We start from the raw sequence: 72,089 nt of genomic DNA, 5'->3' as shown, positions 1-72,089 counted from the left end.
AAATAAACACACACACGCCCGAAAAAATCCTTTATTATAAATAAAAAACACAAACATATACCCTGGTTAACCACTTTAATCAGCCCCAAAAAGCCCTCCATGTCCGGCGTACTCCAGGATGGTCCAGCGTCGCATCTAGCGCTGCTGCATGGAGGTGACCGGAGCTGCAGCAGACACAGCCGCTCCGGTCACCTCCACACAGCACATGAAGACAGCCGCGCGATCAGCTGAGCTGTCACTGAGGTTACCTGCTGTCACTGGATCCAGAGGTGGATGCAGCGGTGGCCGCGGGTAACCTCAGTGACAGCTCAGCTGATCGCGCTACTCACCTCAGTTGCTGCGTGGAGGTGAGAGGAGCGGCAGTGAGTAGCGCGATCAGCTGAGCTGTCACTGAGGTTACCCGCGGCCACCGCTGCATCCACCGCTGGATCCAGTGACAGCGGGTAACCTCAGTGACAGCTCAGCTGATCGCGCGGCTGTCTTCATTAGCTGTGTGGAGGTGACAGGAGCGGCTGTGTCTGCTGCAGCTCCGGTCACCTCCATGCAGCAGCGCTGGAAGCGACGCTGCATCATCCTGGAGTACGCCGGACAAGGAGGGCTTTTTGGGGCTGATTAAAGTGGTTAACCAGGGTATATGTTTGTGTTTTTTATTTATAATAAAGGATTTTTTCGGGTGTGTGTGTTTATTTACTGTAATTTACAGAATAATCATGGAAGGTGTCTCGGGGAGACGCCTGACATGATTAATCTAGGACTTATTGGCAGCTATGGGCTGCCAATAACTCCTTATTACCCTGATTTGCCAATGCACCAGGGCAAATCGGGAAGAGCCGGGTACAGTCCCAGAACTGTCGCATCTAATGTATGCGGCAATTCTGGGCGGCTGCTGGCTGATATTGTTAGGCTGGGGGGCTCCCCATAACGTGGAGCTCCCCATCCTGAGAATACCAGCCTTCAGCCGTATGGCTTTATCTGGCTGGTATTAAAATTGGGGGGGAACCGCACGCCATTTGTTTTAATTATTTAATTATTTATTTCACTACACAGTATAGACACGCCCACCGGCTGCTGTGATTGGGTGCAGTGAGACACCTGTCACTCAGCGTGGGGGCGTGTCTCACTGTAACCAATCATAGGCGCCGGTGGGCGGGGAAAGCAGGGAATACGAGATTGTTTAATGGGCGGCCGGCTTTTTCAAAACAGTAAAAGCCGCCGGAGCAGTGTCAATGCCGTGCAGAGCTGGGGATCGGTGAGTATGAGAGAGGGCTGCTCAATTCACTTACTCAGGAGTTTAGCGGTCACCGGTGAGCCCTTCACTGGTGACCGCTAATCAGGACGCGGCACAGACAGAGCCGCAGCATGACAATGAAGTCGGGTGAGGTTCACCCGAGTTCATTCTGACAGTGCGGCTCTGTCTGTGTCTGCTGTCAGCGGCCATGTAGCAGAGCTGAATGGCAGATGACATAGTAAAAACGCATCCCTACACATTACACACGCTTGTCAAGTCAATAAATAAAAAAAAAAAAAGGTGCCCAATGCATACGTCACAGAACACATGATCTAAAGGATCGCACACAAAATTGATCAATTTAACATAGACTACTAACGCTCGTGTGACAGCAAATGAACGACCTACGTGCAATCTCATTCAATCGCATATGCGACCTGGGCGTGTCACATCGCATACGAGATCGCACACCTAATTGTAAGGTGTAAAGCAGGCTTTAGGCACAACAAGCAACATCCCATACAACAACTAAACCACCATATTTTATGGTTGGACAAAGCTCCAAAATTCCTCACATAAAGGAACTGCCTTCTGGAGGAATAATTGGGTTTAACATAGTGGGACAATATTTATAGAACCATAAACCTTTTTTAACAGCCCAAGATCCCACGCTTCGCAATGAATGCATCCCATCAAAGAAAAAGGAATTGGGCACAAAATTAACACCAGCTGAGGCATCCTCTTGGTTATCAAAATCTAAGATATAAAGCTGTGTGTGTGTGTGTCCGCTAAAGCAATCCGCACTGTCGCATGTACAATCACGAAATATTGCACAGACACCCCATGTGACTCAGGGAACGTCATAGACTATGTTTTGACGGGTAAATTTAACCACGCGCTTTACAGTTACTTTCCAAAAATCCTGCCTCCATTAAAGTGAATGGAGCTGTGAGCTAAAGGTTATTAATAGCAGCTGTGATTGGTTGCTATAGGAACAAAGGATATTCATAGTATAAGAAGCTTATGTGTGAGGTAATAACATGTCAGTGGAGAGACGGATAGAGAGACAGAAAGAAAGAGACAGACATAGGCACAGACCGAGTAAGAGGCAGACGGAAAGAGACAAAAACAGGGAAGGGACAGACTGACAAGGACAGAGACAGGGTAAGAGACAGACGGGGGTTACAGACAGCCGGGGGAACAGACAGACACAGAGAGAGAGAGACAGAAAGCCAGACACAGATAGAAAGACAGACACAGAGAAAGACAGAGATAGAGAAAATATATAGGAATTACAGGCTCTACCACATACACTAGAGGTGCTTTGGGGATAAAGAATCATATAGTAAAGTAAACCCCAGCACTCAAAATGAAGACAAAAGGGGAAATATGCATGAGCGGATTTATTGACTGATACACTGCAAAAGGAACCTAACCAGAGCAACAGCACCAACGTTTCGGCATAGAGCCTTTCTCAAGGTTGTTGCCTGAAAAGGTGTGAAAACAATAACAATAGTGAGTGCATTATGTACAGGTGATACACAGAATATTTACACAGATAATACAAATATACATGAAGGTATATTGCGGATGGAAGGTACATCACTGGTCAGAGTAAGGAAACACGGGTCTCGTAGGACAACCGGAGGTTTGCAAATAGAGGTAAGGTTCCACACGTTTTGCAGGGTATGCTCTTAATCACATGGAAAGAGAATAATTAGTACAGGTATAACAACATATTGCGTACCATAGGAGATAATACTGGTCAGGTGACACAGGTAAAAACAAAACCAAACAGCCGCAGCTGGTATCCAGACCAGACAGCCGGAGCTGGTATCCGTACCAAGGTGAGTGGAGAAGCGGTGAAGAACGGGGAGAGAGAGGAAAAAAGAGAAAGAGAAAGAAAGAGAGAATTAGTGGAACGGCATTCCACAGCGCTTTACATACACTGGCAATGCTGTCCCCATTGGGGCTCATAATCTAAGGTCCCTATCTGTATGTCTTTGGAGTGTGGGAGGAAACTGGCAGAACCTGAAGGAAACCCACGCAAACACAGGGAGAACATACAAACTCCTTGCAGATGGTGTCCTTGGTGGAATTTGAACCCAGGACCCCAGCGCTGCAAGACTGCAGTGCTAACCACTGAGCCACCGTGCCGCCCAATCAAGCGGGAAGCTGCCAAGATGCCATTTGCCACCAGTTTGGCCATATTTCAGAGCTGCAAAGTTAATGGAGTATCAAAAAGCACAAGGTGTGTCATACTCAGGGACATGGCCAAGGTAAGGAAAGCTGATAAATGACCACCTTTGAACAAGAAACATAAGATAAAACGTCAAGACTGGGCCAAGAAATATCTTAAGACTGATTTTCCAAAGGTTTTATGGACTGATGAAATGAGAGTGACTCTTGATGGGCCAGATGGATGGGCCAGAGGCTGGATCAGCAAAGGGCAGAGAGCTCCACTCCGACTCAGACGCCAGCAAGGTGGAGGTGGGGTACTGGTATGGGCTGGTATCATCAAAGATGAACTTGTGGGACCTTTTCGGGTTGAGGATGGAGTGATGCTCAACTGTGACGCCCTGGACCCCCAGGGGTCACAGGTCACTACACACACCACACACACAGTCAAAACACACAATTAGAGGTGCAGGAGAAAGGCAACATCACCACCCTTACTGGGGACTCACGCATCCGGCTGCAGGCACCGATCTTCACCGAACGTGGTTTACCAGTGACTCTGTGTGGTATAATCGTGAGTACAACAGTGCCATCAGGCACCGCACTGCATCGCACCGCGACACTGTGCCCTGCAACCTCCCTCGGGCCCCAGGACCAACACCCCCTACCCACGAAGGGGTCAACACCTAGCTGCGCCCACTACACCACTCCCGGGAGCCCCATACCTTCATGGCAGCGGTGGTGTCCACCATACAATCACCACAACCCGTGGGTGGTGTCACAAACTTTACCTATTCCACCAAACCCCTGCGTGCACCGCCACTACCCCCTTTCAGAGCGACGTGACCCGCGGGTCCGTGAGAGGCTCGAGCCACCACCCACAGTACACGAGCACGGACCCGAGCAGCTCGGCGGCCGCAGCCGAGGTCGCGGGGCGGTACACAACTTCCAGACCTACTGCCAGTTTCTGGAAGACAACTTCTTCAAGCAGTGGTACAGGAAGAAGTCGGTATCGTTCAAAAAAAACATGATTTTCATGCAGGACAATGCTCCATCACATGCATCCAACTACTCCACAGTGTGGCTGACTAGTAAAGGCCTAAAAGATGAAAAAATAATGACATGGCCCCCTTGTTCACCTGATCTGAACCCCATAGAGAACCTGTGGTCCTTCAAAATATGAGATATACAGGGAGGGAAAACCGTACACCTCTCAGAACAGTGTCTGGGAGGCTGTGGACGCTGCTGCACACAATGTTGATTGTAAACAGATCAAGCAACTGACAGAGTCTATGGATGGTGGCTGCTGAGTGTCATCATAAAGAAAGGTGGTTATGTTGGTCACTAAATTTTGTGAGTTTTGTTTTTGCATGTCAGAAATGTTTATTTCTAAATTTTGTGCAGTTATATAGGTTTACCTGGTTAAAATAAACAAGTGAGATGGGAATATATTTGGTTTTTATTAAGTTGCCTAATAATTCTGCACAGTAATAGTTACCTGCACAAACAGATATCCTCCTAAGATAGCCAAATCTAAAAAAACCCACTCCAATTTCCAAAAATATTAAGCTTTGATATTTATGAGTCTTTTGGGTTGACTGAAAACATAGTTGTTGATCAATAATGAAAAAAAATCCTCTAAAATACAACTTGCCTAATAATGCTGCACACGGTGTATAGGAGTAGATCCCTCTGTGTTTAATGACACTATATAACATATAATAAACACATGAAATAGATCCCTCTGTGTTTAATGACTATATAATATATAGGAATAGATCCCTCTGTGTGTAATGACTCTATATAATATATAGGAATAGATCCCTCTGTGTGTAATGACTATATAATATATAGGAATAGATCCCTCTGTGTGTAATGACTATATAATATATAGGAATAGATCACTCTGTGTGTAATGACTATATATAATATATAGGAATAGATCTCTCTGTGTGTAATGACTCTATATAATATTTGCGTTTCACTTTTTGTATTGCATTACAATTGTGACGCCCTGGACTAGTCAGGTCGTCCCATGCACACACACACCCTCCCTAAAAAGGTGACAGCAGCCAAACTTAAAAACCTTGTCACCACCCTCCAGGTTTGATGTCCACACCAGGGGGTGGAGCCAGGCGGTTGGCTCCACCCACCGAGGAGTTCACAGGCCTGGAGGCAGGAAAAAGGACACTAGTTCTAGAGAGTCTAGTCTTGACAGTGAAGGAGAGAGGTCGAGTTCAAGGGCAGACCTGTGACCAGGCCTGCCAATAGTCTACTCAGGTGGCTGGGTCGGAGCCCAGTCACCTCTGGCAAGGAGGCAGACGGTGGTGGCTGCCTGCAGGAGCTGGGATTACAGCCGGTGGAACCGTAGGGACCGGGGACAGGCGGTGGCCCGCCGGTACCGAACCGGGGAACCGATTGGAAACCGGAGCACCAGGAGGGGTACTCAGACCCACTACGAAGCCCCGAACCGACAGGGCTGAGTCAAATCAACTGATTGAGGACTGGACTTAAGGACCTGTCCCACACAAGACCCGTTAGAAGACAACAGCCCAACCATATAGGGTAAAGCCACCGCCAAGGCATAGAGACCCAAAAGGCCAGCGTCTGCGGGCAAACAGGGCTCTTCCGACACCCAGCAAGCCGGGGAGCGGACTACCGTTGCTTAGGCATAGGAGTCAAACATTCACACAGAGAGGTGCAGGAGAAAGGTGGAAACCACCAACCTGATAGGGGAGAAGCTGCAGCCGGCTACGAGCCCCGTTCATCATCCCATTTGGTTTACCAGAGACACCAGTGTATTGTGTCATAGTGAGTACACCAGTGCCTTCGGGCCGCGCATCGCGCCGCACAGCATCAGCACCCAGCATGCACCCGTCCCCACGCCTCAGCACTTCCCTCGGGCCCCCAGGACCATCACTCCCCTACCCACGGAGGGATCAACACCCAGCTGCGCAACACCGTCCCCGGGAGGCCTAGTCAACGGCAGCAGTGGTGTCCATCTATTCACCACAACCCGTGGGTGGCGTCACGAACTTACATCCCTTACAAACCACCGCGGCCCCGGCCGTGGAACTCCCCGCCAAAGTCCCTGCGTGTAGCGCCAACCCCCTTGCAGAGCGAAGTGACCCCCGGGTCCGTGAGGACCTCGAGCCACCCACCGTACAAGCACAAATCCGAGCGGCTCGGCGGTCGCAGCCGAGCCCGCGGGGTGGTACACATCGACTCTTCTGGCGTTACGAACAGGATAGAACTGTCCACTTACCTGTGGAGGTGCGCCTTGAAATTGTTGTTAGCGGCGTCCCGCTGAAAAATTGCAGAATCCGCCATCTTGGGCGCGAAAAGTTCCCGCCCGAGCCGTCTTCTCCGAGCAGAAAGGGCGTGAAGCAAGCAAAGTGCCCCGAAAAGACCAAGGGGAGGCGGGTGAAGATCCAGCCTCATGTGACTGAGGAGATAAAAGGCAGGGACTCCAGGACTCTGCCACCCGTCTGGTTTCTGGACAAACAAGTTACATGTCCGCCCCGTCTGAGAAGCCCGAATTCCCGGAGCCCGCGCCCGGAACAGCGGCGTGGGTGGAAGCTCGGACGGCAATGATGTGCTGCCGTCTCCAGGCCCAGGTATGCTATTTTATGGAGCAATGGGCGGCCGAAATGGAGGGGATAGCCGCCGCCGTGCGGGCATGTGAAGTGGCGGCAGTGTTGGAGGGAAGGGTATGCGACCCATGCCCCTATGTCCGAGAGGGACCGGCCGCTGCGGCTGAGGGACTTTGTCTGCTCCTGCCCTCCATACTGTCTCCCCCACTGCCCGTAGTGGTCGCAGCTGCCTCTCCGCCCGGATCCCCACCCCTGTCACCGGCGGCGGAGCCCATCCCAGACGCCCAGGAGGAGCCGCCTGGGGCCGCAGCACGCGGACAGCCACCCGATCGGCTGGAAGGTTAAGTCCCGGAAGGTGCCCGAGCCTGATGTGGTCCCGGCCCCGGCAGTCCGCCCGGCCGAGGAGGAGAGCGCTACCCGGAAGAAGGCCCAGAAGGTGAGGCAGGCTGTTCCCGGGTCTCGGGCATCGGCTGAGGTCCCGCGGGGCGGCCGCTGCAAGGGAGCAGAGCTGACCGCGACGCAGCGGGGTTCCCCCGGAGGGTGACGGTCGTGGCCGCCACCGGGGAACTCCAGCTGGGCCAGACCCCCACCCACAGAGACTCCGGGCATGCAGATGCCCGTTTTGGGAGCGGCAGCCAAGCCAGATGGGCCGGGAGATTGAAGCCCGGGAAAAGCGAAAGGCGGAAATCCTGGCCCGCGCAATCCGGGAGGAGAACCTGAGGAGTGCCAGCTACCGGGTGCGAGGCCAAAAGTACCAGGGCCAGGTCCGGAGGTTTGACCGTGACCGCGGATGGGGGTTCATCTATGAGCCTGGCCTGGAGGCCGAAGTGTTCTTCTCCCGCAGAGATGTGAACCCGCACCTACCCTATGAGCACCCGTACCATGACCTGCTACCCAGCGACTTGGTCCAGTATACCCGGCATTGTGGGGAGAAGGGCTGGTTTGCCCTGGATGTCCGCCTGAGAGAGGGCCGCAGTGCCCTGGAGCGGCCCCAGTCCCCTCCCCCACCGTACAGCCCTGAGGTTGCCGTCGAGGATGAATATGAAGAGGAGGATCAGGAGTAAAGGCAGCGGATCCCGGCTGCCAAAGTTTAACAGTCCCCGTTGGGATTATACTGCCCGTCCCCGTTGGGACTTTGTTTTCGCCCCGTTTAAATAAAGACAAGGCCGAGAACTGGCAGGCCACCCAAAAACTATTGGGCTTGTAAATAAATCCCTCTTACCCGGCCTTCCGGTTTCACAGCCTCCGGAGAGGCAGACTGGAGGATGGGCCTGCGGGAAATAGATGGCCGAGGCCCGCCACCACTACAACCGGTGGCCATCCTCCGAGTCAGGGGTCCCCTTGGACGTGGGGCCTCTGAAAAGACAGGCAGATGTGGAACCCTGCACCCGTCCCGTTGGGTAACGCCTGGGCCCGTTCCTGGACTGGGGGAAAGGGGTGCTGCTCACTGTTACGCCCACCGAGGAGCGGTGAGCGTCTGGAGGTGGTCCACTGGACCGTGCACCGGACTCCCCCGAGAAGACGACCAGCAGCGAACCCCTATACAGGGACTGTGCGGTGCCTCCTCAAAGGGCCTAAATGCACAGCAGCCAGGAACCGGTAGTAGGAGTCACTGTAAGGCCAGGAGTAGCACGGGTGTGACGTCCGCAGCATGCAGAACACTGTTATGGCACCGGAGATGTTCACAGCAGGTGGCGTCCACAGTAGGTATGGCCGGTGACGTCCACTGTAGGTATGGCCGGTAACGTCCACAACAGCAATGGTACAGATGGCACTACGGCGAGACAGAGGATTAGAAACAGGTAGAATAATGCACGGATACAAACGATAGTACTCAAGGGCCTGGCGCCTCCTGCCAGGGGAGGCGAACTAAAATACCCATATGGTAACAGGTGACCTCTGAGGTCACTTCCAGATAATGGAGCGCTACCACTTTAAAAAAGGGGGAGTGGCCTCGCGCGCAGCCTAGAATCACTCACTGCAGATCTGTGTGTGGCCAGGAGACAGGAAGAGGCTGCAGCAGCCCCAAGAGCAGGACGCCCGACCCGGGAGTGAGCAGGATGCACAGCAGGAGCAGAGCCTGCAGAGCCATGGGACCGGTAAGAGGAAGGACGTCACTGCCGGAGGCTGGGACCGGGAGTGCACGTGGGGGCCATGCTGGGGCTGGGTAGATGTGAGGGAGAGCGCCCCCCCTCGGGATCTGGCGGGACCAGGCGCTACAGTACCCCCCCAAAGCCCCCCCCTCCTCAGGAAGCTCCGGAAAAGACGAGGAGCATCAACGTTCTCCGCAGGTACCCACGTCCTTTCCTCAGGACCGAATCCCTTCCAGTTCACTAGATAGTAGGTTTTACCTCGGATCTCCTTAGCCACAAGGATGGCTTTTATCTCGTAGATGTCGTCATCACAGACAGGAGGAGGTGAAGTACCAGGATCACTGTAGAAACGGCTCAGGACCACCGGCTTGAGGAGGGACACATGGAAGGAGTTCGGGATGCGAAGTGTAGACGGCAGCTTCAACTTGTAGGACACCTCATTGACCAATAAAGCGGGGACCCAGCTTGTAAGACGGCATCTTCAGGCGAACGTACTTGAAGGAGAGCCAGACTTTATCTCCGGGTTGAAAGAAAGGAGCATCCAGACGTTTCTTGTCCACGTGTTTCTTCATGCGGACAGAGGAATGTTCCACAGCCGACTTGGTCTCAGCCCAGATGGCAGAGAAGGACCTCATGAGTAGAGATGGGCAAACCGGTCGGTTCGGCTCGAGGTTGGTTCGCCGAACAGAGGTCGCGTTCGAGTTCGGTTCGGCGAACCAGTTCGGTGAACCACTCGAACCCCATAAGAAACAATGGGAGGCAATCACAAACACATAAAAACACTTGGAAAACACCCTCAAAGGTGTCCAAAAGGTGACAAACAACTCACAACACAACACAAACACATGGAAAAGTGACCAGAACAAAATCTCATGCGAAAACAAAGCAGCGTTACAAGGAAAAAGAGGATGAGACACAGATATAGGCATGGCATGCCCTTCTAAAATCATGTAAAACACCGCAAGGTGACTCCAAGCGGAATCTCCCTTTTTTCCAAAAATTGGGCCACACAGACACCCCTTCAGTGGCAGCACTTGTGCCCCAGTTGTACACTTCACAGGTAGATTTGCATCAAGCACATTCAAAAAGACGCCATCCTTAACCGTCCCCAGGATGACACCTGGGTAGGTAGCAAAGTCTTTGCTGAACCATGACTTGTTCATCTTGGCTCCTTTTTAAAAACACAGCAAGGATTAGTCCAAGCGGAGTCTCCCTTTTTTCCAAAAATTGGGCCACACAGACACCCCTTCAGTAGCAGCACTTGTGCCCCAGTTGTACACTTCACAGGTAGATTTGCATCAAGCACATTCAAAAATACGCCATCCTTAACAGTCCCCAGGATGACACCGGGGTAGGTAGCAAAGTCTTTGCTGATCCCAGATCTGTTCATCTTGGATCACTTTTAGAAATACTGCAAGCAAGGGTTACTCCAAGCTGAGTCTCCCTTTTTTCCAAAAATTGGGCCACACAGACACCTCTTCAGTGGCAGCACTTGTGCCCCAGTTGTACACTTCACAGGTAGATTTGCATCAAGCACATTCAAAAATACGCCATCCTTAACCGTCCCCAGGATGACACCGGGGTAGGTAGCAAAGTCTTTGCTGATCCCAGATCTGTTCATCTTGGATCACTTTTAGAAATACTGCAAGCAAGGGTTACTCCAAGCGGGGTCTCCCTTTTTTCCAAAAATTGGGCCACACAGACACCCCTTCAGTGACAGTGTGACGCCCTGGAACCCAGGGGTTACAGGTCACTACACCACACACAACCCCCCCCCACACACTAGGCAGGTAACACCCGTCAACCACAAAGACCTGATTGCCTCCCTCAGTGTCAGACAGGCACACCAGGTGGGCGGAGTCAGGCGGAAAGACACACCCACCGAGGAGTCTGCTGGCCTGAGGCAGGAAAACACAGTGCAATGCAGTGGAGGGCAGTGAAGTAAGGAGTTGAGTGGAGAGAGGAGTAGAGTGGAGTGCAGTTCTGCGTGGGGCCTGGGTTGGAGCCTAGGACCCCCAAAAACAGTCAGGCAGCCAGACGGCAGGGGCCGCCAGCAGGAGACCGGGAACACGACAGATGGAACCGTAGGGACCGGGACAGGGTTGGAGCCTGCCGTCACCGAACCGGGGAGCCAACAGTATACCGGAGCACCAGGATGGGTACTCAGATCCTGACTAGGCCGTAGGCCACCACCATAGTCAAATTCACTGATTGAGGATCTGGACCTCCCGGGGTTCATTCCCACCAAAGTCCTGATAGAAGGCAACAGCCCAACCCGACCGGATAGTAGCCACTGCCAGAGGCCAGAGATCCAAGGGCCAGCGCCTGCGGGCAAAGGAGCTCCTTTGACACACCCGCAGGGGAGCGGATCACCCGTGCTTAGGCACCGTGGTCCATTTACACTTAGGTGCAGGAGAAAGGTGGACTCTGCCAACCTGTCTAGTGGACTGCAGCCGGCTGCGGGCCTCCTGTCTCTCACCACGTTTGGTTTACCAGTGACTTTGTGTGACTTAATCGTGAGTACAACAGTGCCATCCGGCACCGCGCCGCACCGCAGCACTGCGCCCTGCACCAGCTCCCCGCAATCGGGCCCCGGGACACACCACCCCTACTTACGGAGGGGTTAACACCAAAGCTGCGCCCTGACACCGCTCCCGGGAGTGCCGCACCTCTACCACAGCGGTGGTGTCAACCATCACCACAACCCGTGGGTGGCGTCATGGCAATCACCCCAACACTCGAAATCCCCGCATCCCCCGCGTGTAGCGTCAGCCTCCCTTACAGAGCGAAGTGACCCCCGGGTCCGTGAGAGGCTCGAGCCACCGACCGCAGAACGAGCACGGATCCGAGCGGCTTGGCGGTCGCAGCCGATGCCGCGGGGCGGTACAGCAGCACTTGTGCCCCAGTTGTACACTTCACAGGTAGATTTGCATCAAGCACATTCAAAAATACACCATCCTTAACCGTCCCCAGGATGACACCGGGGTAGGTAGCAAAGTCTTTGCTGATTCCAGATCTGTTCATCTTGGATCATTTTTAGAAATACTGCAAGCAAGTGTTAGTCCAAGCAGAGTCTCCCTTTTTTCCAAAAATTGGGCCACACAGACACCCCTTCAGTGGCAGCACTTGTGCCCCAGTTGTACACTTTACAGGTAGATTTGCATCAAGCACATTCCAAATACACAAGCATTTACTCTCCCCAGGATGACACAGGGGTAGTAAATTCCTTGCGGATCCATGACTTGTTCATTTTGATGAACGTTAGTCTGTCCACATTGTCAATGGACAGACGCGTGCGCTTTTCTGTCAGCACACACCCAGCAGCACTGAAGACACGTTCTGAGACAACGCTGGCAGCTAGACACGACAAGATCTCCAAGGCGTAAGTGGAGAGCTCTGGCCATTTTTCAAGATTTGAAGCCCAAAATGAGCAAGGCTCCATTTGCAAAGTCATGGCATCGATGTTCATTTGGAGATATTCCTGTATGATCCTCTCCAGCCGTTGACTATGTGTCAGACTTGTTGTCTCTGGTGGCCTTGCAAAGGAGGGTCTAAAAAAAATTATGAAACGATTCAATAAAATTGCTGTTACCAGCACCAGATACGGTGCTTCTGGTACGGTTAGACTGTTGATGATGACGAGACCGTCCCATGTTTGTCAAGTTACAACTGGGAGATTCACTCCGTGCACCATGGTTGTTTGGTGGAAAAGCCGAGCTAAGATCGAGTAACAGCTTCTGCTGATACTCCTGCATACGTGCGTCCCTTTCTATGGCTGGAATTATGTCACAAAATTTGGACTTGCACCGGGGATCTAATAGTGTGGCAAGCCAGTAGTCATAATCACTTCTAATTTTGACAATACGAGGGTCATGTTGGAGGTAGTGCAGCAAGAAGGCGCTCATGTGTCTTGCGCAGCCATGCAGACCAAGTCCACGCTGTGTTTGTGGCATAGAAGTGCTAACCGTTCTTTCTTCCTCTGACATCTCCCCCCAACCTCTTTCAACTGAAATTTGACCAAGGTCTCCCTCATCCGCTGAGTCTTCCATGTCCATGGACAGTTCGTCCTCCATTTCTTCATGTTCTCCTGCACCTTCCTCAACATTTTGCCTGCTACCATGTGCCATTGTTGATCCCTGTCCCCCATGGTCCCATGCCTGCCGCCTTGGTGATGATGAACGTCTGGACCTTGGTGATGTTGTTGTCCCTTGCGCATATGAATCCTCCTGTACTTCCTCCCCTTTCTGTTGTCCCACCCCCTGACTCCGAATAGTGTTTAGCGTGTGCTCCAGCATGAAAATGACTGGAATTGTCATGCTGATAATGGTATTGTCAGCGCTAAACATATTCGTCGCCATGTCGAAACTGTGCAGAAGGGTGCATAGGTCCTTGATCTGAGACCACTCCATGAGGGTGATCTGCCTCACCTCAGCATCTCATTGGCCCAGGCCATACGTCATGACGTATTGCACCAGTGCTCGGCGGTGCTGCCACAGTCGCTGTAACATGTGGAGAGTCGAATTCCAGCGTGTCGTTACATCATATTTCAGGCGATAAACCGGCAGGCCGAAAGACTTCTGGAGCGATGCAAGTCGCTCAGCTGCGGCGGTTGAACGGCGGAAGTGAGCAGACAGTTTTTGTGCCCTGTTCTGAAGGCCATCTAGGCCGGGATAGTGTGTTAAAAATTGCTGGACAACAAGGTTCAACACGTGAGCCATACAAGGCACGTGTGTCACCTTGCCCAGGTGAAGGGCCGCACCCAGGTTTGCAGCATTGTCGCACACAGCCTTACCAGGCTGCAGGTTGAGTGGAGACAACCATTTACCAAACCCAGTCTCCAGAGCTGCCCACAACTCAGGCGCTGTGTGACTCTTATTTCCAAGACATTTCAAGATAAAGACCGCCTGATGCCGTTGCGCTCTGCTGCCAGCATAGTAATGAGGTGTGCGTGATTCCTTGTGCGCAGTTACAACGCTGGTGGCCTGACCAGGCAGGCTTGGGGCGGAGGTGGAGGACCCAGACGAGGTTGAGGAGGTAGAAGCAGTGGAGGAACTTTCACAGACAGAGGATTGACGCACAAGTCATGGGGACGGCAAGACTTGTGCAGCAGACCCTTCACCATCTATCACCATAGTTACCCAGTGCCCAGTCAGCGACATGTAACGTCCCTGTCCATGCTTACTGGTCCAAGTATCGGTGGTGACATGCACCCGTTCACACACAGAGTTTCTCAAGGAAGCGGTGATGTTGTGTGCGACATGCTGGTGTAGCGCAGGCACACCTTTCTTAGAGACGTAGTGGTGACTGGGCATCTGGTACTGGGGCACAGCGACGGACATAAGGTCTCAAAAATCCTGTGTGTCCACCAGGCGGAAAGGCAGCATTTCGGTAGCTAAGAGCTTACAGAGGGATAAAGTCAACCTCTTAGCTTTGTCATGGGTCGCAGGAAAAGGCATTTTATTTGTCCACATCTGAGGGACAGAGATCTGGCTGCTGTGTGTAGACGGTGGTGAGTAGGGTGTCCCTGGAAAAATGCAGGTTTGTGAGGAAAGTGCAGGCATAGACATGATGTTGCCTTCATCCAACGTTGGTGCTATCGATGTCTGAGAGAGCTGTACACACGCACTTGTTTCCCCTTCCAAACCAACTGATGACCTACCAAGCAAACTGCCTGTTGCGGTTACAGTGGTGTAAGGTGTGCGTGGAAAACCAGGTGTGACAGCTGTCCCCACAGTCCTAGAAGATGAAGAGCGTGGATGCACTGGAAGGGGCAGGCGGTGGATGGTCCGCTCCGCTAGGCCGCATTGCAGCATGGTGAGCTTCCCACTGGGACATATGATATTTATTCATGTGAGGATTCATGGAAGAAGTTGTCAAACTGCTGAGGTTTTTGCCTCTACTTACAGATTCCCGACAAATTTTACAGATCACATGATTTGGGCGATCCTTTGCAAGGTCAAAAAAGGACCAGGCTAGGCAAGGCTTAGAGGACATGCGACCTGCTGAGCCATCCCCGACTAGTGCTCAGAGGCAGAGTGGTGGCTGAGAATGCAGTTGTAGACGTGCTACCAGTACTCCTCCTCTGTCCAGGAAAGTGCAAGGTAACTTCATCGTCCATTGCATCCTCCTCCACCGCCTCTGTTGACCTCCTCGAGTGACTGACTGTGGGTTGACAGTAGGTGGGATCTAGAACTTCCTCATAAAGCGTTGTGTTTGCACTCCCCTCACCCTCAGACCTAGCCTCATCATGCCCTGACCGAATATTTAAGTTGTCATCCCAATCTGGTATCTGCGTCTCATCGTCATCAGTATGTTCCTCATTGTCTCTACCAACAGGTGTTACAGTTTGTGAAGAAGGGTCAACATTATGCTCAGAAACTTGGTCATCACAACCTAAATCTGAGTCACAAAGGTTCTGGGCATCACTGCACACCATTTCCTTGTCTGTACTCACTGTAGCTTGGGAGCAGACCTCTGATTCCCAGGCTATAGTGTGACTGAACAGCTCTGCAGACTCAGCCATCTCTGTTCCACCATACTGTGCAGGGCAGATGGAGACTTGAGAGCTGGGAGAAAGCAAGTGTGATTGGGATGACAACTCAGAAGACTGGTTTTTTTTTATTCGGTAGTTGAGGTGGAGGAGAGGGCACTTGTTGGAGCACTTGAGATCCATTCAAGCATGTGCTTTTTTTGTGCATCATCTACCTTTGTTACACTTGTTCGGGTCCGTAAAAAAGGGAGCACATCGGATTGTCCACCGAAAGTAGTAGACATCTTACTTTTGCTGGAAGATGGCCTATATTCAGTAGATGTTAATGTAGCTTTGCCACCTTCCCCATGGACAAAAACTTTTTTTTCTTTTCCAACACACCTGTTCCCCTTTCCACCAGCATCTGTCATTTTGCCACTCATTTTGATAGCGACAAGATTGGCCACTTAAAATGTGGTAGTAAAAATTGAGAGGTGGTGTAGATTGCAGAGGTGGTCTAGCTTTATTGACAGCTGAAGAAACAACACTGACTTTCCCTGACAATGCAACTATGGCCCCTTAAAGTTTCAGCAGTGTTTGCTATTATAATAGCTTAGTAAAAATGAGCAGGAGGGTGGAATGCAGAGGTGCTGGAAATTGCTTGGCACCAGTGGGACACTAATGGAGTACAGCAGCTTCTTTTTGGATGCATCTAAGTTTCAGCAGTGTTTGCTATTATAATAGCTTAGTAAAAATGAGCAGGAGGGTGGAATGCAGAGGTGCTGGAAATTGCTTGGCACCAGTGGGACACTAATGGAGTACAGCAGCCACTTTTTGGATGCCACTAAGTTTCAGCAGTGTTTGCTATTATAATAGCTAGTAAAAATGAGCAGGAGGGTGGAATGCAGAGGTGCTGGAAATTGCTTGGCACCAGTGGGACACTAATGGAGTCCAACAGCCACTTTTTGGATGCCACTAAGTTTCAGCAGTGTTTGCTATTATAATAGCTTAGTAGAAATGTGCAGGAGGGTGGAATGCAGAGGTGCTGGAAATTGTTTGGCACCAGTGGGACACTAATGGAGTACAGCAGCCACTTTTTTGGATGCCACTAAGTTTCAGCAGTGTTTGCTATTATAATAGCTTAGTAAAAATGAGCAGGAGGGTGGAATGCAGAGGTGCTGGAAATTGCTTGGCACCAGTGGGACACTAATGGAGTCCAACAGCCACTTTTTGGATACCACTAAGTTTCAGCGGTGTTTGCTATTATAATAGCTTAGTAAAAATGAGCAGGAGGGTGGAATGCAGAGGTGCTGGAAATTGCTTGGCACCAGTGGGACACTAATGGAGTCCAACAGCCACTTTTTGGATACCACTAAGTTTCAGCGGTGTTTGCTATTATAATAGCTTAGTAAAAATGAGCAGGAGGGTGGAATGCAGAGGTGCTGGAAATTGCTTGGCACCAGTGGGACACTAATGGAGTCCAACAGCCACTTTTTGGATGCCACTAAGTTTCAGCAGTGTTTGCTATTATAATAGCTTAGTAAAAATGAGCAGAAGGGTGGAATGCAGAGGTGCTGGAAATTGCTTGGCACCAGTGCGACACTAATGGAGTCCAACAGCCACTTTTTGGATGCCACTAAGTTTCAGCAGTGTTTGCTATTACAATAGCTTAGTAAAAATGAGCAGGAGGGTGGAATGCAGAGGTGCTGGAAATTGCTTGGCACCAGTGGGACACTAATGGAGTTTCTACAGCCACTTTTTGGATGCATCTAAGTTTCAGCAGTGTTTGCTATTATAATAGCTTAGTAAAAATGAGCAGGAGGGTGGAATGCAGAGGTGCTGGAAATTGCTTGGCACCAGTGGGACACTAATGGAGTCCAACAGCCACTTTTTGGATGCCACTAAGTTTCAGCAGTGTTTGCTATTATAATAGCTTAGTAAAAATGAGCAGAAGGGTGGAATGCAGAGGTGCTGGAAATTGCTTGGCACCAGTGGGACACTAATGGAGTCCAACAGCCACTTTTTGGATGCATCTAAGTTTCAGCAGTGTTTGCTATTATAATAGCTTAGTAAAAATGAGCAGGAGGGTGGAATGCAGAGGTGCTGGAAATTGCTTGGCACCAGTGGGACACTAATGGAGTCCAACAGCCACTTTTTGGATGCCACTAAGTTTCAGCAGTGTTTGCTATTATAATAGCTTAGTAAAAATGAGCAGAAGGGTGGAATGCAGAGGTGCTGGAAATTGCTTGGCACCAGTGGGACACTAATGGAGTCCAACAGCCACTTTTTGGATGCCACTAAGTTTCAGCAGTGTTTGCTATTATAATAGCTTAGTAAAAATGAGCAGGAGGGTGGAATGCAGAGGTGCTGCAAATTGTTTGGCACCAGTGGGAGACTAATGGAGTACAGCAGCCACTTTTTTGGATGCCACTAAGTTTCAGCAGTGTTTGCTATTATAATAGCTTAGTAAAATGAGCAGGAGGGTGGAATGCAGAGGTGCTGGAAATTGCTTGGCACCAGTGGGACACTAATGGAGTCCAACAGCCACTTTTTGGATGCCACTAACTGGCAGCACTCTTTTCAATTAAAATGGCTTTGCAAAAATGTGCAGGAGGGGAGAATGCAGAGGTGGTGGGACTTGCTTGGCACAAGTGGCACAATAATGGAGTACAGCAGCCACTCTTTGGATGGCACTAACTGGCAGCACTCTTTTCAATTAAAATGGCTTTGCAAAAATGTGCAGGAGGGTACAGTGGCCGGGTTGTGGGTCAGTGTAGAGGAAAGGAAGCCTCACTTCCTATCCCTACTAATGGTGAAATGCAGCAAGGATTTCCCTGAGCTTAGGTACACAGACGCTGTTATCTGAAGCTGTATACAGTGTTTCCACAGACCTGACTGTCACCTATGGCTCTGAGCCTGATGAATTTAGCCCTGAAAAGGGCTGAAATAAACTTCTGTCCCTAATCAGTAGAGCGCTGTGTGTATAGCGTACACAGCAGGACCGGCGACAGGAGCTGCGTGAGCGGTGACTGTCACCCAGACGCAGAAGGCAGATAATGGCGTCCTGAGGGAAAATGTCCGTATTTATAATGCAAGGACAGGTGACATGGACAGCCTATGACACATGCCCTTGCTTGTCTGGTAAAAAGTCCACTTAGATGTGTGTGTCTGGGATTGGCTGACATGCTGGCCCGCCCCACTACACGCGCGCTTAGAAAAAAATAAAAATAAATGGCGATCGGCATTTTCTCAGCACCACAGATCTAAAACCCGTCCCCCCCCTGCACACTATATGCTGAAATTTGATATTAGTGTGAATCACAGAGTGACTCACACTATTACAGTGAAAAGCCAGCTAGTAATTAGCTAGGCTTTTTCCTGATAGAACCGTTCTCGAACGTAACTCGAGCTGCCGAACCTTTAGCAAAAAGCTCGAGTTCTAGTTCTACCTAGAACACTCCCCAAAATCACTCGAACTGCGAACTGGAGAACCACGAACCACGAACCACGCTCAACTCTACTCACGAGGTCATCAGCTGCAGGGTTGCCCGAAGAACATGTCACAGGGCACGGAACTTTGGGTCGCTGTCCATAAACCACCTGGAATGGAGATTTAGTAGAGGACTCACTTTCATGATTGTTATATGAGAACTCGGCCCATGGAAGCAGGTTGCACCAGTTGCTGTGGTGTTCATCCACAAAGTGGCGAAGATAGTTAGTCAGGACTTGGTTAATGCGTTCCACTTGCCCATTAGACTGAGGGTGGTAGGCAGAAGAAAAGTCCAGTTTAACATCCATCATTTTGCAGACTGCTCTCCAAAACCAAGCGGTGAACTGGACCCCTCTGTCGGACACGATATGGAGAGGCAAGCCGTGAAGCCGGAAAATGTGTTGGATGAATAGTTCAGCAAGAACTGGAGCGGACAGTAGCACGGTAAGTGGCGTGAAGTGGGCCATCTGGGAGAACCTGTCCACCACCACCCAGATGACTGTATAGCCAGATGATTGTGGCAGGTCTGTGATGAAATCCATGCCGATATGTTGCCATGGAGCGGATGGTACAGGTAAAGGAAGCAAAGGGCCTGCTGGAAGAGTCTTTGGGACCTTGTTCCGAGCACAGGAGGAACAGAATGAAACGAAGTCCAGGACGTCTTGTCGCAGCTCTGGCCACCAGTAATACCGGGATATCAATTGCAGAGATTTCCTTTGACCCACGTGACCTGCTATTCTGGAAGAGTGTCCCCACCGGAGTACACGTTCTCTATCGACCTCAGCAACAAACGTTTTACCGGGAGGAAGGTGGTGCATGTCAACTGATGCCGCCATTAGCTTGGAAGGTTCAATGATGTGCCGAGGTTCATCCTCCTGATCCACTAACAGGAATGATCGAGACAGCGCATCGGCCTTCAGAATCTTCTCGGCTGGATAAAAGTGCAGAACAAAATTAAAGCGGGCAAAGAATAATGACCATCGGGCCTGCCGAGGGTTTAACCTGTGGGCTGTTTGGAGATATGCTAGATTCTTGTGGTCAGTATAGATGGTAACTGTATGCAATGACCCTTCCAGCAGATATCGCCACTCCTCCAGGGCCAACTTGATTGCCAGCAACTCTCGGTCTCCAATTGAGTAGTTTCGTTCAGCTGGGGAGAAAGCCTTAGAAAAGAACCCACAGGTTACTGTCTTACCCTCGGACGTTTTCTGTGTAAGGACCGCACCGGCTCCGGATCAGGAGGCATCTACCTCAAGGATAAACAACTTGTTAGTGTCGGGTCTGTGTAAGGCTGGAGCAGAAGCGAAGGCCCGTTTAAGAGACAGGAAGGATTCTTCAGCTTCCGGGGTCCATTTCTTTGGGTTCTCCCCTTTGTGAGTGAGAGAGGATATGGGGCGTACCAGAGACGAGAAATGTGGAATGAATTGCCGATAATAGTTGGAGAATCCCAGGAATAGCTGGATAGCTTTCAACTCTTCCGGTCGGGGCCAATTCAGTACGGCTGACAACTTATCTGGATCCATCTTCAGACCGGTATCAGAGACTATGTAGCCAAGGAAGGGTAGCGAGGTCTGCTCAAACAAGCATTTTTGCAAGTTTGGCATAAAGGCGATTCTCCCTCAACCTCCGCAGGACAAGACGGACATGTCTTCGATGGGTATGCAAACCTGGAGAGAAGATAAGAATGTCGTCTAAATACACAACCACACAGGAGTAAAGAAGATCACGGAAGACGTCGTTCACGAACTCCTGGAAGACCGCCGGAGCGTTACTGAGCCCGAAGTGCATCACTCGATATTCATAGTGCCCATCACGAGTATTGAACGAAGTTTTCCATTCGTCCCCCGACCGAATGCGGACCAGATTGTACGCACCCCGGAGTTCTAACTTGGAGAAGATCTTGGCACCTCGAAGCGATCAAACAATTCTGGTATAAGGGGTAGCGGGTATCTGTTTTTCACCATGATCTTATTCAATCCCCGGTAGTCAATGCAAGGCCATAGACCCCCATCTTTTTTTCCCACAAAGAAGAAGCCCGCTCCGGCAGGAGAGGAGGATTTTTGGATGAAGCCTCGTGCTAAGTTCTCCTTTATATAGTCGGACATGGCTTGGGTCTCTTCTTGCAACAGAGGGTAGATGCGCACACGAGGAGGGGTTGTCCCGGGGAGCAGGTCAATGGGACAATCGTAGGGCCTATGTGGCGGCAAGGTCTCAGCTTCCTTCTTGTTAAAGACATCGGCATAGGACCAATAGGCACAGGGTAAGCCGGGAAGGGTGACCGGTTCGACTGGTGGGTGCGGAGGGGGCACTGGTTTCAGGCAGTTATTGTAGCAAGACGCTCCCCATTGCAGGATGTCTCCTGAATCCCAGACCAGTACTGGCTTGTGTGACCGAAGCCAGGGTATTCCCAGAAGCAGAGCATGAGCAATACCAGGGAGCAAGTGGAAGGCGATTGTCTCATAGTGCAGCAACCCCACTTGCATTTCAAAGTTCTCCGTGATGTACCGGATGGGTTCGGAAAGTGGTTTTCCATCCACCGAAGAAAGACTGATGGGGGTAGCAAGACGTCGGACTGGAATCTGATGTAGGTCCACCACAGACTGTTGGATGAAGTTCCCGGCAGAGCCTGAATCCAAGAACGCATGCTCTGACAACCGGATGGAACCGCAGGACAGGGATACGGGTACATGGAGAAAATGAGAGGACTTGGCGTGAGCTAGGGTGGCCTCTCCAACGGACTCTAGGCTCAGTAGTTTCCCGGCTTTACTGGACAGTCCTGAATCAGATGCTTGGCACTTCCGCAGTAGAAGCACTCTCCTGCCACTCTCTGGTTCCTCTGCCGCATTCTGGACTCTGTGACGCGATCAACCTCCATGGGCTCATACAGAGCCGTAGGCCTGGTGGAAGGAGGCGACAATGGTCGTTGGAAGGTAGGCGCAAGACGCGGGGTTCTTCTCGCCCGGGTGACCTCTCTGACACGTTCTTGGAAGCGGAGATCAATACGGGTAGCCAGAAAGATCAGATCTTCCAGGGTGGTAGGTACATCCCGGCCGGCCAGTTCATCCTTGATTTTTCCAGATAATCATTCCCAGAAGGCAGCTACCAAAGCGTCATTGTTCCACATGAGTTCGGAGGACAGAGTGCGAAACTCGATTGCATACTGTCCCACGGTGAGATTCCCCTGGCGGATTCTCATGAGCGAAGAGGCAGTAGACGAGAGACGGCCTGGCTCATCGAACACCTTACGGAAGGTATTCAAAAAGACGGACATGACTTGAATAGTCGGGTCATTCTTCTCCCAGAACGAATTCATCCAAGCCAGAGCCCGACCAGTCAGATGAGACATGATGAATGCTATCTTCGAGCGATCAGTCGCTCGCTGCAGAGGCGACAGCTCAAAGTGCAGGGAGCAATGGTTTAAGAATCCACGACACAAACTGGGATCACCTCCATACATGGGTGGGGAGGCCAGGCGGGAAGGAGACATGCATGTCGACAATCCCGCAGGGTCGGGGGTTGTTGACGAGGCCGGATTCTGCAGGGCGTACAGACGGGAATCCACGGACGCCATGTATTTGGCCATGCGTCTCTGGGCCTCATGCTGGCGGGATAGTTCCTTCTGTAGTTCAACAAGTTGGGAGCCGTCAGAGGATCCGGAGGTTTGCATGGATGCCAGACGGGATTCCACAGACTTCATGTGAACCACTAATCTTGCTTGGGTCTCGCGTTGGCGAGAGAGCTCCTGTTGCAAGTCAGTCAGGGGGTTAGCCTTGATCCCGGCGGAGTCCATGGCCCGAGCAAACTGTTACGCCCACCGAGGGGCGATGAGCGTCTGGAGGCGGACCCACTGGACCGTGCATCGGACTCCCCCGAGAAGACGACCAGCAGCGAACCCCTATACAGGGACTGTGCGGTGCCTCCTCAAAGGGCCTAGATGCACGGTAGCCAGGAGCCGGCAGTAGGAGTCTCTGTAAGGCCAGGCGTAGCACGGGTGTGACGTCCGCAGCAGTCAGAACATGGTTATGGCACCGGAGATGTTCACAGCAGGTGGCGTCCACTGTAGGTATGGCCGGTGACGTCCATAGCAGGAATGGTACAGATGGCACTACGGCGAGACAGAGGATTAGAAACAGGTAGAATAATGCACAGATACAAACGATAGTACTCAAGGGCCTGGACATTAGCAATGCACTAACTGGAGCGTTGCTTGGGCGCCTACTGCCAGGGGAGGCGAACTAAAATACCCATATGGTAACAGGTGACCTGTGAGGTCACTTCCAGATAATGGAGCGCTACCACTTTAAGAAAGGGGGCGTGGCCTCGCGCGCAGTTTAGAATCACTCACTGCAGATCTGTATCTGGCCGGGAGACAGGAAGAGGCTGCAGCAGCCCCTGGAGCAGGACGCCCGACCCAGGAGTGAGCAGGACGCACAGCAGGGGCCAAACCAGGAGCAAAGCCTGCAGAGCCATGGGACTGGTAAGAGGAAGGACGTCGCTGCCGGAGGCTGGGACCGGGAGTGCACGTGGGGGCCATGCTGGGGCTGGGCAGATGTGAGGGAGAGCGCCCCCCTCGGGATCTAGCGGGACCAGGCGCTACACCCACTTCTTAGGGGCAGCATCAAGGCTCAGGTTGTTTGGGTGGGTGATTGAAGGACCCGGACCTGTTTCCTGTTATTAATAAAAGTTTACCATTTGCAATGTTCAAGTATGTGCCTCCCGTAAGGGAAGATCTAAAAAAAGCTAATATTCATAGTTTATACAACCGTTAGTATACTTGTACTGTGTTCCCATTTTTTTATCTTTCAGAAACAAAATTAATCGGTGATGGACGGGCAGCCCACAGACGGTCTGCATTAAACCAAAGGGGAATGTGACGCCCTGGACTAGTCAGGTCAAACCAGGTAGTCCCATGCACACACATCCCCTCCCTAAAAAGGTGACAGCAGCCAAACTTAAAAACCTTGTCACCACCCTCCAGGTTTGATGTCCACACCAGGGTGGTGGAGCCAGGCGGTTGGCTCCACCCACCGAGGAGTTCACAGGCCTGGAGGCGGGAAAAAGGACACTAGTTCTAGAGAGTCTAGTCTTGACAGTGAAGGAGAGAGGTCGAGTTCAAGGGCAGACCTGTGACCAGGCCTGCCAATAGTCTACTCAGGTGGCTGGGTCGGAGCCCAGTCACCTCTGGCAAGGAGGCAGACGGTGGTGGCCGCCTGCAGGAACTGGGATTACAGCCAGTGGAACCGTAGGGACCGGGGATGGGGGGGGTGGCCTGCCGGTACCGAACCGGGGAACCGATTGGAAACCGGAGCACCAGGAGGGGTACTCAGACCCAGTACGAAGATCCGAACCGACAGGGCCGAGTGAAATCAACTGATTCAGGACTGGACTTAAGGACCTGTCCCACACAAGACCCGTTAGAAGACAACAGCCCAACCATATAGGGTAAAGCCACCGCCAAGGCATAGAGACCCAAAGGGCCAGCGTCTGCGGGCAAACAGGGCTCTTCCGACACCCAGCAAGCTGGGGAGAGGACTACCGTTGCTTAGGCATAGGAGTCAAACATTCACACAGAGAGGTGCAGGAGTAAGGCAGAAACCACCAACCTGTAGGGGAGAAGCTGCAGCCGGCTGTGGGCCCCATTCATCATCCCGTTTAGTTTACCAGAGACTCCAGTGTATTGTGTCATAGTGAGTACACCAGTGCCTTCGGGCCGCACAGCATCAGCACCCAGCACGCACCCGTCCCCATGCCTCAGCACCTCCCTCGGGCCCCCGGGACCATCACTCTCCTACCCACGGAGGGATCAACACCGTCCCCAGGAGGCCTAGTCAACGGCAGCGGTGGTTTCCATCTATTCACCACAACCCGTGGGTGGCGTCACAAACTTACATCCCTTACAAACCACCGCGGCCCCGGCCGTGGAACTCCCCGCCGAAGTCCCTGCATGTAGCGCCAACCCCTTTGCAGAGCGACGTGACCCCCGGGTCCGTGAGGAGCTCGAGCCACCCACCGTACGAGCACGGATCCGAGCGGCTCGGCGGTCGCAGCCGAGCCCGCGGGGCGGTACATAATGACACTATATAATATATAATGAACACATGAAATAGATCCCTTTGTGTGTAATGACTCTATATAATATATATGAATAGATCCCTCTGTGTGTAACGACTCTACATAATATTTGCGTTTCACTTTTTGTATTGCATTACTGAAATAAATTACCTTTTTGAGGATATTCTAATTTATTGAGATGCACTTATACTTGAAAGGTGTAACAACAGTTCTAGAAATAAAAAAAATGTGACAATAATATTCCCGCTTTTATTATCCCATACAGCAGTCAATATAATTAAATCAAGAAAATTATTAATAAAAATATACCTGTACTATATCAAGATGCCATATTAAGTAAAATCTTAGATAATGGCCATAGAATAGTAGCTAAAAAAGGCAACACCCTTGGCAATATCCTTTTTCCTAGCCTTTTAAAAGGTGATAATGATAAAAAAAAAATCCTGGCCTTCTACCACAGGTTTCATCAATTGCGGAAAAACTGCGACATATGTCAGTTCAGTAAAAAGAAAAAAAATAGTTATGATACCCGATAATAAACCATTTAATATAGAAACTTTCATGACTTGTAAGTGAGATTATATCATATTCACTTTTTGCAATCTGTGATATGTTGGATGCACCACAAGAAAAATAAAAGAAATAATTGCAAAACTTATAATATTAGTAAAAATAATCACATGTATTCAGGTGTCACTAAGCATTTGATTGCATCACATAATGGAAATATAAAAGACATGCAATGTTATGGTATTTAAAGGGTTACACGCCCAGTAAGGGGCGGTAATTGGAAGCAAAAAGGTTTCCTAAGGCCCCGTTCACACGTCCGTGAAAAACCACACACGTTTTTCACGGACGTGTCAGAGGTGCGTTTTGCCCTCCGTGAGCCGTGTTTATGGCACACGTGTGTTCTCCGTGTGTTATCCGTGATAACACACGGAGAACGGGAACTTTCTACTCACCTGTCCCTGGCGTCACTGTCCTTGGTGCTGATCTGCAGTCTCCGGTCCTGCCGACTCCCTGCTGCTGCTGCTTCCGGCCGCAGTGAAGTGAATATTCAATTAGCATAATGAGCGGCGGTCGGCAGCAAGTGACAGCAGTGGCAGAGACAGGAGAGCTGGAGAAGGGGAGTAAAGTTTTGTTTTTTTTCTCACAGACACATTTCCTCTCTGGTGCGTGTCACACGGAACACATTCGTGTGGTCCGTGTGTGTTATGTGTGACACGTTTGCATTCCGTGTGACACCCGTGATGCCTGAGAGAAAACGGACATGTCGGCGTGAGAAACACACGGACACACGTAAGTACGGAACGGACACACGTTCCGTGCGCAAATAATTACGTGTGTCCAAAACCATAGGAATACCTAGGTCTACGTGTGTACGTGTCTCCGGTACGTGAGAAAACTGCCAAACACGTACCGGAGGCACGTACGTGTGAAGGAGGCCTAAGGGAAATGCATTGGATCCTACAATTAAACACAAAACTTCCAAATGAATGACGTTTCTTAAATGATACCATGCTACTACAATAATTCAGTAGAATATTTGAAAATTGAATAATGAAAAATTTATTTATGCAAATGATGTTACAATGTGTCCCATTGGTCAATTATAATTTTAAGCAGGTTGCAACTTGGTTGGTTAGTATCTCTATGACTAAGGGCGCAGAGTAGTGCCGGAAACAAGTCAGAAGTGACATTTATGGGTCTATGAAGATGTTTTAATGATCTTTAAATATAGGACCAGTGAATAGAATACAGAGCACATTGTATAAGGCTAAAATCCCTACCTACAGGCCTGTAATACACGATCCCTACTCCAGAATCTCACCTGACATTAATTACAAACTAAGAGCATTATTATTAGAGAAAATAATCGCTTGTTTAGCTAGCAGCAGCAGCGCACTGTGTAAGGCTCGAACCCCTGAATACAGGCTTGTAATACACGATCCCTACTCCAGAATCTCACCCTAGACAAATTGTAAACTAAGAGCGGTATTATTAGAGAATAAAGTAATTTTTTTAGCTAGCAGCATCACAGTCTGTAAGGCTATAATCCCTGCATAGAGGCCTCTAATACACTATCCCTACTACAGAAGCTTGCCCTACACTAAATGCAGCTAAGGGCGGTATTATTAGATAATAGATTACGTTTTTAGGTATCAGCAGCACAGTATATAAGGCTAGAATACCTTCCTACAGACATGTAATACACAATCACTACTCCAGAAGCTCACCCTACCCTAAATGCAGCTACGAGCAGTATTATTAGAGAATAGATGACATTTTTTAGGTATCCTCAGCACAGTATGTAAGGCTAAAATCCCTGCCTACAGGCCTGTAATACACGATCCCTACTCCAGAAGCTCATTCCACACTAAATGCAGCTAAGAGCAGTATTATTATAGAATATAATTTTTAGCTAGCGGCAGCAGTACGGTGTATATGGCTAGAATCCATGCCTATATGCCTTTACCACCCTATGCCTATTCCAGAAGCTCACCCTACACTACATGCAGAATAATAGCAGTATTATTAGAGAATATAATAGATTTCAATTAGCCCTGAAAATGCCTGTTAGTTTACTGTTCTACCAGCAGATACTGTCACACTATAACATACTGTTTCTTCTTCAGCACAATCTCTCCCTACACTATTTCTGAGTAGTTCTGTAAAAACAGTTTTACTCAACAGTAACGCGAATACAACTCTGTACATAAGATAGCGGCACATATCTTCTCAAACATTTCATTATCAGGGAGTAGCTTCACCAACAGTCTCTCTACTTCTTCCACTTCACTTGCTCCTGTCCTCACCAGTCTTATTTGTGTGCCACCCCTGTGGCCAGCAGCCTGCCGCTGCTCGGATCTGGACCTTCCGGTGGGTGACTCGAGGGTCTCCGGACCCGGGGGTCCTGCGGACACTCCGAATGAAAAGGTGGGGGGATGGTGGATGTAGGACGTAAATGTACAGGCTGAGCCATATTAGCGTTCGTGACACCACCCACGGTGTGTGGTGAGGTTGGACACCACCGCTGCAGTGACGGGGCACCCGGGGGAGATGTTGTGCAGCAAGTTGTTAACCCCTCCGTGGGCAGGGATGGTGGCCCCGGGACCCGGTGGGCTGTGGTGCAGGGAGATGGGCGACCGCAGGTGCTGGTGTACTCACTCTGAAGGAAACACACGAGTCTCTTGTAAACCAAGGTGATGGTGGTCGGTCCCCCACCCGGCTTATGGTCTCTGTCTTTCTCCTGCACCTTTTGTAGAATGCTGGACTGCTTGTGCTTGCAACTCCAGGAGTCCGCTACCAGCTGGATGTGGCCTAAGGAGCCCTTGCCCACAGACGCTGGTCCATGGGATCTCTGAGCCTTGGCGGTGGCCTTTTATCTCCCTCGTTGGGCTGTTGTCTTCTAATAGGGACTTTGGGTGGGACAGGACCTCTAGTCCTGGCCTCAATCGGTTAATTAACCAGTTCCTGTAGCTTTTGGGCCTGGTTTCAGGGTCCGAGTACCCCTCTGTGTGCTCCAGTTTCCGGGTCGGTACCGGTGGGCTACAACCCTGTCCCGGTCCACCTCGGTTCCACCGAGCCGTCTTCCCGGCTCCTGCAGATGGAGACCGCCATCTGCCTCCCAGCTAAAGGCACCAGGGCTCATCAGCCATTGTATTGCCAGCGTGCGTTCTTATCTGTGAGCAGCATGATCCCTGATCGGTAAAATTACCTCATTGGAAGACCGTTCTTTTTCTTTTTCTGTGGATGACTTTGACAGAATTGTGTCATCTTGATGTGGTCTAATTGTGGACAGCCCCTGATGAACCTCCAAATGATCGCCCGCTATGGGGGAGAAACGCGTCGGGCAAGGGCAATGAGCTGCTGAATGTGGCTAAGTACTGGCCATTTGGCCTTTTCTATCATCGATTGTGATGGACATTTGTTGCTGCATACACATATGGAGAATGGTGATGTTGCCATAACCCTAAAACTGACTATTTAGTCCTATTATTATCCATACTCCTTGTCCTTTATCTTAATCATTGTTTGATCATTGTGGTCTACAACGACTATCAATATAAAAAAAGTGTATGATATACTGGGTATGAGGAGTAAAGAATACTATTCTGGATGAATGTAATGATATCACTGTGGATTTTGTAGGGCCCTTAACTAGACCAGCAGCACCTATAGGTTGAGAGTAAGGTCATAAGGGCCAGTCCTCGGTGAGCGGGGGCGCCAATCCGTCATCTACAAGGGTGCCAACCTCCGCGATCAGGAATTTGGCCCGGGGCCCCATCTCCTAAAGTGTATGCTATGAATAGCCTGTTTTTACTTGCAGCTTTTTGAAATTTATATAATAAAGTATTAAATTTTATGGGGGTTTCTTTTTGGGTTTTTTTGGCGTTAATACCCCTTGGTGTATCTATATAAGGTTGTCCTCATACCCTGGTGCCTGTCAAACTGAGCTTTTCTCCTCCTGCTTGGACTACACCTAGCCCCAGCTCCACTCCTCTCAACTTGAACTTCAACAGAATCTGTCTACCTTCTTGCCCTGGGCTGTCTAAACCCCTAGGTGGGTGTGCACCAACCACCTGGTCACGCCCACTGGTGTGTCTGTCTGGCCTTAAGGGGGGGGGGAACTAGGGTACAATGTGCGGCTGCTGTTACCTGGTGTGGGAAGGTGTTATGCAGGGGCCTATTTGTGACTACCTGGCTCGGCCAGGGCGTCACATTTGTTTCACCGCTACGCAGCTCAACATCACAGTACAGTCTGTAAAAGCCTTTCTTTCCCTTCTGCAGTTCCATGTCCTTGTAAAAAAAGAGCCACTTAACTCTCTCTTGCCCTACTGTCTGGCAAAACCTATTCAACACAATTCACATTATACTTTACATATCAATAACGCATGACATAATATACATTACCAGCACTTCACATTGTACATTATAATATCAATATTGCTGTCTTTGAGAGGGAACGTGCATCACAAGTCCATCTTCTTACAGTTGTTCCAAACAACTCAGAGAACTAACCCCAGATCTTCTGTGAATTTAGTGTTGAGTAAATTATTTTGTCTCTTCATGTGATCCCAGACAGTCTTTGAGATCCGGGCTCTATGGAGCCAGAATCATCACGTCCAGGACTCTGTTCTATTTTACACTGAAGATAGCTCTTCATGACATTGGCTGTATGTTTGGGGTCATTGTCCTCCTGGATAATAAATTTGAAAACCGTCAAATGCCTCCCCGATGGAATGTTATACTATGATTAATATGTATCTGCCTTTATTTCTAAGTATTGAGGACATCAAGAAATGGGCAACGTTTAGGCCATAGACACAGTGGTCCGCCCAAGAAACTTAATTCCGCAGATGAAAGACACATCATGCTAATGTTCCTTCAAAAACTGAAAGTTTTCCAGAACGACCATAAGCTCAGGACTGGTAGAAACTACTGAGACCTAGCTACACTCATCTACTGTTTGGAAAAGTCCGTGCAGAATCACTTCGTGGAGGAATTGTAGCCAAAATGTAAACATTCAACAAGGAAACAAGGCCAAATGTCTCAACTATGCACAAATATATACAACCTGTGGTGAAAAAAAATGGCATCAGGTATCAGATATTTTTCTGTAACAGAAGGCCGTTTGTTTGCCGAAGATTGGAAAATTGTACTATAATGAGTGTCTGCAGAAACAGTGAAGCATGGGGAGGATCTGTGCAGGTTTGTGGCTGTACTTCAGGAAATGGAGTTGGGTATTTGGTCAGGGCCAATGGTGTTCTCAATGCTGAGATATACAGGCAGATACTTATTCATAATGTAATACCATCAGGGAGACATCTGATTGGCTCTAAATTTATCTTGTAGCAGGATTACAACCCCAAACATACAACCAATGTTATTAAGAACAATCTTCAGTGAAAATAAGAACAAGGTGTTCTGGAAGTGATGATCCGGCCCCCGCAGAGCCCTGATCTCACATCATCCAATCTGCCTGGGATCACATGAAGAGACAGAAGGATTTTTACAAGCCTCATACACAGAAGATTTGTGGTTAGTTCAACTGTGGTCAAGTGTACTGAGAAGTATATATGCTGTTTTGAAGGCAAAGGGTGACTTATTTCATCCGCTATATATATCTTATATGTTTCCAAAATAACTCTAGCTCAGTGAGATTGGATGGAGGCGTCTGTGAACCGAAATTTTCAACTTTTCAACTCTAGTTATAGATGCGCAATGGGATGTCGGTCCAGACTGTTACTGGGCCTTTCACACAGGTGAATATGCTCTGAACTAAACCATCATTTGCAACTCTGGCAAGAAGTTTAGGCTGGATGTCCTACTAGAGGCTTAACCTACGTGGAAGTTTCAAGATTTTTGCCGCCTCCAAAGTTTTTTCTCTGGGATCACCCTGTATTTAGCGCCATCCATCTTCCCATCACCGCTGACCAGCTTCCCTGCCCCTTCTGAAGAAAAGCCTCCCCACAGCAGGATGCTGCCACCACCATATGTGATGGTGGGGATGGTGTTTTCAGGGTGATGTGCAGTGTTAGTTTTCCGCCACACATAGTGCTTTGCATTTATCACCAAAAGCCCCTTCTCCCACAGCCAGTATGTGGAAGAAGGTGCTTTGGTCAAATGAGACCTGTTATGTCTAAGTATCTGCTCCGGTGAGCCTGTGTTTTGTGGTCAGCTTCCTTTTCCACTGAGTAGGTTCACTCTTTGTCAAATGTGTTTATTGTCTTTTACCCTTGCTAAGTCTTTAGGCTAGCAAGTGTTTCTATTTGTTTATTTTACCTCCCAATCACCTCATGGGTGCGGTTATTTCTTCCTTCCCCTTGCTGGTCTTTCCTGCTGGTGATAATCTAAAGTGGATCTCGCTTGGAAGTCCAGCCATATGGCCATTTGTTTATGTGGCAATTATGGTAGAAGTTATAGCAGTATTGATTTGGTGCAAATGTAAAAGGAATACTATTACTATAATAAAGTGCTGTACGCTTGTATAACATGCATCTTATATCATTACTATTGCTAGAATTATTGCTTCAGGAAAAACGTCACTATAACGCACCGCTGCTACTAGTGCACCTGCACTTTACATGGCTATTAGTTTGGTTCTCCATCATCCTCTTTTATTATGTATTTTTTATTGTACGTTCATTTTTCAATAAAGAAACTTCCTTTGTAACATATTGTTCTTAGTGTAAGCGGGTACTAGATATAGGAGGTGTAGTGTTTCTGTAGTGTTATACTATTGCATATATACAGTGCCTACAAGTAGTATTCAACCCCCTGCAGATTTAGCAGGTTTACACATTCGGAATTAACTTGGCATTGTGACATTTGGACTGTAGATCAGCCTGGAAGTGTGAAATGCAGCAAAAAAGAATGTTATTTCTTTTTATATTTTTTTTTTTTAAATTGTGAGAAGTTTATTCAGAGGGTCATTTATTATTCAACCCCTCAAACCACAAGAATTCTGTTTGGGTCCCCTAAAGTATTAAGAAGTATTTCAGGCACAAAGAACAATGAGCTTCACATGTTTGGAATAATTATCTCTTTTTCCAGCCTTTTCTGACTAATTAAGACCATTCCCAAACTTGTGAACAGCACTCATACTTGGTCCACATGGGAAAGACAAAGGTGCATTCCAAGGCCATCAGAGACAAGATCGTGGAGGGTCACAAGGCTGGCAAGGGGTACAAAACCCTTTCCAAGGAGTTGGGCCTACCTGTCTCCACTGTTGGGAGCATCATCCGGAAGTGTAAGGCTTATGGAACTACTGTTAGCCTTCCACGGCCTGGACAGCCTTTGAAAGTTTCCACCCGTGCCGAGGCCAGGCTTGTCCGAAGAGTCAAGGCTAACCCAAGGACTACAAGGAAGGAGCTCCGGGAAGATCTCATGGCAGTGGGGACATTGGTTTCAGTCAATACCATAAGTAACGTACTCCACCGCAATGGTCTCCGTTCCAGACGAGCCCGTAAGGTACCTTTACTTTCAAAGCGTCATGTCAAGGCTCGTCTACAGTTTGCTTATGATCACTTGGAGGACTCTGAGACAGACTGGTTCAAGGTTCTCTGGTCTGATGAGACCAAGATCGAGATCTTTGGTGCCAACCACACACGTAACGTTTGGAGACTGGATGGCACTGCATACGACCCCAAGAATACCATCCCTACAGTCAAGCATGGTGGTGGCAGCATCATGCTGTGGGGCTGTTTCTCAGCCAAGGGGCCTGGCCATCTGGTCCGCATCCATGGGAAGATGGATAGCACGGCCTATGTAGAGATTTTGGCCAAGAACCTCCGCTCCTCCATCAAGGATCTTAAGATGGGTCGTCATTTCATCTTCCAACAAGATAACGACCCAAAGCACACAGCCAAGAAAACCAAGGCCTGGTTCAAGAGGGAAAAAATCAAGGTGTTGCAGTGACCTAGTCAGTCTCCTGACCTTAACCCAATTGAAAACTTGTGGAAGGAGCTCAAGATTAAAGTCCACATGAGACACCCAAAGAACCTAGATAACTTGGAGAAGATCTGCATGGAGGAGTGGGCCAAGATAACTCCAGAGACCTGTGCCGGCCTGATCAGGTCTTATAAAAGACAATTATTATCTGTAATTGCAAACAAGGGTTATTCCACAAAATATTAAACCTAGGGGTTGAATAATAATTGACCCACACTTTTATGTTGAAAATTTATTAAAATTTAACTGAGCAACATAACTTGTTGGTTTGTAAGATTTATGCATCTGTTAATAAATCCTGCTCTTGTTTGAAGTTTGCAGGCTCTAACTTATTTGCATCTCAGCAAACCTGCTAAAATCTGCAGGGGGTTGAATACTACTTGTAGGCACTGTATATATATATATATATATATATATATATATATATACACATACATATATATATACATATATATATATGACCTTTAGGCCATATTCACACATCTGGTTGTCACTGCCCAAGCACAGAGCGGCTGTGGTTGTCCTGACACAAATTCAGTAGCCTCATAGCAGTGAGTTGGGGTCAGGAGGATCCGCTGCCGCTCAGTGACAGACACAGCTGTGATCAAGCCTTAGTGACCACATGAGAGATTCAGAGAACATTATATTCATACAGGTGAGATCTTCTGAATTAGGTGACCCCCTGTAACTAATATTATATAGGATACATTTACAATAAAGGGGATTTCTCACAAAGGCAACTTTAAACTCCATGATGTCCAGGTGTAACTCTTTTCCCTCCTTTTTGTCCATTTAATCTCTGTCTGTTGTACTGCTAACATACAAGCATGACCTGATGAAGACATCTGTCCCATACTGAAACGCGTCACCCCTATTCTTTTACTGACTTCTTATGATGATATTTTTCCTGTCTATCATACTCAACAGCGCTTTTATTACCCCCTTACATTCATTTTTTTATACTATTTACATTACAATATACAAGCTAAGAGATAAATGGTGTAAAAAAAATGTAAAAAAAAACTAAATTAATTTAAATTATTGTTTTTGTATTTGAAAAGTTTTATTTTGGAGTTTTATGGGCTCAAATGGAGACTGATAAATGACAAAGAGACTTAATAGTAACTGTTGAAGAACACAGACCTCACAGCCAGGCTCAAGTCACTGTGATGTCATGTGACCTTTAGAATGTGATGATGTCACAATGCCCCTGTGATGTCATAGAACAATCATCAGAATGTCGCTGCAGCCTGAATATCGTCCATTTGTTTTCATCACTTAGTGAGTGAAGGCGATTTTTACTTGCGCTTAGCAAATTTTGGTTTTATATAAAATATAATACCGATTACTAGAAGGCCTGTTAGAAGAGCAGTTCCAGACGCCATCCGGGAGCGCTCCAGAGGTGGACAGGACCTTCCTCAGCCCAGAATTTCATCTATGGAGCTGAATATGGAGAGTTTGAGGAAAAGAAAGGGAGAGAGCATAGATGAGGTGCCAAAAAAAAGAAAACTAGAATCATCAGAGGATGAAAAAGATGTCACCGACCAAAGCATTATCAAGGCTTCAAAAAGACCTGGAAGCCCGATACAGGAGAGTATCGTGAGCAAGAGGAAAAGGAGAGAAGCGATGGGGGACAAAGCTGATGATGAATCCAGCGTGTCCCCCAAAGCTGAGAGTGAGCAGCTGTCAGGTGAGTGCAGATCTAAGACCCAAAGAGCCAATAACCCCTAATGTAGTAATTGACAGGTTTGTGAACCTTTAGAATACCCCAACTATTGTCATTTTTGTGTTTTCTCTTTGATACCCCCCTAATATTGTTCTACCCCATGTTGTAATTGCTATAGGAGGCCACATTAGCATTATATAGGAATAATACATCTTATTTCTCCTCTCTCCATTAGGGACAACCCCAGCTGAATCCCCCATCATTGTGACTGGACTGAAGAGCTTCACCTTCCATAGAATCATTGGACAGGGTGCATTTGGTAAAGTAAGTATTAGGAATTGTGGTGACATTTTCTTCATGTGTGTGATGTGGAGCAGTAATATGGCTCTAGGACCATTACTGCTTCACATTTTCTCATCCTGTCTCACAGCAGGACAGGCCTTTCCTCCAGTTCTAATGCTCTGTATCCTCCAGGTCATGTTGGCCACACATAAGGCCTGCCAAAAACAAGTGGCCGTGAAGATGGTGGAGAAGAGGTTCCTAATTGAAGAGTCAAGAGACAAAATCCTGATAGAGCGACAAATCCTGGAGATGACTAGGAAGAGTCCATTCATTACTCGGGCTTTTTCCACCTTCCAGTCCCAGGTAAGAGGCTGATGATCTAACAGCTCTGAGTCTTCTATATATTCTTTCAAGGCCACATCTATATGGCCATCTGTGTGCAATGTTCTTCTAGGTCACTACCATAATATTACATGCTCTGATATACATCTTTCCCTCAGCACCCAGCTTTTCCATGCTATGAGAGCAAAGCATCGGAAAACTTGGTGCTGAGGGAAAGATGTATAGCAGAGCCTTTTTCCCCCAGCACAAATCTTTCCCATCCTAAGCTTTTATCTTTGTCCCTCCCGTATATAATTTTCCAAATACTATAATGGCCCTTCAAATACTATAATGGCCCCCACAAAGCCTTCCATAAAGTATAATGGGTCCCACATAACCCTTCATATATTATAATGCACCCTCATAGTCCTCCAAGTTTTATAATGCTCCCCCATAATTCTTCAAATATATTATGCAGCCCCCATACCATTTAATGTACCCCATAAGACTCATCTAATATATAAAGCTGAATGTGTGTGTGTATGTGTGTGTGTATGTCCGGGATTGGCATACGCACCGTCGCAGCTACAGCCACAAACTTTTGCACACTCACACTTCTAATATATAAAGCTGAATGTGTGTGTGTATGTGTGTATGTGTGTATGTGTGTGTGTGTGTATGTCCGGGATTGGCATCCGCACCGTCGCAGCTACAGCCACAAACCTTTGCACACTCACACTTCTGGACCCCGAGAGCGTCATAGGCTATGTTTCGAGGGGAAATTTTAACGCCACTCTTTACAGTTATTCGCCAAAAAACCTGCCTCCATTAAAGCAAATGGAGCTGGGAGCCACAGTGCAGCCAGAACTTCAGAAGAATGCGCAGCCACGCCCTTATTTGGAATGTTGGCATGTCACAATGCAGCCAGGGAAAGAGACAGACAGGGAAAGAAACAGACACAAAGAGACAGACACAGACAAAGAGACAGACTGACAGGGAAAGAGACAGAGACAGACACAGGGAAACAGACAGACGGAAAGAAAGGGAAAGAGACAGACACAGACAGGTAAAGAGACAGACAAAGAGACAGACAAAGAGACAGACAAAGAGACAGACACAGGGAAAGAGAGGGAAAGAGACAGACACAGACAGGTAAAGAGGCAGACAAAGAGACAGACACAGGGAAAGAGAGGGAAAGAGACAGACAGCGAAAGTGACAGAGATAGATAGACAGACAGGGAAAGCGATTGAGACAGACGGAGAAAGAGACAGAGACAGTCAGAGACAGCCAGGGAAAGAGACAAACAGACAGAGAGAGACAGCGAGATATATACAGAGAGGGAGACAGACAGAGAATCGGAGAGAATCAGAGAGACAGTTACTATCCCGGGCGTTAATACATTCTATTTATACATTCTATCCCGGGAATGTTAATACATTCTATTTTGTTAACAACAGTTATTAACCCAGACGAAGCCGGGTAGTACAGCTAGTTGTATTATAAAGCCCCCAATAGTCTATGTATAAAGTGTCCTTCATATTGTATTATGCAGCCCCCATACCATTTAATGCACCCTATAAGACTCATTGTATTATAATGCGCCCATATAGCCTATGTATAAGGTGTCCTTCATATTGTACTATGTAGGCCCCATACCATTGAATGCACTCCCATGAGCCTCTGCCCACCGTGTACTCAATGATAAAAAATAAACAAGTCCTCACCTATCCCCATTCCACCGCTGCTCCGTCTTCACCTCTCCTTGTTACCCCACTGCTCCGGTCAGTGTCTCTGCAGTCTTACTGAGACTCAGCCATAATGAGATGTCGACGGCAGGCACAGGGCGAAAATGATGAAGGATGGAGAGGAGTGCTATGATAGGCAAGGATGCTGGCACCAGGCCCCCCTGACTCATAGGCCCCATAGCGACCGCGTGGTCTGCTATTACAGTGCAGCTCCTTTCTCACAGAGAGGAGACGGCTGCTTCTTTCTCTACATGGTGGTCGCCGGACCAGGTCGCAATTGTGATCTCTGTGACCGCTATCATTACGCCCCTGGCTCTGAGTCTTCTATATATTCTATCAATGCCTGTCTATATGGCCATCTGTGTGCAATGTTCTTCTAGGTCACTACCATAGTATTATATGTATTATAACATTACCACCAGTGCCCTTTATCTAGACTATACTAGTAACACCTATTATCTGCTCTGCTTTATTCACAGGACTACGTCTTCTACGTCATGGAATATCTCAGTGGAGGAGACCTTAGACAATTCCTGAAACGCAATGCCCCACTTCCCATTCCAGCCACCAGGTAAGACAGAACATGGATACATTAGATGAAGATGATCGTTGTTAGGAACATTCCTGCTTTATGTCATTATTAGTCTCGTAGTTTAGTGGTTGAAATGATGGATGTTGTTTCCTTTATCATGTTTTCTCATTAGATTTATTGCCGCTGAGCTGATCTGTGGGCTGCAGTTTCTCCACTCCAGAGGCATCATACACAGGTAGGTGCAGCACGTCTACTTCTGTGTAGACCTGGAATATAAACACTTCTATACCCTCATCCTCATGCCCCCTGTAGACACTTGATATTTCAGGCCATAATACATCATCAACCCAGCTAATATAACAATTATCACATTTTATAAACTCTTTCCTTTACCAGAGACCTAAAACCAGAGAACATTTTACTGGACAGTACCGGTCACTTGAAGATTGCTGATTTCGGTCTTGCCGCAATGAACATCTTTGGCGATACAAAGACTTCAGATTGTGTTGGAACCTATATATACATGGCTCCTGAGGTGAGGAATTATCTACATGTTCCTGAGTTATCCTTGTGTACAAGGCTGGACATCTCCATGTCTTCTGCTGGCTGAACAATGTTCTTATTGTTTTTTTCATGTCTTCACAGATTTTTCTACAGAAGCCCTACAACACAGCAGTGGACTGGTTCTCTGCTGGCGTGATGATATACGAGATGGCTATTGGTGGACATCCATTCTATAAAGGCAAATTTGATCGGACCACCATTATGGCAATAGTCAAAGATGAACCATTCTTCCCAAAGAAATTGGACCCCCAACTCAAAGCCATCATTAAGGGGGTGAGTATAAAGACACATCTCAGTAATAGAGTGGATATATGTAATGAAGTACACAATGAAAATGGAGGATGACTAGAGACTGAATAATCTTCTTTATTATATCTTCCCAGCTCCTGGATAAGTCACCAGAAAATCGACAAAAATTTGTGGACAATATCAGGGATCATCCATTCTTTACGGAGATTAACTGGACAGATATAGAGGAAGCCAGAGCGTGTCCACCATTCCAGCTACCCCCTGTAAGTAAATGTCCCAGAGAAGATGGTGGCACAAGTACATTTCTGTTGTGTTTCTTCTTTATGAACACTGATTCTTGTATCTTCTCTCCGCAGCAAGAAGTAATGACATTATGTAAAATGAATCCTGTCCCGTCCTTCATCAAACCCATAAGACTACCAATAGCTGAAGAAGATCAACAACTCTTCTGTGGATTTACATTTGCCAGTGATGGATGGAAGGTCATAAAACCAATGCCAAAACCTGTAAAACCCCATCGCAGGTGAGTCAGTGTAAATGGGACGGGGATAGGGGGGTTTCATAGGCCCCTTCCTACCTTTATGGATCTATCAACAGGGTCTAGTGTGGAATCCATTTGCTTTTAGTCTGCAGGTGGTTTCCCCTCAGGACAGCCCCATTTCATGTGTCTTATTGGGATATAAGAATCCTTTCTAACCTATTATCTCTCCCGACAGGACATTTGCCAATATTGTGAGGGACGCCTTCCACAGGATCTGGAGGAGGGTAAAACGCTGGAAGTGAACAGCTCTGAGAACCGCTGTTCACCGGTTCCTATTCCACCAGCACTAGGAGTATCCCGAGGGCCGTGACCTGCAGTGCAGCCATATCCACTCCTCTGCCCCACCATAATCAGGGCTAGGGGTTGTTGCTGCATCTGCAGTGTCTAAATACAAGAAGAAGCTGGAGACTTATCCGTAGGCCATGGAGCTGTAGACCATGACAATCCTACCAGGAGTCAATAATATGACCGTGGACCAGCACTACAAGACAACATGCTGACTTGTGACCCCAGGGAATGGCTCTTATCCTTAAGGCCACGGAGCTGTACACCATGAAAATCCTACCAGGAGTCAATAATATGACCGTGGACCAGCATTTCACAACAACATGTTGCCTTGTGCCCACAGTAAAGGGCACTTATCCTTAGGCCATGGAGCTGTAGACCATGACAATCCTACCAGGAGTCAATAATATGACCGTGGACCAGCACTACTAGACAACATGTTGCCTTGTGCCCCCAGGGAAGGGCACTTATCCATAGGCCATGGCTCCCTAGAGGTTTCCCCCACAGGGGGTTTTTCCTCTCCTGAGTGCCGATGGATAAATACAACAAGAAAATGGCAACTTATAGTCTTTTTGCCCTCGGTGGAGCTCACACGACTAGTGGCAGAGAGGAACCTAAGATTTTTAAAATATATTTAACAGCAATAAACAAAACCATTCACCATCATGTCCTAGTAGTACTAGTAGATTTATTTTATATCTTCATGGATAAGTATTTTACATTCCACCCCTTAAAGAGCACAGAGTGCATGTAATGTGGTGGTAACTTGTATTCACTTTTTCATTGGTATTATTTTGGGTACAGCAGACATTTTGATTAATTTTAAATCTGTTTTTGGAGGGTGGGAGGAAGAAAGAAGTGCCTTACTGGTACATTGTTTGAGTTTTTTATATGATTAATTAGTCATGAGAAATAATGTCTACATTTTATAGTTCTGGTTGTTACAGGTGCTTTAAAAGCAATTATACATAAAGGTCATATCCACTAAAACAATAAAAAAGAAATGCATTTAAAAAACGTTTTTTCAAAAGTATTAAAAAAAGTTAAAAAAAGAAAAGATTTTGTGGGGGACCACGCATCAGACACCACTGCGCCTGTGTTTAAGTGGGAGGCCCTAAAATGTGTCCTTCGTGGGACTTTCATTAAACACGGCTCTCGAAGTAAAAAAAGTAGGGCACAAGCCATTAAAGACGCTCTTCAAAAAGTCACAACACTTGAACTCCTCCATAAACGTGCTCTGGCGGCCTCGACACTCCAAGCACTTCTAAGAGCGAGGTTGGAGGTTAGGAAATTACTGGACTCCTCATATAGTCACATTATTCAATTGGGTAGGAGCAAATTCTACGAGTTCGGCGACAAACCAGGCAAAATGCTAGCCAACGCGTTACGTACCAAAAGGGCAACAAACCTGATTCCACATATTCAGGACTCATCGGGTGGCCTGGTTCATACTACCCCTGAGATTTCAAATGCCTTTCATAACTATTATTCTAGGTTGTACAATCTACCCCCTCCTAGGGTGTCCCCCAACGCCTCAACAGATGCCCCCCCTTCCCCCTTTAAAAAACTGAATAGTGCCATATTAGAAAATCTTGAGGCCCCGTTCACGATAGAAGAATTATTGCAGGTTATCCAGAGTGCTCCTGGCAATAAAAGTCCAGGTCCGGACGGGCTAACAGCAAAATTCTATAAATCCTTTTCGACCCTACTTGCGCCTCTGATGTTGGAGTCTTTTAATTCAATTTCAGACACCGCCCTCTTTCCAACAGACTCTACAGCGGCGCACATCACAGTCATTCCCAAAGTAGGCAAGGACCCGGGCGTTTGCGGTAGCTATAGACCGATTTCCCTGCTCAATGTAGATATTAAGTGCTATGCTAAACTTATTGCCAACAGGCTCAATCCTCTCCTTCCGGATCTGATCCACCTAGACCAGGTTGGGTTTGTCCCGGGACGAGAGGCTAGAGACAATACCCTTAAAACTCTAGATATTATTCAATTTGCTCGCAACCGAGGGATACCATTGATGATCCTGTCCTTAGATGCCGAGAAGGCCTTCGACAGGATTTCATGGGAGTCACTCGCCCAAACATTAAATCACCTGCAGCTGGGCCCAAACCTAACGGCTAAAATACTTGCACTGTACCACACCCCGTCGGCGCGTATAAAAATCAATGGCACCTTATCGGACACTGTCACCATCCATAACGGGACGAGACAGGGATGCCCCTTATCCCCTCTTCTATACATCCTAGTGATGGAGCATCTCATGGCGGCCCTGCGAGCCAACCCAGACATCCAAGGGATCAAGATAGCGAACCATGAATATAAATGCTCGGCTTTCGCCGACGACCTCTTAGTTTATCTCACTAACCCGCTTGAGGCTCTCCCATCCCTGATGTCAAAGTTGGATAATTTTGGAAGATGGTCCAATTTCTGGATAAACCTCGACAAATCAGAGGCTTTGAATGTCTCCCTTCCTCCAAATCTAGTTTCTTGCCTACAATCCAAACACCCTTTTAAGTGGCCACAAAACAACAGTATCCGATATCTGGGTATCACCATTCCATCCGACCTGTCCAAACTGTTTTCACTTAACTTCCAACAATTTCTTATCAAATCAGAGAGGGATCTAGCCACCTGGCATCAGGGGGTGGTGTCCTGGTTTGGTAGGGTTGGCGCCCTCAAAATGACAGTACTGCCTCGCTTATTATACCTTCTGCAGACGGTACCCGTCCACATCCCCGCGTCATATTGGTACAAAATTCAACAACTATTTATCCAGTTTGTCTGGGCCAAGGGCCGACCCAGAATACGAGGTAGTGTTCTGACCAGACCAAAGGACGCGGGAGGGCTGGGACTGCCGGACTGCCGAAAGTATCACCTAGCAGTGGCCCATGCCCGTGTCCTGGACCTGTTGCATAATGAGGGGTCTAAACTATGGGTGCGTCTGGCCCATGATCTATGCTCTCTGTCGGCGCCAACTCTGCCTTGGACGTGGCCACGGCTGAACCGTCGCAAATTGGTGGTGGGGTACAGTATCGAGCAGACTCTGCGCACCATACACGCCCCTGGTAGGAAATGCGATCTGATTCGTGCATATGGACCGCTGATGCCGGTGACCGATAGTCCGGATTTTCTTCCGGGTGCCTCTGTCACTCGCTTCCTGGAAGGAACTAAACGGACGCCTCTTCGGCTCATCCATATTGCCCCACAGGGACGGACACTACCACTCTCTACGATTTTGGGGGAGAAACCCCAAAAACTACGCCACAATTTCGAATACGCCCAACTCCAGCATTTTATTACATCACTCACACAGACGCACGAGCTTGCACTCTCTCCATCCCCTTATGAGGCCATGTGTACAACAACGACTGCCCTGAATCACAACATTTCAGTTATATACAAATTGCTGGTCTCCGGGGGCTTGGATGATCTCCCCCCCTTTTGCGGAGCATGGGAGGGGGAACTCAACCAAACATTCTCTAGAGAACAATGGGGGCGATGCTTCCACTTGTCACACAAGTCGGTGACTGCTACTAAGTCCCAGGAGACCAGTTATAAAGTTATATCACGATGGTATCGGGTCCCTTCCCTCCTGCATCGGTGGTGGCCTGAGACCCCAGACAATTGTTGGAGGTGCGGAAGCCAGGGGGGCACCATGACGCATATATGGTGGTCGTGCTTAGCCTTGCAGTCCTTTTGGGAGGGGGTGCTAGAGGCGATCAAAGAGGTTTCAGGAGTGACCGTGCCTAGACACCCTGAGGCAGTTCTGCTTTACATGTTCCCTATGCCGCAGGCTGCGTACAAAAAATCTGTTCTGCGACACCTCCTACAGGCGGCCAAGACGGTTATACCCCGTCACTGGAAGAAGGCAGACTCTCCAACCCTGGAAGAGTGGACTGACGAGGTGAATGCAATATACCGGATGGAGAGGGTTCTGGCCCAGTCGCGGGGGGATGCAGAGTCTGTGGTCACAAAATGGTCCCACTGGGAGTCTTATTTGGCAGGATCTGGCTCAAACCCATGACATGACCCAAATCCCCTTTTTGATCGGAACCTTTTACCTCCTTACATAAACATGGCGGGCAGGTGAAGGACCCATGGCACCCTCTTTCGATACTCTTTCTCCCTTTCTGTTTTCTTCCCTTTCTCTTTCCACTTTCTGACCTTTCTTTTTAGGAGTTTCTTTTATGGTAAGTTTCCTTTAGGAGAGTGAGAGACGGGTGGAAGGGGGACTCTGTGCGCCAGGAGCTTCTCTAGGTGTTGTAGTGGATAATTGTCACAATATCGCCTATGTGCAATGCCCTCCAGCCCCCTCTCTCCCCTTCTTTCCTTTACCTGTTGGACCTCATGGTCCTGGTTCTCATAGTTGTTATGCAATATGTATCTGTATGACATGACCCGTTTTGTTGTCCTTTTTTTCATGAAAACCAATAAAACACTTAAATTGAAAAAAAAAAAGAAAAGATGTTGAATTATCTTCTCTTTACTCATTTAAAAAAATAAATAAAAAGGAATATTTGTTATTGTCTATAAATGTTTTACCGATCAAAATATAAAATGAATTAAATACATGATAAATGCTGTAAAGAGAACAAAAATGAAAAGCCCCCTGTGACACCAGTCACTATTAACAGACGGGCCGTGAGGGAGGATAGTGAAGAGGTTCGAGGTCAGTACCAAAAGGGATCGTAATAGACAAAGGGAAAAGACAAAAGATTAGTACGGTCACTGTCCGAGGTCAAAGTATCAGGAAGGTAACGGCTCAATACAAAGTCAAATGGGTGAATCCAAGATCTGCAATGGAGACCAAAACTCAGAGAAACACACATCACTTGAGCAAATTTACAAATAGCAACGGCCTGACCATTGTCAGAATGCTAATTAGCCATGTAATCACCTAGAACCAGATGATAACTGGAAGAGATCCCACAGACTCAGCTCAATAGGACATCAGAGCTGTCATCCATAATACTCATGCCTCTGCCTCAGATTGGACAATTGAGCTGTCACTCACAATCCTGACAGCTCCGCAAACCCTTGATCCCATAGGGCGGCAGAGTTGTCTTTCACAGCATTCATTGAACACTGTGAATGGTGGAATCATGACAGTACAACCTCTTCTATGTCAGAATATACCCAATTTCAATTAATAACTCATTAACCCCTTAACGACCTTTGACGTACTGGGTACGTCATGGTGACATGGTGCTAAACGACCCGTGACGTACCTAGTACGTCATGGCGAAATCGGGGTCCCGGAGCCCCGGGGAGTGAAATTTGTTTAATTAAACAGTAGATTCGGGAAGGAGGGGACCTCTGTCTGACCTCAGGACGGGTGGTGCCTCCTCCCCGAACCTACACAGGCTGTGATTGGCTGACGAACGCCGCTCAGCCAATTACAGTCACTGTAATGTTCCAGCCATCAAAAATGGCTGGAACATTGAAATCCAGCCCTGATCAGTGCTGCTGTAGCACTGGCCATTGGCTGGAGCTGGGTGATCGGTGCTTCACCCGCCCCCAGCTCTAAATGGAGAGACCGGTCTTGTGACCGATCTCGCCAATCACCGTGGATCTGGTGCCGGTGACCTGTGTCCGTCCCTGAAAGCCGAGGAGAGCGGTCTCTGCGGGTGCCCATCGGTAAGTTGCTGCCCCCGCCGCCCGCCCCTATCCCCGATCGCCATGCCAGCCCCGCCGCTGTCTCCTATCGCCCCGCCCACCACCGCCAGCCCCGCCGCTGTCTCCGATCGCCCCGCCAGCCCCGCTGCTGTCTCCGATCGCCCCGCCCGCCACCGCCAGCCCCGCCGCTGTGTCTCCGATCGCCCTGCCCGCCAACGCCAGCCCCGCCGCTGTGTCTCTGATCGCCCCGCCCGCCAGCCCCAGCCCCGCCGCTGTCTCCGATCGCCCCGCCGCGGCTCCGATCGCCACCGCCAGCCCCGTTGCTGTCTCCGATCGCCCCGCCCGCCACCGCCAGCCCCGCCGCTGTCTCCGATTGCCCCGCCCACCAGCGCCAGCCCCGCTGCTGTCTCCGATCGCCCCGCCCGCCAGCCCCAGCCCCGCCGCTGTCGCCGATCGCCCCGCCCGTCACCACCAGCCCCGCCGCTGTCTCCGATCGCCACCGCCAGCCCCGCCGCTGTCTCCGATCGCCCTGCCCGCCACCGCCAGCCCTGCCACTGTCTCTGATCGCCCCGCCACTGCTCCCGATCCACCGCTGTCCCCGATCGCCCTGCCCCCCACTGTCCCCGCCGCCACATTCGCCACTGTCCCCGCCGCCACTGTCCCCGCCGCCACGCTCGCCACTGTCCCCGCCGCCACGCTTTCCACTGTCCCCGCCACCACGCTCATCACTGTCCCCGCCGCCGTCGCACCCACCTTTTTCAGCCGCTGCTGCCCCCTAATCAGCCCCCACTGTTCCCGATCGGCTGCCGCCGCCGCCTTCATCGGCTGCCCCTTCCCCATCGCCACTACACCTCCTCACCCTCCATGTGCTGCAAGCCACCCTCCCCCACATGTGCTGCAAGCCACCCTCCCCCCACATGTGCTGCAAGCCACCCTTCCCCCGGGGCCCCCCCTCCTCCATGTGCCATCTCTCTCTCCCATCAGACTCTGCCCCCCTCCCTGATCTGCTCTCTCCCATCCTCTTCATCTACTGCCCCCTCTCACACTCCTCAATCTGTTGCCTCCTTCATCTGCTGCCTCTTCTGTCTGCTGTGATCCTGCTGCCTAAATCCATCCTGTAAGGTAGGTATCCCCATCTCACCTCCCTCCCCCCATCCTCTGCCGCTCCTCCATCCGCTGCGCCATTTCCCATCATCCATCCGCTGCGCCCTTTCCCATCCTCTGCCGCTCCTCCATCCGCTGCGCCCTTTCCCATCTTCCATCCGCTGCGCCCTTTCTCATCTGCCGCCCAGCCCTCTCGCATCACATTATCCAGCACAGTTGCTCGCTTCCAGACTGGAGTGGATGATGCGATGCGAGACTCGTGCATTGCTCTCACGTTTGGCACTGGTCTTAGTGGCAGGCGCTCATATTTTTTTTTTTATTCATTTTTTTTTTTACTGATGTCTGTATTTTTTATTTCACCAAACTAATTTTTTTGTATGGGGGGGGGAGTCTAGTTTCCAAAATGGGATCACATGTGGGGGAGCTCCATTGTTTAGGCACCTCAGGGGGTCTCCAAATGCAACATGGCGTCTGCTAATAATTCCAATCAATTTTACTATGAAATGGCGCTCCTTCTCTTCTGAGCCCCGCCGTACGCCCAAACAATTGATTTCCACCACATATGAGGTATCTGCGTACTTAGGAGAAAATGCACAATACATTTCTGATGCATTTTCTCCTGATACCCTTGTGATAAAAAAAAGCTACCTGGTTGAAGCAACAGTTTTGTGGTAAAAAAAGAAAATTTTTCTTTTCACGGCTCAAAATTATAAACTTCTGTGAAGCCCCCAGGGGTTCAAAGTGCACATCAAACATCTAGAAAAAATATTTGAGGGCTCTAGTTTCCAAAATGGGGTCACTTATGGGGAGCTCTATTGTTTAGGCACCTCAGGGAGTCTTCAAACCCGACATGGCGTCCGCTAATGAGTGCAGCTAATTTTGCACTAAAAAATTCAAATGGCGCTCCTTGCCTTCCGAGTCCTGCAGTGTGCCCAAACATTTGATTTCCACCACATATGAGGTATCTGCGTACTCAGGAGAAAATGCACGATACATTTTATGATGCATTTTTCCTGATACCCTTGTGAAAATACTAATTTTATGGCTAAAGTAAAATTTTTGTGTTAAAAAAGTAAAATTTTCTTTTTTTCTTCCACATTGCTTTGGTTGCTGTGAAGCTCCTAAAGGGTTAATAAACTTCTTGGATGTGGTTTTGAGCAGAGTGAGGGGTGCAGATTTTAGAATGGGGTCACTTTTGGGTATTTTCTGTCGCCTAGGTTTCTCAAATCACTCCAAATGTGATGTGGTACCTAAAAAATTTTTGGGAAATTTTGTTGGAAAAATGAGAAATTGCTGATGAACTTTGAACCCTTCTAACTTCCTAAAGGAATTTTTTTTTTTTTCAAAAATTGCGCTGGTGTAAAGCAGACAAGTGGGAAATGTTATTTAGTAACTATTTTGTGTGACATATCTCTCAGATTTATGGGCATAAAATTTCAAATTTTGAAAATTGCAAAATTTTCAAAATTTTCGCCAAATTTCCAAAATTTTCACAAATAAACGCAAAACATATCGGCCTAAATTTACCACTGACATATGTCACGAAAAAACAATGTCAGAATCGCCAGGATCCGTTGAAGTGTTCCAGAGTTATAACCTGTCAAAGTGACACTGGTCAAAATTGCCAAAAATAGCCGGGTCTCTAAAGGGAAGGTATTGTTAAAAAAAATAATAATAATAATAACTGAAAAAATGTAAAGTAATAATGTTTAAATGTTTTGTTTAAATATTTTTTTTTTTTTTTTTTTAATTGTGCAAAATATAAAAAAAAAAAAATTAAAAAGTTTGATATTTTCCACTGTTAAACACTAGGGGGAGCAGCTTCTGAAATCCTACTGAATTTCCACTGTATAAATAGCTCAGATTACAGCCTGCCGTAAAGTGGGCGGAGTCTGCTCTCCTGTGTGTGATGGCACGCCTCCCTCCTCCTAATCTGAGTGTTTACAACAGATAACAGAGAATGACATGTAAGGACACAGTGCACAGCCATTTTCCTGGTGACCAGAAATGTCTAAAGTGTCACCAAGGACAGCAGGAGTATCACACAGGAGAGGATTAGATACACGGCTCTGCAGACAGTATCACACAGGATAGGATTAGATACACGGCTCTGCAGACAGTATCACACAGGATAGGATTAGATACACGGCTCTGCAGACAGTATCACACAGGAGAGGATTAGATACACGGCTCAGCAGACAGTATCACACAGGATAGGATTAGATACACGGCTCTGCAGACAGTATCACACAGGATAGGATTAGATACACGGCTCTGCAGACAGTATCACACAGGAGAGGATTAGATACACGGCTCTGCAGACAGTATCACACAGGAGAGGATTAGATACACAGCTCTGCAGACAGTATCACACAGGAGAGGATTAGATACATGGCTCAGCAGACAGTATCACACAGGAGAGTATTAGATACACGGCTCTGCAGACAGTATCACACAGGATAGGATTAGATACACAGCTCTGCAGACAGTATCACACAGGAGAGGATTAGATACACGGCTCAGCAGACAGTATCACACAGGAGAGTATTAGATACACGGCTCTGCAGACAGTATCACATAGGATAGGATTAGATACACAGCTCTGCAGACAGTATCACACAGGAGAGGATTAGATACACGGCTCAGCAGACAGTATTACACGATAGGATTAGATACACAGCTCAGCAGACAGTATCACACAGGATAGAATTAGATACACGGCTCTGCAGACAGTATCACACAGGATAGGATTAGATACACAGCTCTGCAGACAGTATCACATGACAGGATTAGATACACAGCTCAGCAGACAGTATCACACAGGAGAGGATTAGATACACAACCCTGCAGACAGTATCACTGGTACACACACAGGTACTCACATGCAGTGGCACACGCACACACACACACACACACACACACACACACACACACAATCACCCCCTGATGGGGACCTTGTGCCACACACACACACAATCACCCCTGATGGGGACCTTGTGCCCCACACATACACACACACACACACACAAAATCACCCCTGATGGGGACCTTGTGCCACACACACACACACACACACACACAATCACCCCTGATGGGGACCTTGTGCTACACACACACACACAATCACCCCTGATGGGGACCTTGTGCCACACACACACACACACACACACACACACACAATCACCCATGATGGGGACCTTGTGCCACACACACAGAATCACCCCTGATGGGGACCTTGTGCCACACACACACACACACACACACACACAATCACCCCTGATGGGGACCTTGTGCCACACACACAGAATCACCCCTGATGGGGACCTTGTGCCACACACACACACACACACACACACACACAATCACCCCTGATGGGGACCTTGTGACACACACACACACAAAATCACCCCTGATGGGGACCTTATGCTACACACACACACAATCACCCCTGATGGGGACCTTGTGCCACACACACACACACAATCACCCCTGATGGGGACCTTGTGCCACACACACACACACACACACACACCTTTCACATCATTCCTCCCTGTGACCACCGGTGGGCGCTCCAGGCAGCTGTGCTGCATGCCATCCTCCCCTGCGTCCGGCCGACATTTCACACATCCGATCGCTTACATTCACACAACCGATCGCATACACTCACACATCCGATCGCATACACTCACACATCCGATCGCATACACTCACACATCCGATCGCATACACTCACACATCCGATCGCATACACTCACACATCCGATCGCATACACTCACGATATCGCACATACCTGTACAATCGCGCGCACACACTCACAACATCCGGAGATATCACATGCTTCCCATGTGATCCTCTCGCAGGTCCCGGAAGCTCACTGCACAGCATCGCAAGCGCCGACACACACTCACAATCACCCCTGATGGGGACCTTGTGACACACACACACACACACACACACACAGACACACAGCAGCGGTGGGCAGAGCTGGGGGAGCTGCGGCAGCGGGCAGAGCGGGGACTCGGGAGAACGGAGGGAGGGGGGTGTCATTGGAGAGAGTAACGGCGGGGGGGAGGGGCAGCGGCAGTAGCTGGGGCAGAGCAGGGGCTGGGGAGAACGGAGGGATGGGATGTCATCGGAGACAGTAACGAGGGGAGGGGAGTGGGGGCGGCCCGTACTCACACATCCCGGCGGGTGACAGGGGTAAAGTGGAGCAAACAGGACACGCTGTGAGCTCCACAATGATGGCGCTGGTCTCCTCCCTCTGTTGTGTTCTGGACAGCCCAGGGGGCGCGTCCAGGTCACAGCAGACGCCCACTGTAACGTACTTCATGGGGTCGGAGCGCGACTATCAGAGTCTATGCACAGGGGCTGCCATAAAGGAAGGAGTTACTGTCGTTACACACACAGCAAATCCAGCATGGCAGCCCCCAGTGCCTCCAGTAAAATAAGAATTACATAAAAACTAAATAAGCTGCGATTTTCATTTTGTATTAGAAATACTTGATTTCATAATCACTATTTTTAATACAAAAATAAAAAATCGCGATACCTTCCCTTTAAGGTGAAAACAGGCTGGGCGCTGAAGGGGTTAAAAGTTCTTTTTTATTTATACGCATTAAAAATTATTTCCCAGACCTAGACAAACAACAAATATACAGTGAAAATTTAAGAAGGTGTCTAAGCCACTTATAGTTGAGATTATTAGAGAATGGATGGGAGGGAAATTACCATACTTTAGAGCAATACTCCATCCTTCCATTATGGGGAGACAGGTAGAAAAAATGGCCATGTCCTTAAGCTTCCCCTAACCAGGACTTTTCCTGCCTGTCAATGGAGTACATCATCACTTAACCGATGCCCCCATTCCTCGGCGGCTCTCCCTTAAAAATCCCTTCTCTCACCCTCTTAAACAAAATTCAAAAAAGGTTACCTTTTGTATACCTATGACAGCTACTGGTGGCTTTTGGGAAGTGCAGAGGCATTAAATGAATATACAGTGATACCTCTTAACGAGTAACCCTCTTAACGAGAATTTCGCTTAACAAGCAAAGCTTTCTGTAAATTTGTAACCCGCTTTATGAGAAAGCTTTGCTGTACGAGCGAAATTCTCACCGCACACACTTCCGGTTTTGTCCATCCACCACACTCTGACCCGCACTTGCAGTCCACACAAACACACACATGTACGCACAAACACACACATGTACGCACAAACACACACGCACGCACACACATACAGTATTATGCTCACCTTACCTTCCGTTCCGCCGCCGGCCTCATGGTTCTTGGAGTTCCCGGGTACATCGCGACGTCCTCGCGGCGAACTACAAGACCCAGGAGGCCTGCGATGGAACGGAAGGTAAGGTGAGCATGTAATATAACATAATATGTTTACCTTTCATTGCCGGCCTCCTGGGTGCTGTAGTGCGCCGCTGTGCTCCAGTCCACGCTGTGTATCTGCATCCATAGCGACGAGGGAGGAACTTCCTGTCACCGCTAATGAAAGGCAGAGCGCTGGCCTTTTTCAGAGCAGGGGGTCCCCCGGTACGACTTGAGACCAAAATTTACACCGGTGGGATCGAGAAAGAGGTAAAAAATCAGATTATTAATCTTTCCTCCTATATACTAACAGAAGGAGATATTAGAGTCCTAAGCAGAGGCCTCTCATTTGTTCCCACTGAGCGCTATGATGCGTTTTCCTGGACAAAGGATATGGCTCTTTTTGGAAGAAAACTGAAATGAAAGAAATTCTTCCATGATACTGATAAAAATAAAATGGAGGCTCTGGGGATTACGCCTGAAGATAGGGACACTTTTTGTACACTCTATGACCTCCAAGAGGAAGGAGACCGGGAACCAGGGATAGGCCCATTTACACTGCTCAGAAATAAAAGCACCAGATCACCACCGAGAAGCGATCTAGATAGTGTGGATATATTTATGAAAGTGGTAAATGAGGAACTCTCACAATTATGCTTGTCAAAACAGAATGGTATGGCGAACCTCAACAAACAAGAAATGGATGCACTGGTGGCTCTAGCAAAGAATAACAGCTTTGTACTCAAACCTTCAGATAAAGGAGGGAATATGGTCCTCCTGGATCATGAAAGGTATTTATCTATGTGTTTCAACATTTTGAAGCAGAGGGAAAATTATTGTATATTGAACAAAGATCCCACTGAAGTCTTCTCTGGATCTCTGAATGTATTAATTAAAACAGCCTATGAGGAAAAATTGATATCTAAAAACGAATTGGAATTTATGACTCATAAATTTCCAACTACGCCTACATTTTACGCACTCCCAAAAGTCCACAAGGGGACGTCCCCATTAAAGGGACGTCCAATTGTGGCCGGGATTAATTCCTTGACACAGAACGCAGGTATCTATCTTGACGCAATTTTAAGGCCCTTTGTAACATCCTTATCTTCATACTTGAGAGACACCAGCGACCTTCTAAGTAAGATCGATGGGATTATCATGGATGATGATACATTCTTTGCATCCATTGACGTAGAGTCCCTCTATAGTTCTATTCCTCATGATAAGGGGCTAAGGGCAGTCAGACATTTTCTGGAGACAAGGGGGATACAATTTGAGAATCACAATCTCTTTGTATTGGACCTCTTAGAACATGTATTGACCCATAACTTCTTCATTTTTGACAAAATATATTACCACCAGCTCAGGGGCACAGCGATGGGGTGCTCTTGTACCCCATCGTATGCCAACTTGTTCCTGGGCTGGTGGAAATACACTATTGTCTTCCAAGAACACCTGTCTAAATGGACTGATCACATGTTGTTCTGGGGCCGGTTCATAGATGATATACTGATTCTTTGGACCGGCCCCCGGGATTTATTTGGAGAGTTCGTGCAAGAGCTAAATAAGAATACCATAGGGCTGTTTTTTACTTCAGAGATCCAGAGAGACGAACTACCTTTTCTTGATGTTGTCTTGAGTAAGGATGAACAGGGCTTTATACAAACCAAGGTTTATCGTAAACCCACTGCATCTAATAACTTGCTTCATTGGACCAGTTACCATCCAGTTCCATTGAAAAGAGGGATCCCAAGGGGACAATACCTCAGGTTGAGGAGGAATTGTTCCTCTAACACCGTCTTTCACAATCAAGCAAGAGATCTACGTGCTCGAGTCTCTGAGAGAGGATAACCCCCGGATGTTCTGACTAGGGCATATAAAGGAGCAATCGAGAGAAATAGACATGATCTCCTTGTCCCCAAGGAGAAAGAAACCTCTGAACAAGTAGTGCGTTTGATCGGCACTTTTGACAATTGTAATCAGGAGGTGCTGACAATTTTACGCAGACACTGGGGTATCCTTAGGGCCAATCCAAGTCTACAAGACTATGTTCCACCCAAACCATTGGTAACATTCAGGAAGGGTATAGCCCTTAAAGATCGGCTAGTGCATAGCTTTTATGAGGTCCCAAAAGCTATGGGGACATGGTTAGACAGGAAACCAACAGGGACCTTCAGGTGTGGACATTGCAAATTTTGCAAGTGGATTGCCCAGAAAAAAGAATCACTAAAGGTCCAGTCACACTAAGCAACTTACCAGCGATCCCAACAACGATAGGGATCGCTGGTAAGTTGCTAGGAGGTTGCTGGTGAGATGTCACACTTCGACGCTCCAGCGATCCCACCAGCAACCTGACCTGGCAGGGATCGCTGGAGCGTCGCTACACGGGTTGCTGGTGAGCTCACCAGCAACCAGTGACCAGGCCCCAGCGCCGCGTGGAAGATGCTGCGCTTGGTAACTAAGGTAAATATCGGGTAACCAACCCGATATTTACCTTGGTTACCAGCGCACGGAGCTACACGTGCAGAGAGCAGGGAGCAGCGCACACTGAGCGCTGGCTCCCTGCTCTCCTAGTTACAGCACACATCGGGTTAATTAACCCGATGTGTCCTGCAGCTACATGTGCACAGAGCAGGAGCCGGCACTGACAGTGAGAGCGGCGGAGGCTGGTAACAAAGGTAAATATCGGGTAACCAAGGACAGGGCTTCTTGGTTACCCGATGTTTATTGTGGTTACCAGCCTCCGCAGAAGCCGGCTCCTGCTGCCTGCACATTTAGTTGTTGCTGTCTCGCTGTCACACACAGCGATCTGCGCTTCACAGCGGGACAGCAACAACTAAAAAATGGCCCAGGACATTCAGCAACAACCAGCGACCTCACAGCAGGGGCCAGGTTGTTGCTGGATGTCACACACAGCAACATCGCTAGCAACGTCACAAAAGTTGTTCGTTAGCAGCGATGTTGCTAGCGATGTTGCTTAGTGTGACGGGGCCTTAAGTGTCAGCACAGGAAAGAGTTATCAGATACGGGAATTTGTAAATTGTGGTTCCGAGGGAGTGATATACTTGATTACCTGTAGTTGCCCTTTGAATTATATAGGGAAAACAAAAAGGGAATTCCGTAAACGAATAGGAGAACACCTGGGTGATATACGTAATGCTAGGGATACCCCAGTGTCTAGGCACGTGAGGCTTGTTCATGGGGGAGATCTACAGAGTATAACTTTTACCGCAATTGAACAAGTGTCCCCTTCACCAAGAGGAGGGGATTGGAATAAAATCTTGCTCCAAAAGGAATGCAAGTGGATTTATCGATTCAGATCTACTAGTCATGATGGTCTGAACAAGCAGCTGGTTTTTAACTGCTTTCTGTGATTGTGGTGGTGCACCCCGGGGAGGGATTTTCTGTTTCTGACACATAGACTGAGGATGGTTTTGAATTTCCTGTCTGGGGTTCATTGACCAGGATAGGTCACCCCACATATATATAATGTGATATGAGTTTCTCTGAGGTTGTCCTTTGAGTAGGGTCCAGTCTATTCCCCTACTTTATATTTTTATGCACACATGGGCACTGCTCTATTAAGAGCCTAATATAATGCGAATGCATGGAAATATACGTTAGGAATTAAGTGGATGAAGCTTCCTTTGTGTTGCTTTTAGCAATTGTATCTCTCTATGAGAATTAGGTTTTGTATACCTATGACATCTACTGGTGGCTTTTGGGAAATGCAGAGGCATTAAATGAATATAGATCTATTGAAGATAAAGAAGGGAATTTTGTTACTTACCGTAAATTCCTTTTCTTCTAGCTCTTATTGGGAGACCCAGACGATTGGGGTATAGCTACTGCCCTCTGGAGGCCACACAAAGCACTACATTAAAAGTGCAAGGCCCCTCCCCCTCTGGCTATACCCCCCCCGTGGTATCACGGGTTCTCCAGTTTTAGTGCCAAAGCAAGAAGGAGGAAGCCAATAACTGGTTTAAACAAATTAACTCCGAATAACATCGGAGAACTGAAAAACCGTTCAACATGAACAACATGTGTACCCGCAAACAACAAAAAAACATCCCGAAGGACAACAGGGCGGGTGCTGGGTCTCCCAATAAGAGCTAGAAGAAAAGGAATTTACGGTAAGTAACAAAATTCCCTTCTTCTTCAGCGCTCTATTGGGAGACCCAGACGATTGGGACGTCCAAAAGCTGTCCCTGGGTGGGTAAAGAAATACCTCATGTTAGAGCTGCAAAACAGCCCTCCCCTACGGGGGTGTCACTGCCGCCTGCAGGACTCTTCTACCTAAGCTGGCATCCGCCGAAGCATAGGTATGCACCTGATAATGCTTGGTGAAAGTGTGCAGACTGGACCAGGTAGCTGCCTGGCACACCTGTTGAGCCGAAGCCTGGTGACGTAATGCCCAGGACGCACCCACGGCTCTGGTTGAGTGGGCTTTTAGCCCTGAAGGAACCGGAAGCCCCGCAGAACGGTAGGCCTCTAGAATTGGTTCTTTGATCCATCGAGCCAGGGTGGCTTTAGAAGCCTGCAACCCCTTGCGCGGACCAGCGACAAGGACAAAAAGTGCATCGGCACGGCGCATGGGCGCCGTGCGGGAAATGTAGATTCTGAGTGCTCTCACCAGATCTAGCAAACGTAAGTCCTTTTCATACCGGTGAACCGGATGAGGACAAAAAGAAGGCAAGGATATATCCTGATTAAGATGAAAAGAGGATACGACCTTAGGGAGAAACTCCGGAATAGGGCGCAGCACTACCTTGTCCTGGTGGAACACCAGGAAGGGAGCCTTGGATGACAGAGCTGCCAGCTCAGACACTCTCCGAAGCGATGTGATCGCAACAAGAAACGCCACTTTCTGTGACAGCCGAGAAAAGGAAACTTCCTTCAGAGGCTCGAAGGGCGGCTTCTGGAGAGCAACTAGTACCCTGTTCAGATCCCATGGATCTAACGGCCGCTTGTACGGGGGCACAATATGACAGACCCCCTGCAGGAACGTGCGCACCTTAGAAAGACGTGCTAGACGCTTCTGAAAAAACACGGATAGTGCCGAAACTTGCCCTTTAAGGGAGCTGAGCGACAAGCCCTTTTCTAACCCCGATTGCAGGAAGGAAAGAAACTTGGGCAATGCAAATGGCCAGGGAGACACTCCCTGAGCAGAGCACCAGGATAAGAAAATCTTCCACGTTCTGTGGTAGATCTTAGCCGAATTCGACTTTCTAGCTTGTCTCATTGTGGCAACGACTCCTTGAGATAATCCTGCAGATGCTAGGATCCAGGACTCAATGGCCACACAGTCAGGTTCAGGGCCGCAGAATTCTGATGGAAAAACGGCCCTTGGGACAGTAAGTCTGGTCGGTCTGGCAGTGACCACGGTCGACCGATCGTGAGATGCCACAGATCCGGATACCACGACCTCCTCGGCCAGTCTGGAGCGACGAGTATGATGCGGCTGCACTCGGATCTGATCTTGCGTAGCACTCTGGGCAAGAGCGCCAGAGGCGGAAACACGTATGGGAGCTGAAACTGCGACCAATCTTGAACCAAGGCGTCTGCCGCCAGAGCTCTTTGATCGCGCGACCTCGCCATGAATGCCGGGACCTTGTTGTTGTGCCGGGATGCCATTAGGTCGACGTCCGGCACTCTCCAGCGGCGACAGATTTCCTGAAACACGTCCGGGTGAAGGGACCATTCCCCTGCGTCCATGCCCTGGCGACTGAGGAAGTCTGCTTCCCAGTTTTCTACGCCTGGGATGTGAACCGCGGATATGGTGGATGCTCTGTCCTCCACCCACATTAGAATGCGCCGGACTTCTTGGAAGGCTTGCCGACTGCGCGTCCCTCCTTGGTGGTTGATGTATGCCACCGCTGTGGAGTTGTCCGATTGGATTCGGATCTGCTTTCCTTCCAGCCACTGTTGGAAGGCCAGTAGAGCAAGATACACTGCTCTGATCTCCAGAACATTGATCTGAAGGGTGGACTCCTGCGGAGTCCACGTCCCCTGAGCCCTGTGGTGGAGAAATACTGCTCCCCACCCTGACAGACTCGCATCTGTCGTGACTACTGCCCAGGATGGGGGCAGGAAGGATCTTCCCTGAGACAATGAGGTGGGAAGGAGCCACCATTGTAGGGAGTCCTTGGCCGTCTGGGAAAGCGAGACTTTCCTGTCCAGGGACGTTGACTTCCCGTCCCATTGGCGGAGAATGTCCCATTGAAGTGGGCGCAGATGAAACTGCGCAAAGGGAACTGCTTCCATGGCTGCCACCATCTTCCCTAGGAAATGCATGAGGCGCCGCAAGGGATGCAACTGGCCCTGCAGAAGAGATTGCACCCCTGTCTGTAGTGACCGCTGCTTGTTCAGCGGAAGCTTCACTATCGCTGCTAGAGTATGAAACTCCATGCCAAGATACGTTAGTGATTGAGTCGGTGATAGGATCGACTTTGGAAAGTTGATGATCCATCCGAAAGACTGTAGGGTCTCCAGCGTAGCATTCAGGCTGTGCTGACATGCCTCTTGAGAGGGAGCTTTGACCAATAAATCGTCTAGGTAAGGGATCACCGAGTGTCCCTGAGAGTGCAAGACTGCTACCACCGCCGCCATGACCTTGGTGAAGACCCGTGGGGCTGTCGCCAGACCAAATGGCAGAGCTACGAACTGAAAATGGTCGTCTCCTATCACAAAACGTAGAAAACGTTGATGTTCTGTAGCAATTGGCACGTGGAGATAAGCATCTTTGATGTCTATTGAGGCAAGGAAGTCTCCTCTGGACATTGAGGCAATGACAGAACGCAGGGTTTCCATCCGGAACTTCCTGGCGTGCACATGTTTGTTGAGCCGTTTTAGGTCCAGAACAGGACGGAACGAGCCGTCCTTTTTTGGAACCACAAAGAGATTGGAGTAAAACCCTTGCCCTTGTTCCTGAGGAGGGACTGGGATCACCACTCCTTCCGCTCTTAGGGAGTCCACCGCCTGCAGCAGAGCATCTGCTCGGTCTGGATGTGGGGAGGTTCTGAAGAACCGAGCTGGAGGACGAGAATTGAACTCGATTCTGTACCCGCGAGACAAAATGTCCGTCACCCACCGGTCTTTGACCTGTGACATCCAAATGCCGGAAAAACGGGAGAGCCTGCCCCCGACCGGCGATGCGGAGGGAGGGGGCTGGAAGTCATGAGGTAGCCGCTTTGGAAGTGGTACCTCCATTTGCTTTCTTGGGGCGCGTGTGAGCCCGCCACGAATCTGAGTATCTTTGCGTCCTCTGAGTCCCTTTGGACGAGGTAAACGGTGTCTTGCCCGAACCTCGAAAGGACTGAAACCTCTGCTGCCACTTTTTCTGCTGAGGTTTGGTTGTTCTGGGTTGTGGTAAAGAGGAGTCTTTACCCTTGGACTGCTTAATGATATCAGCCAATGGCTCGCCAAACAGTCTATCTCTAGATAAAGGCAAACTGGTTAAACATTTTTTGGAACCAGCATCTGCTTTCCAGTCCTTTAACCACAAGGCTCTGCGCAAAACTACCGAATTGGCGGACGCCATTGAGGTGCGACTGGTAGATTCTAGGACCGCATTGATAGCGTAAGACGCAAACGCCGACATCTGCGTGGTAAGGTGCGCCACTTGCGGCACTGCTGGATGTATGATAGCATCCACTTTTGCTAAGCCAGCTGAAATAGCCTGGAGTGCCCATACGGCTGCGAATGCCGGAGCAAACGACGCGCCGATAGCTTCATAGACAGATTTTAACCAAAGGTCCATCTGTCTGTCATTGGCATCTTTAAGTGAAGCGCCATCCTCCACTGCAACTATGGACCTAGCTGCGAGTTTGGAAATCGGGGGGTCTACCTTTGGACACTGTGTCCAGCGCTTGACCACCTCAGGGGGGAAAGGGAAACGCGTATCTTTAGATCGTTTAGAGAAACGCCTTTCTGGGTGAGCGTCGTGCTTCTGGATTGATTCTCTGAAGTCAGCGTGATCCAACAAAGCACTCAATTTACGCTTGGGATAAAGGAAACGAAACTTCTCCTGCTCCGCAGCCGCCTCTTCTGCTGAAGGGGCTGGGGGAGAAATATCCAACAGCCTATTGATGGCTGAGATAAGGTCGTTTACCATGGCATCCCCATCAGGGGTATCCAGGTTGAGAGGGGTTCCAGGAATGGATTCCTGATCACTCTCATCAGACACATCACAGGGAGACTGATTGCGCTGAGACCCTGAGCAATGTGATGACGTCGAGGGTCTTTCCCAGCGAGCTCGCTTAGGGTGGCTGGGGCTATCATCTGAGTCATAATCCTCGGCCTGTGAAGCCGGGGACCCCCCTGTGGGCTGGATTAATTCCAAGTGAGGGGGACCTGAGGACAGAGGCCTCGCCGTGCCCAAAGACTGAGCCCCATGCATAGATTGCAAGGTTTCAAGGATTTTTGCCATAGACACAGACATATTATCAGCAAAAACTGCAAAGTCTGTCCCTGTCACCGGGGCAGAACTTACAAGCGTCTCAGCCTGGGTCACTACCTCTCCTGACTCCGGCTGGCGAAGCAGCACCGGGTCGGAGCATTGCACACAATGGGGGTCATCGGAGCCTGCTGGTAGATTAGCCCCACATGCAGCACACGCAGTATACACAGCCCTAGCCTTGGCAGCCTTGCGTTTTGAGGATGGCATGTTGTTGCTTCCACAGAGGGATCTGGGAGATGCAGCCAGAAGCGACCTCACAGTGCAAGAAATACAATATCTCTATATCCTACACAGTACACCGATACACCGTGAGGCACTAGAGGGACCAGCACAGAAAAATCGCTTACCGCCCGCTTAAAAAGCGGGTGTGTGGTCGCCAGATAGCCCCTAGTCCAGGTCTCCCAGAGCCTTGCGTCCTTCCTCCAGCCAGACTGCATGTAATGGCTGCCGGCGTCCTGAGAGAGAAGGGGGGCGGGCCCTGGGCGTTCCTGGCTAAGAGCGGGAAGCCTGCTTCCCTCTGTGCCTAGTGTGAGGGCTGGAGCATGTAAATCAGGCTCCAGCCCTCGTCGCTGCTAGCGAACAGCGTCTCCCCCCTACCCTGAATGACAGGGTGGGGGCGGGAACGAATCGGAGCTGCCGGCGTCCTAGGCCCAAAAAGCCGGGGACTCAATTTATAACCGCCGCCGCCGTAAAAGCGCGGACGGCGGATCCCCGGCGCACCACAAGTCACAGCAGCGCCGCCCGGTCCAGAGGGGGTCGGCGCTGCGTTCCCATACACAAAAAATCCCCCAGTAATCTGTAGGGACACTAACTCCAACGTTGCGGTCCCCGGCGCACTACAACACCCAGCCAGCCCGGAGTGTGTCTGTGCCTGCCGGGGACACAGAGTACCTGTATGATGCAGGGCCTGTCCCTGATCGTACTCCTGCTCCGTCTCCATCAGGTTCTAATGGGTCTGTGGATGGAGCCCGGCGTCAGAGCTGAGAGGCCGGCAGGATCCCACTTCCACAGAGCCCTACCAGGGGATGTGGAAGGAAAACAGCATGTCAGGCTCCAGCCCTGTACCAGCAATAGGTACCTCAACCTTACAACACCATCCAGGGGTGAGAAGGGAGCATGCTGGGGACACTATATGTGTCCTCTTTTCTTCCATCCGAAATAGTCAGCAGCTACTGCTGACTAAAATCTGTGGAGCTATGCATGGAATGTCTGACCTCCTTCGCACACAAAGCTAAAACTGGAGAACCCGTGATACCACGGGGGGGGTATAGCCAGAGGGGGAGGGGCCTTGCACTTTTAATGTAGTGCTTTGTGTGGCCTCCAGAGGGCAGTAGCTATACCCCAATCGTCTGGGTCTCCCAATAGAGCGCTGAAGAAATAAAATTAATATTATCATTATATAAAATCTGCCTCTGGTTTGCTCTTTCTGGCTCTACTAGTACCACATAGGTGCGCTTTTGAATTCATTTTCTATATATTTGCTATCTAAATAAATCTAAGTGCAGACGCTGTATCAGTAGCGCTATTGCAAGGACTAACGCGTGTGAGGTGTGTTGAAATGCCTTAACGCATGCGCAGTAAGTGAAACGCAGACAGCGTTTCACAAGTAAACTTCCTGGTTTGGTGAGCCGCAATGCGCATGCGCAGTATGCATGAACACTTCCAGTAATCGCGTTTATGCATCTAACGTTATGTTTGGTGATTTCTAACAAACAATGAACTTATGGAGTGGTGCGATTTAAACAATATTAGCCTCATTGACGTTATTAATGAATTGCATACAAGTTAAATCCGCTTGAGAGGTGAACGATTTTTTAGCCAATGAAATAACATGAAAAGGGTCATGGGATCTGAAGGGGAGGGCTTTGCCCTTTTAAACCTCAGTGTCTGAGTTATGGTGTGTCACACCGCTCTGATCTCTGGAGACCACAACACCTAAGGTAAAAGTCTACCCTTTTCTGCTGCATTATATTGCCTTTTCCTTGATTGATTTGATATAAGGGTATTACACTTAGACTGGACCTACTACTTGGGGGATAATTTCTGCTTTCTATATAAGAAAAGTATTCTATAATATATTGTTTAAAAGGATTTTCCTGACTGTGACATTGGTTTTCTTATGGTAGGCTATTATGCTATCCTGAAAAATGAAAAATCTCCTGATCAGCTCTGTTGTTTATTTATATGGACCGAAACGCGTTGAGATGAAGAGATAAAAAATATTCTTTCCGGGCACCTGTGTTGGACACAGAAATCTCAGATAAGTGCAGAAAGCTCTATTGTTAAAAAAGGTTTTGTTTGATTGATACCTAGTAATCACTGACCAAAATTTCAGGGCCTTATTTAGGGCCAGCCGCCGAGGAATTGGGGCACCGTAAAAATAAGGGTGTACTCCATTGCCAGGCAGGAGTGAGATGATTGAGGGAGAGCTTTATATCTGAAAACATATCTGCATTTATTTCTTGTCTTATTCATTGGGTGTGTGAGATATAGGTAGTCCTTTACCACTAGAAAGACTTTTTTTAATTTTGTTGAAGAGGGTGAGAGAAGGGATTTTTAAGGGAGAGCCACCGAGGAATGGGGGCATCGGTTAAGTGAGGATGTACTCCATTGACAGGCAGGAAAAGTCCTGGTTAGGGGAAGCTTAAGGACATGGCCATTTTTTCTACCTGTCTCCCTATAATATTGATGGAGTATTGCTCTAAAGTATGGTAATTTCCCTCCCATCCACTCTTTAATAATCTCAACTATAAGTGGCTTAGACACCTTCTTAAATTTTCACTATATATTTGTTGTTTGTCTAGGTCTGGGAAATAATTTTTAATGCATATAAATAAAAAAGAACTTTTAATGAGTTATTAATTGAAATTGGGTATATTCTGACACAACGCTTTGCTTGTATACCAGTCAATAATCGTTTTTTTCTGAGTGTTTTTCCAAGAATTGAACTGTCACTCACAATCCTGACAGCTCCGCAAACCCTCGATCCCATAGGGCGGCAGAGTTGTCTTTCACAGCATTCATTGAACACTGTGAATGGTGGAATCATGACAGTACAATCTCTTCTATGTGGGCCACCGGACCCCAGGATTCCCAGGAAACCTACGATGAAGCCCTGACCAACCGATTGACCTCCTGCTTAGCCGCAACGAAAATCCTTAAAATTTTATGAAACAATTAATTTGTCCTTTCAGTCTGACCATTGGTTTCCAGGTAGTAAGCAGAGGAAACTTACAAATCAATCAGTAATTTCTTACAAAATTCTATCCAGAATTTGTAGACAAATTGCGCCTTCTATCAGATTCAATGTTCAAAGGGATTCCATGCAATTTCACCATGATTTATAGACAACGTGGAAAATGATTCAGTATTCAGTAAAGGAATAAAATGAGCCTATTTACTGAATCGGTCAACTACCACCTAAATCACAGTTTTCCCTCCAGACAAAGGCAAAACCATGGTCATCAATAGAGATCAAAATACAAATCAGACCAAGAAAAAGTATTGAACACATGAAGAAAGAGAAGTGCAAAAAGCCATGGAAAATCATCAAAACCACCATCAAAATCTATCAGTAATTATAATTAGTCCCGCCATTTAGTGAAAAATAATATCAGCTGGTTCAACTGATGGCCTATAACAAGGTTTCTCACTACCATGGTGCAACACAAAATACATCTTATGATGGGTAAAACCAGTGAGCTGCCTTCACACCTTCGCAACCTTATTATTGCAAAACATATTATTTGCATTGCTTACAGAATAATTTCTAAACTACTGAAGGTTCCAGATAGCACTGCTGGGGACATAATTCGGAAGTGGAAAGAACATAATTTCACCATAAACCAGCCAAAACCAATTGCTCCCCACAAGATTTGTCCAAGAGCCATGGGCTACCTGTAGAGAGCTACAGAAAGATCTGGAATCAGCAGGTACAATTGTTTCAAAGAAAACAAAAAGTAATGCACTCACCCTCCATGACCTGTATAAACGCTCACCATGCACGACTCCACTGCTGAACAAAAAGCAGGGTCAAGCCATTTAAAGTTTGCTCAGCAAAACTTAAACGGGCTTTACACGCTGCGATCTTGCTCAAGCGATCTCGTTGGGGTCACGGAATTTGTGACACACATCCGGTCGCTTTAACGATGTCTTTGCGTGTGACACCTATGAGCGATTTTGAATCGTCGCAAAAACGGTCAAAATTGCTCATCGTGACATGCCCCCCTATTCTCGAATATCGCTGTTGCTCAGTGTACGAAGTAGTTCGTCGCTCCATCGTTATGTGTGACACCGCAGGAACGAGGAACCTCACCTTACCGGCAGTTCGGTGACGCTGCTGTGACGCTAAACGAACCGCCCCCTTAGAAAGGAGGCGGTTCGCCGGGCACAGCGACGTTGCTAGGCAGGTAAGTAGTGTAACTGGTAAGCGCGATGTTGTGCGCCACGGGCAGCTATTTGCCCGGACGCACAACCGATGGGCGGGTATGCACGCTAGCGATATCGGTCACGATATCGCAGCGTGTAAAGCGACCTTTAGACAAGCCTGTGAAATACTGGGAGAATATAGTCTGGTCAGATGAGACCAAAATTGAACTCTTTAGATGCCATAGTACACACCATGTTTGGAGGCCAAAAGGCAGTAATGCATATCGCCCCAAAAACACCATACCAACAGTAAAGTTTGGAGGTGGGAACATCATGGTATGGGGCTGTTTTCCAGCAGACAGCACTGGCTATTTCATATAACTGAAGGAAAGATGAATGGATAAATGTACCAAAATATTCTTTATAACAATTAAACACTACAACAGCGTGGAATTACTACTTTACCAGCAAGGCAACTAACCTGAACAGATAACTAATCAATTTCCATAATGTATAAAGGTCTCCTACTTGACCCAAAGAGAAAGAAAATAAACAAAAATAATAATAAAAAAAATAATTTCTCCCTTCTTTTGAGTACCTTCTATTTGTGTGGCCAGTGATACTATTATGATTAGGAGACCGCTGACTTTCCCGTAGATATCCCATTCAGGGGTAAAGACTTTCCCTTATCCAGAGATAGTGGCAACCTAAGAACAAAAATTCTCTACCCCCTGGAATCCAGGAGGAAAAAACCTGGAAAACCCAGGAGAAAAAGGCACAAGAGTGGTTGGTAACTAACAGGTGGCACCCCCCTGACTAATTATACGCAACTAGAAATAGTGGTGGAGCGTGCCTACTTTATCTAGACACCTCGTCACCGCCTGAGAAACTAGATAGCCTCAAAGAAGAAGGAAGAAATCCTAACTTGCCTCAGAGCAGCCCCAAAGGGATAGTTAAAGCCCCCAACATATATTGACAATGATATAAGAAGCAAACAATCCACAGTTGGTTAGGGATAGATTTAAGCAAAGAGAGGTCCTTCTAACTTCAGATAGCAAAGGATAGGATAGATCACTGGGTGCTGCCAGCAAAACATTAATATATGCCAACTCCTGATGATCAAAAAATTCCCTTAGGACCACAAGATCCTTCACCCACTACATCAGGGAACTCTTGTACAAGACACCAAGCAGGATTAACATCCAAAGGAGGTTATCTCAAAAATAGGCTAAGTAGCAACTGCCATAGGCAAAATACATTCAATGTTCAACAGGACAAATAGTGAGCAGTCCACTGATATGGAATAATAAATTGTATACTAGGTACAGCAAAAAGTAAATCTGCAAAAGTGATGGAAAAAAAGTCTTAACTGGATTTCCAGCAATGTCCTTTTATTAGGTCTCATCAGTGGGAACACAATGGAGCACAAAAGGCATAAATGACCAAAAAAAAACCAACAGGACCATGTTCAGACAGAGAGAAAAAACTTCACTATGTGTTTTTTTTTTTCACTGAGAATGAAGTTTTCATAGCATTTCAAAACTAATTGAAACAGAATCAAAGTAAGCATTGCACATAGGAGGAAAGTACATGAAAACTACTCCGTCACTGGCTGCAAAACAAAATACTCCAAAGGCGAGATCAGGATGAATAAGGAAAAAAATAATGCTGAAGTTGAATCCACAAAAGCAACAAACTGAAGCAGACAACACTGGGGAGATCTCCAAGAAAAAGAGAGGAGCTGGAGTACACTGGAGAAGTGTCCCACGGGTCACAGGCACATGGACGACATGACAGGAGGACCGGGTGTTTAACCTCATAACGACGGCCGTACGACTTAAAGCGGCGGCAAAACAGGGTACTTATTCTGTTCCGCCGCTTTAAAGCGGCGGCCCGAAAAAACCCTGTAGCGCCCCCCAGCGACCGAAAATCTCGGGGGTTTCAGCTACCGGGGGTAGCTGAGACCCCCCAGATTATGAATCGGGGTGTTTTTTTTGGACCCCGATCATGTGATCGGCGGTATACACCGTATACCGACGAACACATGAAAAAAAAAGAAATGGCCGGTAAAACTGATTTCTTTTTCATCTGACATGATCAAACATGTCAGATGAGAAAGAAATCTAACCCCCTAGTGCCCCCAAAGCCCCCGGTACCGGAGAGTCCCCCCACCCCCCCCCCCTACCCCCACCGGACATCCAAAATGGCGCCGAAGCGCACAGAAAACTGCCGCCGGCGCCGGCTCTGCAGTCATTTCCCTCCGATCTGAAATGATCAAACATTTCAGATCGGAGGGAAATGTCCTCCCCCTGACCCCTCCTCCGGTCCACCGGAGCCCTCTGGTCACCGGAGCCCCCTCCGGTTCTCCAGAGCCACCACCCCCCCTCCCCCCTCCGGAGCGTGGAAGATGGCGGCGCACAGCGCGCGGCCGCCTTCATTCTGCTCTTTCTGCCGCATGTGACACGTCACATGCGGCAGAAAGGTGTCCCCAGGTCCCACTAGGTCACCCCCCCCCCCCCAAGCCCCCAGTTATACGTTACCTGTCTGCCGCTCCGGGCCCGCGATCGCCGCCTCCTTCTTCAATGCTGGCGGCGCATGCGCAGACAGCGGCTGTCAGCTGGATCCCTGCAAGCAGGGATCCTGCTGACGTCGCTGATGCACAGGCTCCACTGTGGACCGGGGGAGGGTGAGTGCAGTGATCTGCAGCCACACTCCTCACATGGAGAGGCTGCTGTTCCAGAAAATGGGGGGTACGTTCTGTGAGCGTGCCCCTCATATTCTGGAATGAGGTTACTGCAGGTCACTCTGCCCTAGGTTGGACCGGGGCAGTGTGAGTGCAGTATTCTCAGATTACTGCACCCACACTGCTCATGGAGAGCTTGCTCTTCCAGAAAATGGGGGATACGTTCCCTGAACGTGCCCCCCATATTCTAGAAGATCCAGAGTCGGCGCGGGACCTCCAAAATGGATTACAGCGACCGGAATTTCTTTATTTTCAATAAATTGGTAAAAGAGGAATGTTTCGGGGAGTGTTTTTTCAAATAAATTTTTTTTTTGTCTTTTTTTTTTCTATTACTGACTGGGTTAGTAATGTCGGGTATCTGTTCAGATGCCGTGACATCACTAACCCCAGGGCTTGATGCCAGGTGACATTACAGCTGGTATCAACCCCATATATTACCCCGTCTGCCACCGCACCAGGGCGCGGGATGAGCTGGGGCGAAGCGCCAGGATTGGCGCATCTAATGGATGCGCCACTTCTGGGGCGGCTGCGGCCTGCTATTTTTAGGATGGGAAGAGTCCAATAACCATGGCTCTTCCCACCCTGAGAATACCAGACCCCAGCTGTCCGCTTCACCTTGGCTGGTGATCTAATTTGGGGGGGACCCCACGTTTTTTTTTTTTTTAAAAAACGCCTGGGGAGCCCTCCAAATTGATCACCAGCCAAGGTGAAGCTGTCAGCTGTGGTTTGCAGGCTACAGCTGTCTGCTTTACCCTAGCTGGCTATCAAAAATAGGGGGGACCCCACGTCGTTTATTTTAATTATTAATTTTTTGGGGGGCTAAATACAAGGCTAGGCACCCTTTAGTGCCACATGAAAGGCACTAAAGGGCGCCAGCTTAGAATATGCAGGGGAATGGGACGTTATATTTGTTTGACATCTATCCATTCATCCATTGTAGCATTTTACGCTGTGTGCCCACAATCAGGGTTTGCAGCGTTTTGGGCGCAGAGTGTTTTCCCTGTGTCCATAATGCTGCGTTGTGCAGTAGAAGCACAGTGGAAGGATTTTTAGAAATCCCATGCCCAATGTGCTTCTTTTCTCCGCAGCATAAACCGACCTGTGGCGCAGCTTCCCGAGCCTCAGCATGTCAATTTATGCTGTGGAGATGAGTGTTCTCTGCAGGTAGCATAGAGCTCCACAGCGGCCTGAACCCAAATCGTGGGCTTGGGCAGCTGCGTTCTCCCGTGGACAACACTCACATCTCTGCAGGAGGCTGACACTGTGTACTAGATGCCGTGTCGCTGGATCATGGCCACAGAGCCTAACAGTGAGACATTTGTTGCTACAGCAACATTTTTGTGAAGTACCTGTGGATTCAAAATGCTTACTATACTCCTGAATAAAATCCAGTTTCCAAAATGGGGTCACTTGTGGGGGTTTTCTGATGTATAGGTACCCAAGGGGCCCTGCTAATGTGACATGGTGCGCGCAATTTATTTCAACTTTTCCAGAATTCAAATGGTGCTCCTTCCATTCCAAGCCCTCCCATTTATCCAAACAGAGGTTTTTGGCCACATGTGGGGTATCCCTGTGCTCATAAGACATTGGATAACAACCTGCGGGGTCCACGGTTTGTTGTTGTCTCTTGAAAAAGTGAGAAATTTGATGCTAAAGCAACAGTTTTGTGAAAAAAATGAAAATTTTCAATATGGCAACCTAAGCTTATCAAATTCTGTGAAGTACTCGTGGATTCAAACTGCTCACTATACACCTTGATAAAAGCCTTGAGGTGTCTTGTTTCCAGAATGAAGTCACTTGTGGGGGACCGCCACTGTTTAGGCACCTCAGGGGCTCTCCAAATGCAACCTGGCGTCCGCTATTGATTCCAGCCAATTTTGCAGTCAAATGGCACTCCTTCCCTTCCGAGCCCTGCCATGCGCCCAAACAGTTGATTTCCACCACATATAAGGTATCGCCAAACTCAGGAGAAATTGCACAATAAATGTTATGCTGAATTTTTTCCTTTTACTCTTGTAAAAAAAAAAGCTACCTGGTTGAAATAACAATTTTGTGGTAAAATTTTATTTTTTTTTTTTCATGGCTCAACGTTATAAAATTCTGTGAAGCACCTGAGGGTTCAGGGTACTCACCAAACATCTAGATAAATTCCTTGAGGGGCCTAGTTTCCAAAATGGGGCCACTTGTGCGGGGTTTCTGCTGTTTAGGTACCTTAGGGGACCTCCAAATGCGACATGGTGCCCGCAATCTTTTTCAGCCAAATTTCCTTTCTAAAATTCAAATATTGCTCCTTTCGTTCCAAGCCCTCCCATTTGTCCAAACAAAGGTTTCAGACCACATGTGAGGTATCACCGCGCTCATAAAAAAGTGGTTAACAAACCTTGAGGTCAAATTTTTGGAATTACCTCTTGAAAAAGTGAGAAAATTGATGCTAAAGCAACATTTTTGAGAAAATTATTAAAATTTTCAATATGACAACGTAATGTTAACAAAATCTGTGAAGTACCTGTGGATCTAAAATGCTCACTATACCCCTAGATAGAAGCCTTGAGGGGTCTAGTTTCCAAAATGGTGACACTTGTGAGGGGTTTCTTCTGTTTAGGTACCTTAGCGGACCTGTAAATGCAACATGGTGCCCGCAATCTATTTCAGCCAAATTTGCTTTCCAAAATTCAAATATTGCTCCTTCTGTTCCGAGCCCTCCCATTTGTCCAAACAGAGGTTTCTGACCACATGTGGGGTATCGGCGCGCTCATAAGAAAGTGGGGAACAAGTTTTGAGGTCCATTTTGTTGTGTTATTTCTTCTAAAAGTGAATAAATTTGGGTTAGAGCAACATTTTTAGGTAAAATTTAATTTTTGCTTTTTTTCATTCCACATTGCTTTTGTTCATGTGAAGCACCTGAAGGGTTAATAAACTTCTTGAATGTGGTTTTGAGTACTTTGGGGGGTGCAGTTTTTAGAATGGTGTCACTTTTGGGTATTTTCTGTCATCTAGGCCTATTGAAGTCACTTCAAATGTGATGTGGTCCCTAAAAAACTGGTTTTGTAAATTTTGATGTAAAAATGAGAAATTGCTGATAAACTTTGAACCCCTCTAACTTCCTAACAAAAAAAAATTTTGTTTCCAAAATTGTGCTGATGTAAAGTAGACATGTGGGAAATGTTATTTATTAACTATTTTGTGTCACAGAAATCTCTGGTTTAACGGTATAAAAATTCAAAAGTTGAAAATTGCTAAATTTTCAAAATTTTTGCCAATATTCAATTTTTTTCATAAATAAACACAAAAAATATTGTCCTAAATTTGGTACTAACATGAAGTCCAATATGTGACGAAAAAACAATCTCAGAATCACCGGGATCCGTTGAAGCGTTCCAGAGTTATAACCTCATGAAGTGACACTGGTCAGAATTGCAAAATTTGGTCTGGTCATTAAGGTGAAAATTAGCTCCGTCACTAAAGGGTTAAGACATGTTCACTGGAGCTTAACTGACTCAGGAAAATCTATCACCGGCATCAGCTTCAGGCAAAATCTCTTCCATTATACACCAAGGGCTGGACATGATAGTGTGAAGGCCTAGGCTATGAATCGTTTGTCCAGTATGATATTATATTATAATAAGATTAATCTGTATTTTCTATGTTTTATGTATTGCTTTTTACATATACCTGAATGAAATGTTGCAAGGATTGTAAACGTAAACCAACTATGCTTAGGGCTAAGTAATGAGTTTGCAGTCTCATAAATAAGTAAAGTGACATTCTTCAATGTCTTCTTCCAGTCTTGGAAAACCGGTTAGACTCATGATTAAGCAATATTCTTGAATAGACTTTCCTCTCTTCCCAGACACACCTGAATGCCTTAAAAGAATGTTGTTTTACAGGACTGTCCAAAAAGCTGTATAAAATGTTATGCTTTTGAATACACGGGCAGAAGACCCTCACTTCTCCCAAATAGAGACACGTTTCTCTGTGTGGTCATTTTCCTGATTCATATACATCTGCGCAGTTCTGATTTGAAATCCAAATCCGTGACCCTGAGAGACCCGGAGGTCTCCCCCAACAATAGGCCCACTGGGATTACAGCCAAGCCACGCACCTGTCTCACTGACAAGCACAGAACTTAACACACTAACAGCACTAGCTACTAGAGGGAGCCCATCAACATCCTCAGAAAAAATCTTACCCCTTTACAACCAGCAGCATCCAAACCAACAGAAACACCATCCATGACAATCCCCACTCCATCTGAATATCTGAAGGGCATCCACAAAGTACAAAAAGATCAATGAACAGAGACAGACTCCAAAATAGATTCAAACTAACTCACCCATAAGAAGGGTAACCCCCACTCCTGTACCGCCAAAGACCACTCTGACCTGCGTTTCGCAGGCTTTATTCAACGCTTCTTCAGGGAGAGGTGTCAATTTTAGTCCTTCACAGGACCTTTTAATAAACGGTAATGTGACCACATTTGTACAAAGTACAAGGACCTGTCCCCAGGTTTGGCCAATCACGGCCATGTAATAGGCGCATACACGCTGCTTGCCATGCGTTCAACAAGCCCACCCAGCCATCAAGAAGCGTAAGGAGAAGCGTACGGCATCTAAGGTTACCCCGGAGAACCGGACGCCTGTTCATCTCCATAGATATGCCAGTGAGGACGCAGGGGACACGGAGCAAACGGAGTGCAGGCGCACAC

The 72,089-nt window shown here is 48.2% G+C and overlaps 2 protein-coding genes across 2 annotated transcripts; both read left to right on the top strand.

Annotated features, from left to right (window-relative positions):
* The first annotated feature begins 34,860 nt into the window (after positions 1-34,860).
* LOC142285997 (protein kinase C delta type-like) lies at positions 34,861-38,479 on the top strand. Its single transcript, XM_075333315.1, has 6 exons — positions 34,861-35,267; positions 35,479-35,567; positions 35,718-35,888; positions 38,072-38,163; positions 38,297-38,359; positions 38,437-38,479. The coding sequence occupies exons 1-6, from the start codon at positions 35,015-35,017 to the stop codon at positions 38,477-38,479; spliced, it is 711 nt and encodes a 236-aa protein (XP_075189430.1). The 5' UTR covers positions 34,861-35,014.
* A 46-nt stretch (positions 38,480-38,525) lies between these two features.
* Positions 38,526-40,235, top strand: LOC142282052 (protein kinase C theta type-like). The gene is made up of 5 exons (XM_075332929.1): positions 38,526-38,659; positions 38,770-38,961; positions 39,072-39,200; positions 39,294-39,460; positions 39,654-40,235. The coding sequence occupies exons 1-5, from the start codon at positions 38,594-38,596 to the stop codon at positions 39,718-39,720; spliced, it is 621 nt and encodes a 206-aa protein (XP_075189044.1). The 5' UTR covers positions 38,526-38,593; the 3' UTR covers positions 39,721-40,235.
* Positions 40,236-72,089: the final 31,854 nt, after the last annotated feature.

The sequence above is a fragment of the Anomaloglossus baeobatrachus genome, chromosome 2, assembly GCF_048569485.1.
Source record: "Anomaloglossus baeobatrachus isolate aAnoBae1 chromosome 2, aAnoBae1.hap1, whole genome shotgun sequence".
NCBI lineage: Eukaryota > Metazoa > Chordata > Amphibia > Anura > Aromobatidae > Anomaloglossus > Anomaloglossus baeobatrachus.
Note: the sequence above shows the minus strand (reverse complement) of the source record. Positions and strands in the feature narration are given on the sequence as shown.

Excerpts from the sequence above, each read along its gene's own strand:
- LOC142282052 (XM_075332929.1), top strand. The coding sequence starts at position 38,594 with ATGAACATCTTTGGCGATACAAAGACTTCAGATTGTGTTGGAACCTAT. Across the intron at positions 38,660-38,769 it reads ATATATACATGGCTCCTGAG|ATTTTTCTACAGAAGCCCTA; the intron begins GTGAGGAATTAT and ends ATGTCTTCACAG. Across the intron at positions 38,962-39,071 it reads TCAAAGCCATCATTAAGGGG|CTCCTGGATAAGTCACCAGA; the intron begins GTGAGTATAAAG and ends ATATCTTCCCAG.
- LOC142285997 (XM_075333315.1), top strand. The coding sequence starts at position 35,015 with ATGGAGCTGAATATGGAGAGTTTGAGGAAAAGAAAGGGAGAGAGCATA. Across the intron at positions 35,268-35,478 it reads TGAGAGTGAGCAGCTGTCAG|GGACAACCCCAGCTGAATCC; the intron begins GTGAGTGCAGAT and ends TCTCTCCATTAG. Across the intron at positions 38,164-38,296 it reads CTTCCCATTCCAGCCACCAG|ATTTATTGCCGCTGAGCTGA; the intron begins GTAAGACAGAAC and ends TTTTCTCATTAG.